This window comes from Magnolia sinica, chromosome 3, assembly GCF_029962835.1.
Source record: "Magnolia sinica isolate HGM2019 chromosome 3, MsV1, whole genome shotgun sequence".
In the NCBI taxonomy this organism is placed as follows: domain Eukaryota; kingdom Viridiplantae; phylum Streptophyta; class Magnoliopsida; order Magnoliales; family Magnoliaceae; genus Magnolia; species Magnolia sinica.
The window spans coordinates 12292417-12343964 of record NC_080575.1 but is presented as its reverse complement, the minus strand read 5'-3'; the positions used below and the strand labels follow the sequence as shown (position 1 = coordinate 12343964).

At 40.5% G+C, this 51548-nt stretch overlaps 1 protein-coding gene across 5 annotated transcripts; it reads left to right on the top strand.

Annotated features, from left to right (window-relative positions):
- Positions 1 to 23100: 23100 nt before the first annotated feature.
- On the top strand, positions 23101 to 50161 carry LOC131239536 (uncharacterized). Of its 5 annotated transcripts, none has more exons than XM_058237288.1 (16): positions 23105 to 23354; positions 27529 to 27651; positions 30407 to 30463; positions 30619 to 30720; positions 32421 to 32504; positions 32613 to 32731; positions 32819 to 32878; positions 33580 to 33681; positions 39168 to 39284; positions 39432 to 39497; positions 45185 to 45251; positions 45656 to 45709; positions 45790 to 45879; positions 48606 to 48683; positions 48769 to 48789; positions 49748 to 50161. In XM_058237288.1, exons 1-16 carry the CDS (start codon positions 23337 to 23339, stop codon positions 49862 to 49864), a joined length of 1275 nt encoding a protein of 424 aa, XP_058093271.1. In that variant the 5' UTR covers positions 23105 to 23336; the 3' UTR covers positions 49865 to 50161. The 5 variants fall into 5 exon arrangements, with proteins under 5 accessions (XP_058093275.1, XP_058093273.1, XP_058093271.1 ...); XM_058237289.1 differs by having other exon boundaries at positions 23110 to 23354; positions 48621 to 48683; XM_058237292.1 differs by lacking the exon at positions 39432 to 39497 and having other exon boundaries at positions 23101 to 23354.
- Positions 50162 to 51548: the final 1387 nt, after the last annotated feature.

Here is a 51548-nt window from a genome sequence, read left to right as displayed (position 1 = left end):
TTAGCCACCCCCACTAGGGATCTGATACCAAGACCTCAATGTTGAAACGAGGCTTGAGCTATGGATATGGGTGTCTATTGGAAACACTTGAAGTCTTTTGTAGGTCTACATTTGGTTTTTTGTAAGTCTACATTTGGTTTTTTGTAATTGTAGCCCACCTAACCAATTGATCACCCTGATCATTGGGCCAGGACATCAATGTAGTGATCCTTTCTTATAGATGGATTGGACATCATGCCATGCTGGCACATGCGTGGCATGTGCATGAGCTCCAAAGGATACACGTGTGCACTTACCAAAGCTCTTGCTAGTGTGAGCTTAGAAATGTTCATATGCAACTCATTTGTGAGCATTCATATTGTTATTTTTAATTCTGGCTTTAGTTTTTGGATCTGTGGACCATTTATACAATAAGTTTCAAATGTTGATGGGAGATACTTATTATATAAAATAAATATAAAAAATACACTTTGATTAGAATATTTCAATTCTTTGATTATTTAATTCTTTTCCTTTAAATATAAAGCTCCTGGTAGCCATTAGCAGGATCTTCTAATCTTGAAGATTTTTTTAGATATTGTCCACCTATCAGTGGAGCCCATAATGTGAACTGTTTGGATCATCAAAGCACAACCCTAGTTGTTTTGGGACACTCAGATGGTCCAATTCATTCATTCAGATTGTTCATTAGGTCCAAAGTGTGATTCATGGACCACCATGCAAACATCAAACAAAATAAATCCAACAAATATTAACCATTGATCATAGGCTTTTGGCATGGACAGTCAAGATTGATTATACAAAAAATGGACCAATCAACAATTCCATCCGTCTGGTTTTTTTTCTTTTTTTCTTTTTTTTTGGCCCATATATGATGGGCTGCATATGATCTTAAAAAGTCACTTTTTCAGGTAATCATAACTATCCCATCCATAACATGGAAAAATCCTGGCTATAGAAAATAAGGCCAAATCAAGGATAGATTAGATCATCTGATCTGTGTGCTTTTTGCATGGTGGTCTATGAAATGTGTTATGGACTTAATAAACGGCTCAGATCAATCAATTAGATTGTCCAAGTGGACCAATGCAAGTAGGAGAGTTATAATTCATGGTGCTCCGAGAGTACTGGATCATTCTTATAAAGCTCATTTGACCAGTGGGCCAGCAAAAACAACTGTATCTGAAGATTTCCAACTCATAAATAGGTTTTCAAAATGGGGCCCATGTGATGATTGGACAAGATTTTATTCTTGAAAAAAACGTGTTTGAGGTCGGAGTAACCTGACAGATGGACTAGATCTCATACCTGTATGACATGGTGGCACACGTGTGGCGAGTACACAAAGTTCCAAATGTACTGTCGCGGACGTGTATTAGCTGCGACTCCATCCGAGAGGTGGGTACGAACATGACGGTGGGGCCCACCTCGCTGTATGCGTTGTATATCCACACCGTCCATCTGTTTTTCCAGCTTATTTTACGGAATGGACGCACAGATAAAAATCTCAAGTCAACCACAGCACACGAAACAGTGACCATTGAACATCCACCGTTAAAATTGTCTTAGGGTACACCGTAATCTTTATTTGCCATCCAATCCGTTGACAAGGTCACAGAGACCAGGACGAAGGGTAGACACAAATATCAGCTTGATCCAAAACTTTTGTGTCCCCCAAAAAGCTTTTAACGGTGGGAGTTCAATTCCTATTATGTGGTCCACCTGATATCTGTATCTTCTTCATTTTTGGGTCCATGCCATACAATAAGCTGGTAAAATGGATAAACTGTGTGGATATATAAAGCATACATATAGGTGGGCCCCACAGTCTGGGTCGCAGCTAATCTGTGGACGGACTCGGCTTCGTTGGATCCTAACTCTTGAGGCCCACTCCGTCCATCCGTTTTTACCGTTCATTTTAAGGCATGGGACCAAAAATGAAGCAGAAACAAACCTCAGGTGGACCCCACCACAGGAAACACTGGTGATTGACCATTAAAAACCTTTTTGTGGGCTGCAAAAGCTTTGGATCAAGTTGATATTTGTGTGGTCCCTTCATCAAGGCCTTTGCGACCTTATCAACGGGTTGGATGGTAAATAAAAATTCCATCGGACCCCCAAATTTTTTTTAATGGTGCGTATTCAATCACCACTGTTTCCTGTGGTATGGTTTATCTAAGATTTTGATCTGCTTCAATTTTGGGATCTTGCCCTAAAATGAGTTGTCAAAATAGATGGACGGCCTGGATTTAAGGCACATACATCATGGTCAGCCCCATCATGTGGGATCCACTGAAACCGTGTCCACCTGGACTGGTTGCGTTGCTTTAAAGACTCAGACCGAGTTTGATGATGACCCGACCGAGTCAACTCAATCTAGATTGCTGAACCTTGATCTCCATCTCGCTCCTGTCAGTGTCATCTGACATGACAACTACCATTTCTTTATTACCATATTTTCTCACTAGAATGCACGGAAAGCTCTTATTATTCGCCGTTGATCGGAAGATTCAATAGAAGAATCATTCTCTTAGTTTTGCATGTGGGCGCACCTTAAAATATATTAAGAAATGAGAGGATGAGTGCAGTGCGCACAGATGTTGATGTGCTCTTTTCCTCACACCCTTGAACGGCGGATGGTGGGAATTTAACAAAGAATTTCAAATTTTCAAATTTGCATAAGCTCGTTTGGATGGTGGGAGGTGTGTACACTCAAATTTCAATGCGCATTGCTTGCAGGTAATATCTTTTCAAGAACTCAAGAGAAATATTTTATAACGTATAGTAATTGAAATCATTAATAAGATAAATTTAGTTGTAATTTATTTATTAACATGAGCTGACATAACAAATATGTAAAACATATATAATACATAAGGGTGAGAGAATCCTTTTCCAACCATAACTCAACTCATTTGGATTAACTTGAGACACAATAGGTCAATTGGAATCCTCTAGCCTTTTATGCATAGAAATGAGTCCACTAATTTTGAGCATTCATAAGGTGGCCTATTAATTGGACTGTCCACATTGATTGTCACACTTAACCTAACAATTGAAATATAAGTGCCTTTTTTTTTTCTTTTTTTAACATTTTGCAGTTAAGGTCTTTTATGGTTTTTTTTTTTTTTTTTTTTTGAAATATTTAAAAGTGATGGTGACTCTACATGTGGCACTAATGTGCAGCTATTTAGACTATAAAAATTATGGGGCCCATTATAGATAGAGAATATTTTAAAAATCAAATTAATCAAGTTATTATAACCATTCGATTAACATTTATTAATTAATGATCCATTTTGATGGGAAAATTCAGGTGGTTAAGAATATATTCTCGGTGCAATTATTTAGTTGCCCTCCATTAAAAGTTGGGGGAGCAATTCGGCTGCCAAGATTGCTCTACTACCATGCCATTTGTAGATATTAAGAGTCACCACCATTTTATATGGTGTACAACAATAGTACTCTTAGCTAAATCTAATATCTAATACCTATCTAATGCTAGAAGGGATATGGGGTTTTGGGACCATGATAAGTGTGTGACATCTTTCTCCTCCTTTCCATTTTTCTTCCCTATGGGCAGTTTGGAATCATGGTAAGGAAAAGGAAATGGAACATTATTTCATGAACTTTTATTTCTTTATCAAGCCTTTATTTATAGAATTTATAGAAAATACTATTTCTCACCTTTTATTTTTATTAAGAAATAGGTAGTGTTATTTTGCCAACTCTACTCTTACGAAATTCATTTTCTCACAATGGAAAGAAAATAAGTTTCTTCAAGGTTAAGCCGAACATATTACTATCAATCTTTAATCATCTCATATGTGTCAATATATCAAATGATTCATCATTCGTCTTCAATTACACCCCACATGTCTCACTATTCCATATGTGCTAATATACTACATATGTCACCATCCTTCTTCTTTTACACCCTATATGTATAAAGTATTCTGCATGTTGCCACATGTACCTTCATTCATCTTCTCTTGTGCTTCACATTTGCCAACATGTCAAATGTAACCCGGTTAATTTATTCACATTTGCCAACATGTGACATTTGCCAATTTGTCACATGTGTCATTGTTTACATTTAATTATTCTAAATATGTAAAGTGTTAATGTGTACAAGTGCTATCATATTACTTCAAATTCCAACTTATCAAATATAGCAATACATGTCTTGTACTACATGTGCCACTATACACCTTCAAACACCTCACATGCACAATGCACCACGTGTGTCACAATTGAACTTTAAGTCACAGTTGTTATATATTATACATATGCCATTATCAATCTTCAAGCATTTTAATTTATTTTACCAAACAACAAATTTGAAAATAAATGCAAAGGAAATCTTGTTTTAAAAAATAATATATTTTTTAAAACAAATAAGAAATTAATAGTTACTTTCTCAAAATAAGGCTTTCTTTCCCCTAGGAAATATTTTCTTTTTTTCTTCTAGTTTTTTTTTTTTCTAATTTTGCTTTCCATGAATCCAAATATGCTATAATTTCATCTTGCTTTACAACATTAGAGATTTTGGTTATTCATTCGGTGAATGCGATGTTTGTGGCATATTTGAGTGGGTTATTATTAGGGAAGGTCAATATACATTAGCTACATGGGGCCCACCATGTTATATGTGCAACATCTGTTCTCTTAACTAGATGGTCCTTCTCACATTCATTGTATAGCCCAAATATCACCTTCATCCAAAACGATATGGATGTAAAGCTAAACCTAAACCCCATATGTTCACATGATGTGGCCTCCTTGTGAGACACAGGAGATGTATGGTTTGAATGAATAATTCACACCATGGTGGGCCCCACGGACATGGTAGACAAGCATTCTACAAAATACCTTTAGGGCCAGTTTGGGTAGCTGGCTTAATCGGTATTACGTTGGATGGGATTCTCTAATCCCTGATGTGACGGATGGAGTAGTGTTTGGATGGTGTCCGTCTCTCGGCGTATTAAGAGGGACCGACACGTGCAATGGAGTCGGTGGGATTTTGAAATCCCACCGAAATACACGGCTTATCGATTTAAGATGTTTTTCCTGTAATGGCCCCCACAGCGAATGTATGCGGCTTATCCACGCCGTCCATCTATTTTTCCAGCTAATTTGAGGCATTGAGTCGAAACTTGAAGCATATCAATAGCTCTACTGGACCATACCATAGGAAAGAGTGGGAATAATGATTCCCACCGTTGAATTCTTCCTAGGACCCACAGTGAGATTTATTTGTCATCCAAAGTGTTCATAAGATCTCAAAGATATAAAAGAGGAAAAAAAATAAATGAATAAATATCAGATAGATCAAGAACTTCTATACCCTTAAAAAATTTCAACGGGAGAAGTTCAATTCATACTGTTTCCTGTGGTGTGGTCCACTTGAACTTTGGGTGTGCTTCAATTTTGGGCCGAATGCATAAAATTATCTAATAAAATGGATGGATGGAGCGGATAAAAAAACATAAATCATGGTGGGTCCCACATAATTATCTATACAGTGGGTGAAGTTGCAAGAAGTGACGCCATTTCCAATATCCCACAAAACCCAAACAGTTCCACCTCATGTAGCCGACAATCCATTGCAAGTCATAAATGATGGGATGGCTGTAATTCCATCCCATGTAACCCATCATAACTCATGCGGCCAAACAGGCCCTTATTATTTTCTTTAAAAATGATAAAGCCATAAATTCTTGGGCCCGATATGTGCATGACATCTAATCCGCCAAATACATGAACTGCAAAAATTTCATATATATCAACGAAAAGGTCAATGGTTTTATTTGTTCATGATTATTTTTTAATTAGGTATTGGACCACATGCTATTTAATTATTTATTGATAGATTTTCACTAGCTATTTATTTGATTAGTATTAGTTTTTGTTCTTTTGCATTTACATATGCTGGTTATTTATATAAAAAAAAAAAGGTAACTAAATGGGCCATCAAACGATGATGATGAGCGAAACCCACCTACAGCCGATGTATATGTATCTTGATCGGGCAGTGGGCCCCACCAGCTGGTTGGCAGTTCTGGTCCCCCATCTTATTAAAGATTGGACGGAAATGATAAATTGGCACGCCCAGCTCATTTATGGGAATGAGCCCAAAATTGAGGTAAGGTGGACCACACCAGGAAACAGGGGTGATTGAATGCATGCCATTAAAAACTTCCTAGGGCCCACTATAATATTTATTTACCATTACCTACATGAATGGAAAAATAGCAGCTTGATACAAAACTTCTTGCCCCCTCTAAGTTTTGACGGTAGGCATTCAATCACTACTTTTTCCTGTGCTATGGTCCACCTGAGATTTGGATCAAACTCATTTTTGGGCTCATACCATAAAATGATCTGGAAGAATGGGTGGACGGCATGGATGAAACACATACATCATGGTGGGGCCCACAGAGCACCGTTCACTAGCCAATCCGTTTCCTAGATAAACCACATATATGCCGACATAGGTACTGGAGAGGTGACTACCGAATCTGGATCCCAAATCCCGTATGGGACCCACTTTGGTGAGATTGAGAGTTTTCTTTGGATCACATGTGATAATGTAGCACTCTTCTACGAGATCTCAGCCATTCATCAGATGTGTCTATGAGGAAACATCCGCCAGTCCACTGATCGGGTGCACTGCACTCACATGAGAAAAATGGACGATCAGGATATATTATCAGAGACACGTGATGAACATGCTGGTGGCCCACTTATAAAGTGAAACAATGGATGGTCCGGAAAAAGTTGCAGTTTTACATTGGATGCGTACGAACAGCTGTACTCTACCAGAGTATCAAATAACTCCTGCCTGCATTTAAAACATCCGGTTCCTTAGGAATGTATATGATTATAAAATAAAAGAAACCATTCGAGGAGTTTTGAAATCTTGGGTTGGACCACCCATGGTGGGGCCCACCGGATAAATATTTCAAGGAATTGATACCATACACCCTCTTGCATGGGACCTCTCGTACAACCCACTACTGTATACGTGGTGGTGGGAAAGTGAATCTAACCGTTCATCTGTTGGCCCCTACCATCAATGGACTACAGTTTAAAATCTACAACGGTAAGATCAGCAGGGAAAAAGTGGCGACAAGTGAGGGCTGTGAATTGTGGGCCACTCGTAGTAAAGCCCACTAGATGAACGGTCCAAATCACTTCCTCTGTTGGTTGAGTTAGATTGTACGGGAGAGGGGGTCTTCTTATCATGGTTAGAAGAGTGCCATATGCCCAAGGTGGGCCATGAGCAGCGATGGAACAAACTGCAGGGTACTCCTGAGAGGTACCGTTTTTTAAAAGTAAAAGACAGGAAACCCTGGAAATGGCAAAAGTGGGATAACTTGCGTGTGTTTTAAGTACAGGATAAAGATTGCATTCGCGTCACGCGTGGAGAATAGATACACGTGTGCAAGATCCTGTCGGTCCGGCATCTGATCTTAACTTACTAGATGTCATTAATCAAAGATCCTGCTGATATGATCATCAGATGACCTGATAGAGATTGACTGACAGTCCAGTAACGATGATAACATGATAATCAGATCTCAATCTATGTTCCAAGTAGAGTCTAAACATCGTGGATGTCTCGATGAATGGTTCTGATCTTGTACACGTGCACATAACTTACACGTGTCATGCGACTGCACTTTCAAAGTGCACTCGCTCGCATCCACTTTTGCTGTTCGTGTTGTCAGCACTTAGTTTTATTTAATCCCACTACTGCGTTTTAGTGGGCACGCTCGTCATTAACCTGGTCACGAATATTTGTATAATTTCCAAACTGCCACAATTGGCTTCTCATGAACTGAGCTATTCACACGCGTGTGTGTATAAAACTGGCTTATCCCAAAATTTTGACCTGAGTTTCGATTCCTAACTGGTATGCAAAATATACTTTGTTAGTTGATCGGCTTATTCGGAAGCTGGGGTTCATGCTCATTCCAAGTTTCATCCAAATTACACATGCAAAGACCTGGCACTGATTATATAAATATTCACAATTATTTGAATAATATCAATTATAAACATCATTCATTAGTTATAACATTGGTGGCGATGTCCAAAGTATGACAGACTAGGTCAAATGGAGGAGCTTGCTGTGGAGACAGGTCTCCAGTACATGAACTGAATCTCTCGCCTGGCAACTCCAAACAGATTCGAGTCCTGGAACCGCAACCATTCAACGGTATCTCAAATATGTTAACCAAGTTGCTTTATCATTCTCTTTAACATGGAACAATACTTAGAAGGTTGTTTGTGCCCCTAAGGATGACCAAGTGACAATGGCAACAATATCTCTCTAAGGGGATGTGAAGGTGTGCTGGCATATGCAATATGAGGACGTGTTGGAGGGCCGTTGTAATACCCCGAACTTTTCAATACAGGAGTATTGAAAGTTCTCGAGTGTTACCATAAAATTTAACTTATTATGTACATGTGTACGATGTCAATCTAACTATCTTAACCTTACATATATTCTCCAGCACAAATCTAGTCGTTGGAAATAATCTTCATCCATAGATCAAGTAATCTAACCGTTGATTTTAAGATATGATCATCATATACCAAAATATTCTCACTTGTCCATTATAACCAACCGTTTTTTATTCAGGATCTAAGGTTTAGTAGGGGTCACCGTAGTACTCATGAGGCATTTTGGGAGCACAAGACTGAGATTAGAGAGTGCTATCTTCATTTGTTTATAGAATGATTATGCCTTGTATGGTATTGATTATTGTATGAATATGATGATGCTTCCTCTTCCCTTACCTTGACTTGTGCGATAGTAAATTTCGAGGACGAAATTTTTATTAGGTGGAGAGAGCTGTAAGGCCCGTATCCTAGCTCGTACTGTTCCGTCAACTTCCGCGATTCTTCCCGTCGAATTCTGGCAACCCGCCACCTGTAATCAGCATTTACGCGCGACCCCGAGTCGTATCTTGCATTTCAGAGTCGGCTCGACCTGAGACTTGTACCAGTGCGACTGTGTCGTCGCCGCGTCTCGTGCGCCGAGGCGATACCTAGGTCAAGAGATGTGAGCACGCGTTCAATTCGAAGAAAACACCGCGCGTTGCAAAAATCGAGGGAATCTCTACAACACATCCCATCACTCACATTAATCAAGTACACATCACTCTCATCACACACACACATCCCTAAGTACAACTACCCATCCCCAAAGTTAACTTTCCCCATCACCCATCACTCACTCACCATCTCTCTCCCATCACTTCTCTCCCATCACCTCTCTCTCTCTCATTCTCTCTTTCATTCTCCCAAGCAACCCCAAGGGAGAGTGGACGTCCATGACTTCCAAGGAGAGGAGAGCTTTGTGTGGCCCACCTTCCTACCTCCCATCTCCACCTTCTAAAGTCCATCTCGACCGTTGAATCGCACCCCTTGGAGCTCTAAATTGCATTAGTGGAAGGAGGAAGAGGAGATCAAAGGTGGGTGTTCATTTCATTTGATTTTGATGTAGGGTCCACATGATTTGGGACCCACTTGATGTATGCATCGTATAGGGAGGGCCTATAATGGCGGGGTCTCTCTCTCTCTCTCTCTCTCTCTCTCCCTCCGTTTCCCATATTCCATGGCCCACCTAGTGTATGTGTCTATGGCCCACCATGATGTATCATATCCATGCCATCTACCCATGAGACCCACCTTGCTGGACTGTCCAGTGTGCGGGACTGCTGCCCGTCCGTCTGGACAGGTCTGGATGAAGGGATAACACACATAGCAGCTTGTACCCAAGTTGGTGGGCCCCACGTGGACCCACCTTGATGAGTAGTATATACACTGGACGTGCTCACTGGAGTGTGAACCGATAGTGAGGTGTACTCAATATAAAAAAAAGGGGGGTTTGGTTTTTTATGCTTTTGGGTGGGCCACATATACAGTCCACACCCTATTGCATGAACCTCATCCACACCGTCCATTCCTTTCCCCATTTTATTTTAGGCATTGAGCCGAAATATGAGGCCAATCTGATTTTCAGGTGGGCCATACCATAGGAAATAGTAGTGTTACCATTAAAATTCACCTTGATGCTTCTTCACACTAAAACATGTCACATATTGGGCTCATTTGGACTGTCTTGAGCCGTAGAATCCAATAGGTGGAGTGGATTCACCTAATGCAGCCCCACATACGAAAAATCGTGAAAAATCTTATTTTTTCAAAAAAATAAACAAGCAGCAGGCTGCTGCTGCTGGCGTGCAGCAGCGTCCTGCTGCGTTTGACGGAAGGGCCAGGGACCACGGGTCCCAACCGTGGGCCCCAATGTGATGTGTGTGAACATCCATGCAGTGCATTGGATAGGCCCCCTTCTGGCTGTGGGCCACCCTAAAAATCAACCGTACTAGGAGCTCAAGTGGCCCACACGGCAGGAAACAGTGAGGATTGAGCGCCTGCCATTGAAGCCCTTTTTGTGGTCCAGAAGTTTTGGATCATTATGAAATTTGTTTTTCCTCTTCAATCTGGGTCTACGTGACCTTACCAACAGATTGGATGGTAAATAAACCTCATGGTGGGCCCTACGTGGGACCACCTCTGACATTTTAAGCAGCAGCCGCTGCCATCTGCCGCTGCACTTGCAACGCAGCATGTGGTGCACGTGCCACCCATGGTGCAAATGCACACCGTCCATTAGTTGGTGGGTCACGTGGGTGGACCCTACCATGATGCATATGTTATATCCATACCTTCCAATCATTTTGGAGAGATCATTTTGGCATGAGAAAAGAATGAGTCAGATTTAAAGTTCAAGTGGACCCCTACCATGAGGTACGTGCTTTATCTATGTCGTCCATCCCCATGGGACCCACCATGATGCATGTGTTGCATCTAAACTGTCCAACCTTTTGGCAAGCTCATTTTTTTTGCTGGAGATAAAAAAAATACGACAGATCTAGGATTAGGTGGACCACATTATAAAAAACAGTGAGTTTGAACGTCCACCATTAAACCCTTGGGAATTTTAATGGTGGAAATCCTTATCACCACTTATATTTGGGTGTGGCCCATTTGATATGTATATGGCTCATGTGATGTGGCCCACTTACCATATTTATGGCCCATTGTTGAGGCCCACCTTAATATATATGAGGCCTATATTACGAGGCCCACTGTGATGTATGCAAAGCCCATGGGTTATGGCCCATTGCAATGTATGTAAGGCCCAATTGGTGCGGCTTATTCGATATATATATGAGGCCCATGTGATTAGGCCCATCTTGATGTATGTGTTCTATATCCGCCCTCGTCCATCTGTTTAGGGCGTGGCCCACCCCACATGTGCGGCACATGTGGGAGTGGGACCCAACTTGATGTATTTATTTTATATCCACACCGTCCGTGCGTGGAAGTGTCGTGGGACCCCACCATTATATATGTGTTTATTCAAGTAGCTCGCCCGTCCTGGACGAGTGGGGCCCATATTGATGTGTCTTGTACCGCTCATTTGGAGGGTGCTGAGTAAGGCCCACCTCGATGGCATATGTATATTCACACCATCCATGCCTTTGACAGTGGTGGGGACCACCATGATGTATGACTTATCCCTGTTATCCGTTTATGGAATGCACCATGGCGTATTTGTTTTATCATCGCCGTGTTGTATGTATTGTATATCTATGCCATCTATTTGTGCGGTCTGTCATGATGCATGTATTGTATATCTATGTCGGACCAGGTGATGCAGCCCACTTGATGTATTTGGTGGCACATTCGAGAGGCCTACTTTGATATACATGTGGCTCATCAGGATGTATCTTTGACCTATGAGCAGGGCCCACCTGTTGCGTGTTTTGAGGCCCAAGTGTTGGGCCCACCTGTTGTGTATTTAAGGCCCATGTGATGAGGCCCATGTGATGTATTCGAGGCCCATGGGCAAGGCCCGATGTAATGTATTTATGACCCATGTGATGGGGCCCACCTGTTGCGTATTTGAAGCCCGTGGGTCGTGGCCCATTGTGATGTGTTTTCGGCTCATATGTTGTGGCCCATTATGATATGATTCTGACTCATATGTTGTGGACCATTGTGATGTATTTCCGGCCCATATGTTGTGGCCCATTGTGATATACTTTCAGCCCATATAATTCGGCCCATTATGATGTATTTATGGCCCATGTGCTGAGGCCTATTGTGACATATTCGAGGCCCATAAGTAAGGCCCATTGTGATATATCCGTGGCCTATGGGCAGGGCCCATTGTGATAGGTATTAGGTCCATGTCGTATGGTCCATTTGTTGTATACTAGGCCCTTGTGTGAGGCCATGGGTCCTCCTTATGTTTGGCTCTATGTGGCCACTCCTTGGGAGCAATGATGGTTAAATGGCCACATTGTTGGGCAATGATGGTTTAGTGTCTACATTGTGACCTTCCCTTAGGCCTTGTTTGGCCGATTCTGATTGTCGAGGCCGATTGTCGAAGCCGATTATCAGTGTCGGTTATCAATACCAATTATGAGTATGTGACAGCATAACATCATGATATATGCCCATATGCATCATCTGCATGTTTGTTAGGAGACGTGGTTGACCATTGCATATGTCATTAGGCAGGTTGTTATGAGACTCCCTGATAGGCGGAGATTGTCTCACATGAGCGCACGGTATACACAAGATTGATGCATGACTGGATTGTATGACTCATGCATTTGACATTGTGCGTTATGATTACTGTACGTCCTAGCGACATCAGGGCCGTAGCCTCCACAAGCATATTGTGGATGACTAGATGGGACACCGAAAATATGTTATTAGCATCGGGCTGCCATAGATGGCCCTGGGTGAAAATTTCTAAACCCTCTTGGTACCAGAGGACGCCCCAACATCGAGACCGAGTGGATATATATGAGCGCATAAGGGCCGTATACCAGTAGGCCTCGTCTCCCACTGTGTCGTGATCGGTTGGGAGGAGGTGTAGCCTTACCTGCCTGAGGGAGTAGGCATAGCTAGGCTGAGTTTGACCAGCTCGTAAATGGATCCGCTATCGACGTGCCAGGTAAATATTGACCGACTATAGCGGATAGTGAGGTCTTTTCTACTTACCCAGTTGTGCGCTTGATGGAGGGACAAGCTAGTGTAGAGTGTACTAGACATCGATGATGATCCCAGAGATGAACAGTACTGATATGTGGACTTATTGCGCAAGAGTTGCATATTCATTCATTCACTATCCACTCGGGCTGGTGGTGCACAACTATTTGTTGCGTGTACATTCGCAATAGCCAGGATTTCGATTAGGGCGCGCAACTAACCTGAGATTAGGAGTTTACTACATTAAGTCTGACTATCCAAATTAGGTATGAGACTAGTTTGGATAAAAATCTCTTGTGATAGACCCCAAGCCTGCGATACTACGTACTATCATCCTGACTTCACACTCCAGCATAGTCATTCCATTTGCACCGCATATCGCATTATATCCATGGCATATGACATTTTAGGTTACTTTATATATGCATTTATATGACCTAAATAAGGTTGATGGTATTCGTAGCCCTCCCGAATTGTATATTTCATTGCATCCTCGATATCTGATATCTGATTCATTGTGTTTCTACATTATATAACCGATTTACATTATTTTCTCAGTATATGATATTGACTTACTATGTCTTTTCATTGCATATCCTGGATGAGGTTGATGATATTCTTATGGACTTGCAGTATTTTCGCTTACTCTGATATCGTATGATTCATGCTAGTAATTCCGATATTGTATGATTAAGGCATTGTATTAAATGCTTGACATTTATCTTGTGCACACATTTATATCACCCTCTAAGCTTTCTATAAGCTTATGCACGATTGATGCGTGCAGGTAATGATAGGACGCAGTCGAGTTGGAGCAGGAACGTGCGACAGAGCTTCTGGAGAGTTTATTATATGCATGTATTTTCTTTTCAATATTGTACTCAAATGATTATATTAGTGGATATGTGATGTGATGTTGCCTTTGTGATTTGGGTAAACTTGTGGCTATGCCTCTTACAAGATAAATGCATGTTGGGAAAAAAATCCTCCTTGTAGGATCCTAGGATCGGAACCTAGCATTTGAGCGTTGGGAGCCTGAATGGGGTATTAAGAAGGCTATCAGTACCAGATTTGGTGATTGAAAATTTTGTGAGCCCGATTTCCAGGTTTAGGGCGTGACATGGGGCCCATCATAATATAATATAATATAATATTATATTAATCACTCAAAAAACCTACCTTATGTTCTTCCATTTACAAAACTGATCATACATGTACTTATATAATTTGTTAGAGTACCAACCATCAAGTCTTTTATTTTTAACATGTCATCTGATAATCCATTATGTTGGTTGATATATGTATATTTCCTTAATTAGTTTGGTGAATAATTTTTTATTCATAATGATTTAGATATAAGTTCTTTTATAATAATTATTTAGAAACATGTCTACAACCATGTAGAACCATTAGATTTTTCAAAACTCTTATATCAACAATAATTATGAAAATATCATTAACCTACACCCATGAATTATGGATCACATGGTTCCCACGATCCGTTTGATGTGAAATTTTATATCATGCCTATGTATCGTAAATTAACCATACATATCAAATTTTGGCTTTTAAATCATTCTAAAAGTAACTCAATTGACAAATCAACTCCTTAATAGTTGATTTTGGTGTCCATCGAGTGAAGAAACCTCGTGAGTAGTTATAGTAGAATATTTCCCTTCATATAACTGACTTGGACTGCCCATCATATGGACCAAGTGTGAAATATGAAGATTCCACTTTAGTAGGCTTTTCCTTAGACACGAAGTTATCATGTCAAGGCCTACTAACTCCTTATAAATATAGATCTTCTGATTTAACCACTTCATTCCGTCCATCGCAACTCAAATTTGGACCACATTCTGGTTTCATGTGACTATGAGGTTATATAAAATTTAAGCTCCGATCTATGATCCTACACTAATGAAGGTTGAAGCCAATTCCTTCCTTTTTGTACAAAAAATGTGAAGTTTTATATTTAAGTTTTTTCTACTATCGATCAACCACCAAATTTTGTCCAACCATTTGCCTATCTTGACTATACATTCCCCCAAAATTGGTCCATGATCATTAAGTGTGGACCGTTAATTGAGATCAAGTTCATTTTGACACCCGTTAGGAGAATTTTCAAGATAGGCTAATATAAATTTCGAATTACCAAGAAAATCTTATACCCCGACTCTATTCGACGACTCCAATACAATGAATGAATTAGATTTAAAGAAATATCGTCAGAAAAGAAAAAATTGGAGAAACTCAATCCAAGTGGATGTGAAACACACCCCTCTCACATGCCCACTCCTTTTAAAAAGGAGTGTGCTTTCCCCTATCCGCTCACACGGTCAATGCCCAAGGAGAGAGAGAGAGAGAGAGAGAGAGAGAGAGAGAGAGAGAGAGAGAATGATAATGTGAAAGAGAAGGATGAGCCTAGACGCCCTCATCCTTCTCCATATATATGGTATTTATCTCTTACTCAAGCGATGTCGTGATTTATGTGGAAGCTTTTCATGTAGAAACATTCCTATATGGATATCTACTTAGTGTTTAGATCTAAAGCTAAGGTGAGAGATTCCTTTAAACTTACATTAATTTAAGTTAATATGATTTATCTTGCTGTTTACATGCTTTCATGTTATTATAATTCTCTCCCTGCAATTGTTTAATTTACCACCAATAATTATTTATCACTTGAAAATTATGGTATAATGTTAATTATGTGTGATCTTCATTAATTTATGTGTGGTGATGGATACAAGCCTTACCATTACCTTTACCAATTTTGTTGAGTTAGCCCTAGTTACTCTCTTCTTTTGTTGAGTTAACCCTTGCTACTCTCCTCTTTTGTGGACTTAGCTATTACTACTCACCTATTTTGTTGAGTTAGCCATTGCTACTCTTCTCTTTTGTTGAGCTAGCTTATTGTTACTCTTCTCCTTTATTATGTTAGCCTTGTACTACTTTCCCTATATGGTTTGAGCATGTGTCTTGAAATTTCAAAACTCCCACGGTTTAAATTATTTCTCTATCAATGCAAGTGATGTGTTAAAGGTATCACAACTAGTGATTCAAATATTTATCGTTGGCGTAATGCGTTACGGGTAGCGGCTCTATTAGTCGGCATGTAATTTTACGGGTTAGTTGGCGTGATACACAATCGATGTAAGTAAATCATCATGCGTGTTATATCACTTTTCGCAATTGGATGTCGCAAATAGTTACTCCATGAACATGTTGTGTTACGTAAACCCCCCCAAGTAGAGTTGGGCAGCGGACCGAGTTAGGTCAAACTCGACTTGGTCCGAGTTCTACACGGCCTGACCCGAACTTAATCCTATCCAAGACTGAGTCTAGGTCATCTGACTCGAACCAACCCTAGCCTATGCTGGCCTGAACCGATCCGAGTCTGACTCGGTCAGGAAAACCTAGTCGGATTGGATTGGGTAAGGTTCGAATCGATCCCTTTTTTTGACACCTTGATTCTAGCCTCCTGATTCATAGATGTTTCCCACTTGAATGTAAACTACTAACCATTTTCTTCTATTTTCACTCTCCATTTGATGGGCAAAGTTAAAACATATAGGGATTAAGGGCACTGCATTTCTTTACTGTAGACAATACATAGTAAGGCCCACTTGATAGACAACAGGGATTGACCAGGTATACCGCCAGCTGTGTAGAGTGACAATGCAATAAGACTGGTTCATCACACAGTGAACTGGAATTAACCTCTCTCTCACAAAGTTATACTTGAGATCTTCAGAGGTGCAAATTAGCAAAATCACATAATGGGACACTAACATGTGCGGGTGGGACAAAATTACAGAAACCAAAACCAACTGAGAACTGAACTAAGAAGAAGAGGATCGCATTTACCAGCTCTATGAGGAGAAACCTTCGGGTTCAGATTCTGTATCTTCCTTGCAGGATCGAAACACCCTGAAAATTTAGAACTCTCTCAGTTGAATCCATCAGAGGATAGAACACAGATAATGAACATTGAAGGGCTATTTAATTCCACACACACAGCTACTGAGGGACGGGTAGGGTTTTAGGTGCGGCAGAGAGGGACAACCGGACGGGTAGGTATATATATATACAAACTGAGGGTAAAATAGTAAATTACTATTCAATAACACATCCGGTCTGGTCCGGTCTGAATCGTTTCAGCTCGGTTCCAATCGGATCAGATTTCGGATCGGGGCGGTCCAATTTGACAATGACCCGAACCCAATCCGATTAACGGTCGGATCTGCCTGATCGTGCTCAAACCTGACCGATCCAGGCCGTTGGTTCGGTGTGAATCAGGTCAGAACTGGTCGGATCGGGTCGGATCCACCGAATCGATCCCGAGATGCCCAGCTCTACCCCCAACCGCGTTGTTGTGACCCCTTAAGATGTTTGCATAAATCCGCGTTAACATTGGACACGCCGGCGAATCTCCGTAGTTATGGGATGCGGGGCGAGTCGGGTTTCTTAGCAAATCCAAACCCTAATCATCACACACAAGAAATCTCGCTACCCAAATTATTTCAAAAATGCCCTGATTATCAGAACAAGCTCAAGATCACTCGTTAGTGAGTCATTAAACCCGAGACTATAGAAAGACATTCGTCTTAGCGAGCTTGACGTCCATCATGGGACATCGAGTCGAGATCACGTCTCGAATCACTCAACTTAGACTTACAATGTCAGTGTAACGCCCTGAAAATCGGGGGTCGAGTAGAAGTCCAACTCCCGAGTTCCAACGCATCACTTATGCAACATATTTAATGATGATTAAATGTTGTCTGTATTAGTGCATAAAAAATGAATAAGATTAAGCCAAATCAGTAATACATAATTCAAGGACAGTTGTAATACGCAAGCAGAAGACTTACTCAAATACGTATAGCGTTATAACTCAGTATAGGTCCCCAAAGTATGTATGCATTACCAGGTTAATAATTACATGTATTATTTTAAATTACAAAATGTTAAAATGTAATAGTCCACTACAGGCATAACCCTGAAGCCCCGCTGATCAGAACGGTCTAGGTAAACCCACCAGAATACTACATATACGAGAAGGCATCCTCATCGTCTACGAAGTCCGCCTCTGCCTCATCAGTCGGGTCTCCATTTGCAACTAAGACAGAGTTTTGTTGGTGTGTACAACACCGTCCTGAAACGTGGGGTGAGAGATCAACTCAGTGGAACAATAAAGCAAAGGTTAACATGTTCTCAATTCAGTCAAGCAGTAATGATAAAACAATATAATTAAACATCCATAAGTATTCTAATTAATGCAAAAATGGTATGAATAAATGATGCATGCCCTCGCCTGTACTCCCTCTGTGATCTTCATCTAACGGTCGCGCATGTCAGTCACTTCCTCAGTGCTCTGCCCAACGCCAAACGGGACATGCAGTGCAGTGCATGAACGTGATTACCAAGTTATTATTAGTCCTTTTCATACAGCAGGATTGGGAAGCTAAGGTACCTCCCTTGTATCAATTCCCAAACGGTGATCCATTCTAGGGCCGTCAATCCTAGTAAATCTCATACGATGTTACGGTTCTAGGTCACTGCAAAGGGCTCGTCACCTTATCAGTGCAGGCCTAGTTTGTACTCTTATTGCTATGTAAGGGCTCGTCGCCTCTACGCAGTCTTAGCGTACGCTCGAGGTCACTACAAAGGGCTCGTCACCTTATTAGTGTAGGCCGACAGCTCGAATACAGTGTCTCATACCACCGTATTAGGCTCACGAGGCTGTGTTGCTTATTGGACACTACGGGGAGGCTCGTCACCCCAATGTAGGCCGACAGCTCGACCACGGTATCTCATACCACCATGCCCGGCTCATGAGTCTTAGCGGATCGAGGTACCAAGGTTTAAAGGGGTTTTCACTGGTGAGTTTGGTACCTTAGATTCAAGCAGTAGCGTCCATACATGGTGAACATACATCGGGTCAATCGGGTTACTTGACGAGCTCGACTAGTACGAGCGCACGTTGAGTTGATCGACATGAAGTGCGTAAGCACTCCGTGTGGCCTAACCACTGCCAACATCCCAAGTATGGCTCGGATTTATCGATCACGTCCTATGTGGCGAAATCAACCTCAGCCACCTATTCAATGCCTGTTACCGATTGCCTGAAATATTCCGTAGTCCCAAAGACATTCAATTATAACAGATAATCATACAAGCTAATCATAATAGTAATGGATCAACAATTCCAATCATACAAGCATGTGAGCATTTGATGGATTTTAACTTAAACATGAATTCACACATATGCAGTCCCTAAGTAAAACCGACAAAGAATATAAGTTGCATGGAGGAAATCATACACATTGTTAAGGTAGTTGAGAATCTCTTCTCAACACCCATATAAAGTACAATTTATTACACACTTGTTCATTCAAACATTTTTACAAACACTTAGACTACATAGTCTAACATACATGACGTATGTTGATGATAATACGTATTAGGGCAAATCTTTTCACTAAGGAATTGTCACATTTACCTCAACCATATATCTACAACAGTTAATCATGGCAAATCCAAATCCAGAATCCATACTCATACAAACATTTTAACAAATACAAGAATACACTATATTCAACATAGTTATATATATGTGTAAAGTGCGGGAACAATGTGTCTAAGCATCTGATAACAATTCAAGTCAGTCATAAATCATTAACCAACATTAAAAGCCTTGAAAACCATAACCTAAACATTTATAGTCCGCACCTTTCGCTGGTAGACTCGTAGCGAACTCAGTTTTAAAAGCTAAGTCTTCTCTACGGCACCACAATAACCTATAACAGGGAATAAGTTAGCTAATTCATCTATTACGCTAGTTGAAAATTCTAAGACAAGTTAGGGTTAGGTTCTCTTACCCAAGTACGGAGTTGGAATCGCCTGTGCAGCGATACAGGAATGGTGGTTGAGTGCGTGAAATAGCGGGATCAAATCCCAAGAAGAATCTCCAACTCTTATCTCACTTTCTCTCTTTTCCCTTCTCTTTTCTCTTCTCTCTCTCCTAGGGTTTCTCAAATTCGTATGAGGTGAGAGAGAGAGGGTTTAAGGTTCTTATATAGGCCCAGGTTTGTTGGGAATGGCCCGAGGGTCAAGTTATACTTAGGTTATATCCAAAAGGCGTTTGTCTCAGCCCAACGGAGCACTTCTGGTGGCCCCTTTTCTACGTGCGGTCGGACTTAAGCTCCTTGACCATGGATCTAGGTCAGGCTGAGTTTTCGTTCCGATCGGGTTTGCAGATCGACCGTGGCGGACCTGTTTCAGTTCAACGATCACAGTCACTCGATCAGGGTCACAAGTACACCGACATATTTGGGACATTTCTCCTGATCCGGGGGTGTATTTGGGTCAGATTCTGATGGTCTGAATCCTTATATTTGGCCCGCAAGCGACACGACTCAGATTACTTAAATTCGAAATTTACTTCTAAATATATTCACGTTTCTCATACACTTTATTTTGGGCTCAAGTTGCGCATTTTTAGACACAATTAAGACTTGATTTTCGAGGAGATTGTCAAGTCCAGTAATGCGGTCATAACTGTATAGTTTTGCGGTTATCGGACTTTCCACGTGCGGTACAAGTCCGATACAAAGTTTTAGGATGCTCCCGAGAGCAACTGGGTTTTGAGATGGATTATAGATTTCAGGGTAATGTAGCGTTAATGATTCTATACGTTTTGGATCTTGCAGATCATATTTAAAGTGATTAGTGCTAATTTCACAAGTACTCTAGTTTAGCACTTGCTAATATTAACCTAATTTTTAAAAGGTTTTGGTCTTGGGTGATTTCTGCTTGAGGTAGTACTTGAGTCTTTGTACGGATTTTTCAGAGACATTACAAACCTAGGGGGACATTTCCTTATGGAAGATTATACTGAATAAATAAGAAGATAGTTTTATGATTTAGTTTTATATTTTCGCTACGAACATAATAACGTAATAAGCTCCCATTGATAAGGCATTTGATAATTTGTTGAATTATTTTACTCAAATGAAATAATAAATACAGTTGATTTTATTATCGTGAGTGGTTGGCTACCTTCATAAATGTAACTGGATGTAATCTAAATGGAAAAAAATTGTGTGATTTTTAAAGTATCCAATTTATATATTATTAACACTCGGAATTCTTGGACACGAGTATATACTTGGGTTGTAGAAATTATAGGGCGTTACAATTGTGGTCTTTCAAAATAAATGAATAGAGCGGATTGGTCATAGGCATATCTATGAGCCCCACACAAGCCTAGCCACGGAGATATATTTATACCCGAGGTCACTGACAATCCTCACCAATAAAATGAGCCAAATCCTGGGCTGAAGTGATGGACAATGACTATTAATCTCCAATGTGATATCTACTTGAGCTTTGGATTTGCCTCGTTTAGTGCTTGTGACCTTATCAATGAGTTGGAAGGCAAATAAATATTCTAGTGGAACGCATGAAGTTTTGAACGGTGGAGATTGTTTTGAACGGTGGAGATTCAATCGTGACTGTTTCCTGTGGTGTGATCCACCTAAGATTTGAGTCAGCTTCATTTTTGGGATCATGCCGTAAAATGATCTGTCAAAATGGTTGGATGGTGTGGATTTAATACACGCACATCACTGTGAGCTCCACATTCAGGCTCCCAACCACCTCAATGTATCCGGAGTCTCACCTAATCCATTCCCAGCACATACAGGCCAACAGTCCAACAATTACTCAAGAAGTAATTACACCAGCACAACAGAGGTCATTTTTGTAATTAGACACTTCACTTTTGAAACCCAAGTGGTTATGTCGTGGGAGAATCCTTGTTGCCCGTAGAATATATAAATATGTTTGGTCCTGCCCATCAGCGAACGTACGGTACATATTGCCAACACGCTAGATTCGTTAAATGTGAGGCGTGATCCAAACCGTTGATATTACAATATTTCTTGTAGATAGTTATTCTTTATAATTTAAAATTTTTAACCTTTAATGACTGGACCACAAATGTACGGTTAAGGCCATGGCTAATATTCGAAGAAAAACAGTTCAACGAGAAAAAAAATCTTAAAAAAAATTTACGATGTGGGATGATATTTTGCATTTCCACCATCTACGGTTAGGCCCACAAAATCAACGGTTTGGATCGTACAAAATCATGTGCGTCATGGAACATTACGTTTGCTGATGTCACAGGATCGTGTCATCCTCCAGGGTTGGTGAGCACCAGATTTTCACCACCCACGAATTTTACTCTCCCCGTCTATCTAGGATTCTCTCTCTAGAAGTGCGTACTTGAGCGCCTTACACGTGAAAACCAGAAACACGTGTGAAGAATCTAATGAGGCTAGCAAAGCGATCTCCACCGACTGTTTTTTGACACGTGGCATTATTACGTGGATATCGGCCAAGCGGCTTCTCGGACACGTTTTCTCTTTCGCACGTCTGCGGCGAGTGCCAGTTCGAAGCGCGCTCGTGTTAGTGCCTAATTCTCACTCGTACGCCGACACGAAGTGACGTGAATTTCTTGTACGCTCTGTGGGGTCCACAGATAGGTCCATGTAATATCCACTCCGTCCATCATTTCCGAAGGATCATTTTAAGATACCATACCAAAATTGAGATAGATCTAAAACTAACTTGGGCCACGCCACAGGAAACAGAAGGAAGGAAACGTCCACCGTTGAAACCTTCCCGTGGCCCAGCGTGATATTTGCATGCCATCCAATCCGTTGATAATGTTATTACAACTGTAATGAACGTAAAAAACAAATATCAGCCTGATCTCCGGCCCCTAAGATGGTATCAACGGTAAGCGTTTTATCTCCACTGTGTCCTATGGCGTGGTCCACTGAACTATCGGATCTTTATCATTTCCGGGTTTACAAACTAACATGATTTGGAGGAACTGATGTACGGTGTCGATGTCACACGGACATCGTGGTGGAGCCCACAGTGCTTATGTCTAAGGGGCTCCCGGGAGTTGCAGGAAATCCGGTCGGACCCGAAGCCCTCTCTCTCTCTCTCTCTCTCTCTCTCTCTCTCTCTCTACCCTTTTTGACCGGACAGAAAACCAGAACCGAAGCAACTCTCTCACTACTACTCTCTTTTTACTTTTTTCACGCCTTCTTCTACTTTCTTCTTTTATAGAGAAGGAGAGCCCTGAAAATCTCTCTCTCTCTCTCTCTTTCTCTCTCTCTCTCTCTCTCTCTGTTTCGGTTATTTTGGCAGGTATTTGGAAATTTTCATGGAAAATGAAGATAATGAATTGCGTAAGTCTAATACGTTTTTGAGATTACTTCTTCCTTCCATTTTTTTCCTTTTCTTGAATTACAAAACTATTCAAATTCGATTGTTTCTTCTCCTTCTCTCTTTCTCTCTATATATCTCTATATATATGATGTAAAAAATGTTAAAACCAAAAAAAAATAAAAATTGTATGAATTTTGCATGCATGATTTAACACTTGGAAGAAATGGACGGTCGGGATCGATTTGCTGAATCTTGGGCGGTCAGTTTTTGATTTTTGTTTATGTAAGGAAATGGTTATAAGTCGTAGAAGTTTCTTCTGAATATGGAGATTTTTTTTTTTATTTTCTGAAATTGTGGTTTGTGATAGAGATGATTGGGTTGGAAAGCTGCTTCTGTTATGATTTTGGATGATTTTTTTAATATATATTTTTTGTTGAAGTAAATGGAAAGATATGGATGTGTGGGACTCATGTTTTGGTGATCTAGACCATTGATCTGATTGGTCCACCATGGATGAGGGATGCCCCCAAATATCCCCCTGGGCTGGGAGATCTTGAATGTTGAATTTTGGCCTGTTTTCAGTTGAATGTGGATGGTCGACTGTTGCTGTATCTTTTTTGTTAACGGTCTATTCCATGGTGAGGATGTTTCTTTTTGGGGTTTTTGGGTGAACTCACCTCCCATGGTGGGGCCCGTCAAATCAATGGTCCGGATCATCAAATGCTGGGTGCTTACTGTTTTGTGTCATTGCGAGAGGAACACCTCTGAAGATCCATCATTCTGAAGTTCGGGGATGTGATTAGAAGAGTATCAACTATTTTGTGAGTGATGTGGGTCCCGCAAGTTTCACAGCGGAGGGTGAGGATGTGGGATTTGGGAAGCGGCCCACGATGAGGGGAAAAACCCTTATGATGATGATAGAAAGGCTGGTGCACAATGAATTCTGTTTAAGTGATAGAATGATGGATTAGTAGCATATCCATTCGGATTTCACCTCAAATGCAAACATATTTCATTGCGGTATGTGGCTCCACAAGGTTAAACTAGATGCTAACCATTTAAGGGAAGTAGCAAGGGTCAAAGATGACAATCGAATTCCTACTAGCACTCAATAGCATCTTGTCAATGGGAGATATTGAGGGGCTTAACATGCTTGTAGAAATTGAGGAACTAAATGTAGCAGGTGTAGGGAAAGAGTCTCACTCTTTCCAAATACTTGGTGTGGCAGATGTCACCCAATACCTTTCTCATGTCACATATTGCAATTTAGGGCTGCAACTTGGGGCTAGGTCAATCCGAACCCAACTGACTCTACCCAAGTTCGGGTTGGTTTATCAAGGTCGTTGGGTTGGTTTGAGTTGAAAAATGCCGACCTGATTTGAATTCAGGTTGAGCAAATATGGGCTGGGTTGAGCATAGAGGACCTTGAGTTGGACACGTCAAGTTGGAAATCAGTTCGGGTTAGAATGTGGGTTGAGTCATCATGAGGTTGGATTGACCCTCAAACTGACTCAACCTCGTGAGGTTGAGCATAAAGGACCTTGAGTTGGACACCTCAGGTTGGAAATCAGGTCGGGTTAGAATGTGGGTTGAGTCCTCATGAGGTTGGATTGACCCTCAACCTGACCTAACGTGCCCAAGTTGCACCTTATGTAGCATTTCTCATATACATGACAATATATGCAAAGAGAAAGAGTCCCACTCTTTCCAAATACCTTTCCAGTCATCTTGTCCTCACAACATCATGTCATGCATGCATGCGTGCACATGCGGTTTGTGGGACAAGCATGCACTCATAGGGGTCGTTTGGCACCATAGATTTGGGGGGGATTTCAAATCCCCTGATATGTTTGGCACCATAAGGGTCTGTTTGGGCGGTGGGATTAGAAGGGATTAGGTGGGATGGGATTCATCTGGTCCTGTGCCAATTCCACTCCATGTTTGGGAAGAAGGGAAAAGCTTGGAATTACATTAAATGGAATTGCATTGGGTCCCGTGCCAATTTCAATCAATGTTAGCAAGTTGTTGTAGGTCCCACCATAATGTGTGGGCTATATCCACACCGTCCACCCATTTATCGAGATTATTTTAGAGCATGGGCCAAAAAATCAGGTAAATCCAATGCTCAAGTGGACCCCACCATAGAAAGCAACGGGGATTGAATACTTACCGTTGAAAACTTCTTTGGGGCCACATAAGTTTTGGATCTACCTCATTTTTAGGCCCATGCCATAAAATGAGGTTACAAAACAAATGAACAGTTTAGATATAACACGTGTGTTATTCTCAATAATTTCAAATGATGGTGGGTATATCCATTCAATGTACCACCATATTATCAACAAAGCATGGCATTAATCTCATCCCATGGCAACAGGGGACAATCCTTACCATGGGTAATAATTATGTTTTTTTAATCCCATCCCACTGCTCAAGCGGACTATAACGGCATGTTTGGGCGGTGGGATTAGAAGGGATTAGGAGGGATGGGATTCATCTGGTCTTGTGCCATTTTCACTCGATGTTAGAAGAATGGAAAAGCTTGGAATTAGATTAATGGAGTTGCATTGGTCCGGTGCCAATTTCACTCAATGTTAGCAAGTTGTGTGGGTCTCACCACGATGTGTGGGCTATATCCACACCGTCCACCCATTTATCGAGATTATTTTAGAGCATGGGCCAAAAAATCAGGTAAATCCAATGCTCAAGTGGACTCCACCATAGAAAGCAACGGGGATTGAATACTTACCGTTGAAAACTTCTTTGGGGCCACATAAGTTTTGGATCTACCTCATTTTTAGGCCCATGCCATAAAATGAGGTTACAAAACAAATGAACAGTTTAGATATAACACGTGTGTTATTCTCAGTAATTTCAAATAATGGTGGGTATATCCATTCAATGTACCACTGTTTTATCAACAAAGGAGAGCATTAATCTCATCCCATGGCAACAGGGGACAATCCCTGCCATGGGTAATAATTATGTTTTTTTAATCCCATCCCACCTAATCCCTTCTAATCCCACTGCCCAAATAGACCCTAAAGTAATTGGGGGTTTCAAATCCCCTCAAAGAGGGGGTTTGAAATCCAAGGTGGAAGCTCGGATTGCATCTAAAATCCTTCCAAGAGTTGCATGTGTAACTTGTGTGTCACTAGGCTACTAACCTATTGAACACATGGCTCACTGATGATATCCTAAAACAATCAGATTGTCAACTACACCACTATAATTACTTTAATAGGATAATCTGTGCCATCCAAACATTGCCCATGTAAATCAGTGGTTAAAAATCGTTGGTTAGTCACTCGGATGTGATCCTCTACTTGTGGCCCATCCGAGACTTGGAATTTCATCATTTTCGGGCAAAGTATATATTTCAACAGGCTTATTACAACCATCGTGTCAAACATTACATACGTATACTAATTAGAGATATTAAAGTTGATTTAGTAATTAAATTCAAACCCTTGTAAATATACTATGCATAGCTACTTTTAGATTACAGGGGATTTTGAATCCAGGGTGCCAAACACAACGGGTGGATTCCAAATCCAGGGGGTTCCGAATCTAGGGGGTTCCAAATCCACGCTCCCAAACAGGCCCATAGTTCAAACATGCAATCAACTAGGTGTTTTTTGTGGGCATTAGTTGGATGTTGATGTTGGTGGGAGCTATGATCTTTATGTGTATTGCCTTGGATGCAGATTTTATGCTTTCTGTTTTACCTGTTCCATGGTTCAAACTACCCCAGACCCTAATTGGCAGTGTCTGAATTTTTAGGGCTATTTTCGGGATAGAAAATATCACAACTCTTTGGAGTGAGATTAATTTAAGCAAATATGGAACCTCGCTATTGGGTGGTTTATATCTAGTATCTACCATGTTTATTTGTTCATAGTGCTAACATCTGAACAAATCACACAACTGTATTGTTGTGTGCATGCTTCTACTGTTGGTGCTTAATTAGCTATCAAGATGTATCAATTCTGTGATGGGTGCATCTCGAGCCTGTTTGTACTTGTCGATCCTTCTCTTTGAAATTCTTTGCCTCTATCATTTTATGTACATACAGAAAATGTACTTACCATCCAGATGCACTTTATGAATGAACTGAATTGATTTTGATCATGCATAGACGTGATGGCATTCTAGTTTTCATCTCCTTAGACTTGATTTTTGCTCCTGCTTCAGGTCCCTGTACTGGCAGATTCAACGAATAGGAAATCGTGTTACTGCAATATTCTTCCTGCTGCTGCTTTACTCTGTATAGTTTTCTTCATTGGGAGCTCTTTCATCACCACTGATTATAAGGAAGTATGGATTTTGTTTATTTTATTATTATTATTTTTATTATTTTAATTTTATAGTTTTAGTAACTACTGCTTACACTTGTTATTGTTAGTAATTAAACTCTTTCTAATTTACTTCCCATCATAAGAGGTTAATGTAGTGTTTGAAATTCTATACCTTCATGTTTGAGTGAAATTGCTCTGCTTTCTTGCTAGAAGATTGTAACTTAAGAATATTGTGAGCTTAACAGGTTGGAGGCACAGGGTTAGTTCTGAAATACTTGCCCAGTTTGGTGGGTCCAAAAATCAAAACAAGAGGAGCTAACCCGATTTTTTCATCCAAAGTGTTTTTTCTTACTCTTAAATGGTTGTTAGAACCATGGTTAATAAAAGACTCTGTGACTCAGATCAACTCGTGAAGCCTTGAGTCGAGTTGCGACTCGCTTGAGTCAGGGGCGAGACATGGTGCTGTGCCAAACAGGATCGATTCCTGCCAAGTCTGAGTTGTACCCAGTGCGAACGCTAGGATCAGTTCCTACCGAGACTGTGTTGCACCCAATGTGGACGAGTCTTAAAACCATGGTTACAATAATATATCGATTGTTATAATAATCTATAGGAAGGCACGATATTCTGGATGTTCTGGATTGACGCACATTTTTGCCACATGTACTATTGCAATTGTGCATGTTAAGATACATGGTATTTGGCCGGAGTATCATATAATTCCTCTTGAGAAAAGAGTTTCAGAAGGATCGTAAAAGATATACTGGCCGGCATGATCCAAATCTTGGCTCAAATATGAGCCAACCTCAGCCTGTAGTGACTGTTCTGTTGTTACAGCCCGAAATCCACCTCCTTCTCATGTTTCCCTAAATCTGATACAAAACTGAAATTTCACCGAGATTTTGGGCACTGTAAATGCCATGGTTTGGGGTATTGCCATTTCAGAGCATGCAATAGCTTTTGGAGGAATGCTAATACGCAAGCCCCTGCATAGAAATTTCATGTACTTTCGTCCTCGTGGTACACATGGCAAACATTCCTAGTGATGGGATTCTTGTCCTAGTGGGCCACCACATGTATGGTTCCTATGTTTGAAAGTGGGGAATTGGACTATGGTGGTCAGCCAGTTCGGGGGCTCGCAGCTGGATGGGTTAGAATAGTGGTCCACATTCAACCAACAGCTCAACCAGCAGAATCCACAACACCCAGATGATCAAAGTTGTCTAATCATGTGATTTTTGGCCTAAAACCCTTCCACATGGTGGCCCACCAGCTCACTAGTCTCAAAGCATATTAGCTATGTTACTGCAGGGAGGGAGCTTTGTCAAAAAAAGAAAAAAAGAAAAAGGAAAAATTCGTAGGGCTTTTTGGCATCAACCTGCATGTTAGCATTCACAATTGTCATATTTGTTAAAGGATTATGTTTTAGCACATGCTACCCCTCTTCCACTTCTTACTATATGAAAGAGGTTGTTTCATGGACTGTCAAAATGTTTATGAGGTTCCTTGCAGATGTTGGACGTTCAATCTTATTGTGGCCTTATAGGAACCATACGTATGCATGCTGATTTTATAAATGTGTTTATACACTAATAATCCCATCGCTGTGTTTGCATATGTGATTATTGATAATCATCTAGGTTCTCGTGACAGGACCTTAGGGTGGAAAAACGTGTCACTTCAGCGGAGGCACAATTTCTGAGTCTCATTGTTTAGATTGTCTATAGACTTCAGGATAATTGATTGCAAAGGTGGATGGTTTACTGCTTAAATTTAAATTAAGATATCATTGCGCCACATGGTGAATCAACGGTAAGATCTTGAAGATAAGGAGGACCGTTAGGGAAAACACTTCTTTTTACCCTTCTACTATCAGATTATTCAATGGATTCAATTTTCCAAGTGTAACAATTGTATAGATGTCATGGGTGGTGTTTAGCAATACTAGCCAGACTATCCAATTTCTTCTTCTTATTATTATTATTTTTTATATGAAACACGGAATTTACAGGAGAGAAAGTGGATGTTCTGTTATTTTCAATACATACATAAAACTACCTATTATAATAGTGAAATATGGGAATCCAATGAATTTTGGTAAACTGAGGACATGTGGGAAATATGGCATCTTTGTCAAATTTTAGTAGATGAGAAATTGAACAAGGGAGGACATCTAGTTCTGTTGGGAAGTGACGGGATTGATCCAAGGCTTCCTTCCCCGAGTAGGAAACTATGAAGGAGTTTCCTCCCAGGAGAATTAGGGAATAACCAGGTTTTCCTGGTTAAGTGAGAAAGGGGTTAGATGGGTTTATCTCCTCTATATATATACCTTCCCAAGGTCACACTTCTAATACAAGTTGTTCATTGGAATTTCTCTCACTTGGAGAACATAAGAGAGGGGCATAGGTGCATCGTGCATGGAGGTGGAACTATAGATATGTAGCTCAGTAATTGTAATCGTGTTCCTGTCCATTGGATTCCTTGATATTTGTTCTAATCTAGGATGAATCCAAGGTAAATCTTGAATTTATCTTGTTGTTTTGCCTCATATTTAAAATAATTGGAAAGCTGGTGTATTCGACTTCGTGTTGGGGGTTAAGCACTACATAATTAATGTTAGATGTTTTAGATTATTAGCAAGTCCTATATTTCAATGCCTTAACTACTTCTGCTTTCCATGTGGTAGTATTTAAATTTTTGCTTCTATGACTTATTATATAGCTATTGTTTAAAAAAATAACAGCATTTATGGAGTAATTTGGGGTTCTATGCAGAGAATATCAAGATGGGGAATGACCGATCTCATGCAGACACACTCTAGTAGATGCAAGGTTCCTCGCTTTTATTTGGCCTCTTATTGAACTATTTCTTTGATGTCTTTATATGCGCAATGCCAGTTTTCCTTGCTATTTCTATACTCTTGACTTCACTAGGAAAATGTCCTAAATATGCCTGCTATGGTTTATGTTTCTTCTATTCATTTTAGGATCAGTGCAGGCCTCATGGGAGTGAAACATTACCTAAAGGTATAATTAGTGCGGCTTCTAACTTGGAAATGCGGCCGTTATGGGGCTTCCCAAAGAAAAAGGTGTGTGAAACATGTATAAACATTAATATGTGATGGAATCAGTCTTAAAGTTCGTTCCATTAGTGTGCCAGATTCCTGCTACTGATGCTTGCTTTCCTTCATGGAGTGTGTGTCAAATGATAGAAATATTGTAAATTTTTCTTGCTAAAAGGAACATGCAGTTATTTTTAATAGTTGTATGTCTTACCTGGATGTTAAGATGTGAAATTAAACTTAAATTTGGGTTGACATTTATAGATATCTTGAGGATGGTCAGACAGTGGCACCTTAAGCTTATGCTTCTTTGTTGCTATGTAGATAGTGGAAGTATTAGAAGCTGTTGGTTTTTTGATCCCACACATACCTGTCTTCATGCACATAAGTGCCTGTGCTAATGTTTGTCATATTCTGGACATCCAAGCCTCCAATTAGGTTGTATATGACAGAGCCCAAAAATCACGCATCACATGCTTATAAGCTCATCACGTGGCCTACATTTGTATGTTGAATATATACTGTTGGACCATTTTCTTTTCATGTCCATTTTTCCTACATGAGGACCCCACCTGGTGAATGCTGCATGATTTTTGTGCAGGGGATCAATGGGTTGTGGGGAGGTGAGTTTCAGATCTTACACATTTAATAATCTGGCATGGATTTCAGCCTTAGACCCATTCAAGGGATGGCCCTAGACCAAGAGGATCTGGACCTGATCTATTTTTCTGTGGGTTGGGTCTAATTTGGTTGGTCTAATTTCCAACTCCCTATTAACTATAGACTTCCTATTTAGCGCCCACTAGATGTTTTCTTTAGGTAGGTTTTTACATTTTAGTTAGTTTCCTGTATTATCGTAATTGAAGGGACTTTAAGGGCCAATTCTAGGGCGGGTTCATGTCGGGTCTACTTTTTGGTGGCCCAAATCTGACCCATTTAAATGTTGGGTCCGAGCTCCTGGGTGGGTTGGTTGAACTTCTAGTGGTTCCAGATCCGACATAGTAGGTCCAGTTTCAGATCCAGACCCATTTAGTATCAAGTCAGGTCCAACAACCTGTTGGCCTGACCTGACTGATTTGCATCCGAAGTTTCAGATCAAGCCATCTTATCCATGGTTGGGCCTTGGGCTGCCTGATGAGCAGCTTAGATGTGGCCCGCGTGGTACATGTGCCTCTTTACATTGTTAAGACTTGCACTTGCATGTAGGTATGCATGGAGAGGCGCACGTGGGATTAGCAAAAGTCGGTTACTTTACTTTTTCTACATTTCAAGAGTGGGTGTTGAATCCATTGGCCCTGAGTTGTTATTTAAGGATTCATACTTCTAGTTCTAGGAGAATTCATGGAAAATCAGTTTGCTGGGGTGTTCTTTCCTCTGGTGAGTCAAAAGTTCCAGTGGTGGGTTCATTTAGGTGTGTATGTGGTATGTGAATGCATCTGAATGTCTGCATTTTTTGAGTTTCAGTTGCATGAACGCACTGACCCCAAATAGCTGGGACAAGCCTATGATGATGATGCTGAGTTGCATGAAATGCACTCAAGTTTTTCCCCTATAGCAAGCACAGTACTGATGTATGGAGCGTGTTTATGGGAATTTCACATTTGATTTGATAATGGATAATTAGACGATTACGTTGTCTAAGGGCATTTCAAGCTTGATGAGATGTTTTTGGAATGTGTAGTTTTCTGCATTTTATATTTGATGTTTTCCGCCATCTTTTGTAACAGAGGAAAGGAAGAGTGTCAAAGAGCTTATTGGCCATTGCAGTCGGAGTAAAGCAAAAAGAAACTGTGAATAAAATTGTTAAAAAGGTATAGGCTACATCACAATGCTCATGTTACCACCTTCATCTTGTGTTCATTGCCTGTTCTCTGCCTATAAGATAACTGTGTCTAACTGTTCTCTGTAACAAATTGCAGTTTCCTTCCAGTGATTTCACTGTTATGCTTTTCCATTATGATGGTGCTGTGGATGAATGGAGAGATCTACCATGGAGTGATAACGCTTTACATGTCTCTGCGGTCAATCAAACTAAATGGTAGAAGTTTGTCCCCAAGCAGCTTTTGAGTTTCTTATTCTTCTCTGAGGCAATGTTTGCAACCATGGATTCCATGCCAAACAGCAGCAAAGGAAAAGGGCTTTACTTTAATATGACGATTTTTATTATTTGGATAGCAAAGAAAAGGTTGGATTCAACCAAGTAATCATTACTCTTTTCCATTATTTGGATTCTTGGTACTAGAAACTAGGTGACACTGTTAGAGGAATATGAGATTTTCACTTGCTACCCAAACAAGAACTCAAAAATTGGAATCCATGTTTTTATTTTATTTTATTCGAAAGATAAATTGGAATCCATGGTTCAATTGTTCTCATGGAAATCATTATTGGATGATTATTGTTTTTCTTTGCCTTAGAATCCATGTATCCAAATATGCCCTGAATGCATACATGAGAGGAAATATAGGGTTCTGTACGGACCAGTCCCAACATGTGGCCCCATTTTCGGTGATCCAGACCATTGATCTGATAGGGACCACCATGGATGAGGGATGCTCACAAGTTCTGTCAGACGGGATGATCAAAACCCATCAATTAGTGTCCTATAGATAGATATTTATGGGGAAAAAAAAATACAGCAACATGCCAGATAGAAGGCCAAATATTGGGTGGATGGGACTTCGAATCTGGAAGTTTTTTCAAGAATCCCCTATCAACATGGGGCACATCAGATCAATTGTCTGGATTGGCAAACAATGGGTGCCACTTGTATGGTTTGGGGCATCAGATGCTTTATATGGCATGATGCATTTGGAGGCTATAATTCCTCTATTATTTGGAAGTTTTGGTGATCTCTAGGTATAATGTGTTGTTATGATGATATAGGTGGTTTGCCAAGCGTTTCTTACATCCAGATATAGTTGCTGAATACGAGTATATTTTCCTTTGGGATGAGGATCTTGGAGTTGAAAATTTCCATCCAGGACGGTATGTTCAATCTGCAATGTTTCTTTTGTTTACAACAGGAACTTTTAAATGTTGCACGCATCTCCTACTGACATGCTTTAAATCTTTTGGGCATGATTTTGCATGATAAGTTGAAAGTTCAATGACAAATATGTTTTGTAATGCCCATATGATTATTATCAGAAAAGCTCCTTATGCTTTCTTGTAATAAAATTGTGATGGAATTAACAACGGCCTGCTTGGGTGTACTTCTGAAAAGGAATGCAACCAGATGCGCCCATCCCATTGGCATTCTAGAGAACTAGAGCTATCATGCAGACGATGATAGGTATTAAATGCTACTAGCATTCGAAAAGATGAGAATAGGATGGTAAGGTCAGGCCGTTATCATCCTGTTCTAGTTCTCGGTGGTGGATGCTTGCTCCGGTTCCATTTTGGCTGACACTCCAAGCAGGCCCTAATATTCCAAACATGCAATTGGGAAGCATATTGCTGGTTTCTACTGGTTAATCTCTGTTTCCGGTATGGGACTATTCAAGGGGTGATTGTTGAGACTGACATAGCGAATAAAAGATGTGTAAATTGTTGACAAAACTAAAATATAGTAAAACAGAATCCGATAAAAAAACTTGTTTCTGTGTAAGCGAGCTTCTTCTTCTGGTTACTTGTACCTGCCCATCTACCCTTCTTGTCACAACCCTTTGTGTTGGCCAAGTTCTATTTTCCTGTGAAACTAGGAATTATGTTCACGCCAACGTTGGGCGTCTTTCTTCATTTTCTTTATCAATGTACCCACACCATACTATTAAAAAAAAACTTCTCTGTTTTCCATATTTGTAAATAACACCCTCACTTTTGAGGATCCCAAAATTTTATTTATTTATTTATTTATTTTTTGGACATGTATTTGATATTGTATTGGGCCATTCTTCGGTGAGAATGTTGCCTGCGGGGTTGCCTATTTAAAGTTGAGTACTGAGTAGCCTCACACTAACACATATATTTAATTTATATAAACAATATCCCTTAAGAAATTTTGAGAAAAAAAATCTAATGAGTTGTGCTGACCTGATTTTAGCATGCTTGAATGAGCCAAAAATGGCCCATAATTTTTCGAATCCATTGGATTCATCCCACTTATGCTTTCACTCCAGAAATTTGTAAGAAAAATTAAAAACAATTCAGATGAATAGTGCCAGCCTAATTCGGGTGCACTTGAACTGTCCAAAATTTGTGAAATCTGTAGGACTCATCCCACGAATGCACATCTCTAATGTGTATACACCATTTCCCTCAAGAAATCAGAGGGAAAAGTGAAATTGATGAATAATACATAGTTATTATTCATCTTCCTAAGAGCTTTGATTCACAAGTCAAGGAAATAGGCCCCAATTGAACACAAATCTATCATGATATGGTAGATCGGTGCCTATTATGTTTGAAGCTAACAAAAAAAAAGGGGTGGTGGTTTATTGAATTTTTGGATTTTCCCCTAAATGTATCAAAACTGCTTTGGGCCAAATCCCCTCTTTCTATCAAATTTGATCTCCAACAACTTGTGTTTTTTGGGAGAAAGTAGGTGAAAAGTGGAAAATATTTAAACTAAAAAGTTATTATGGGCGTAATGTTTGACACACTGTTATGAACTAGGCCTACGGTGCCATTAAAGGGGCGTTATGGTCCATTTTTTTATATCAATTGGTTCACCCCCATCAAGTGTAACGTGGGTGACTAATATGGTTAAATAATGGCCAACATGGCCACAATGCAACCAATTTTCAAAACCCCGCTCTCTCTCTCTCTCTCTCTCTCTCTCGTCTCTACCTAGCCATTTCACCTCCTTGTGTCTTGTTGACCTGACCCACGCTAAACCTATTGCCACTTAGCTACATGTGGGGCCCACTATTTGATGATTGAAATTATTGATCCAATGACCGTCGCTACTGAAGGATTCCTTATAAAAAGGCAAAATCATCTTTTCACTTGCATTTATATGGAAGTGATGGCCCATGCATGGAATTAAAAGCCCACGGCTTTTCACTTGGCCCTTTATACAAATGCGGCAAAATCATCTTTTTCAAATTTTGAGTTAACAACTTGCTTTTTATATCGCAAAAAGTAATCTAAGGGTGTAGTTTGCACATACACAGTAAAATGGAGAGGGTTTTACTGATACATAAAATTGATGTTTTTTAAAATAGTATAGGAAAATGGGAAGGACTATATGAAAAAAAAAATCTCTTTTATCTTGAAAGATGACCTTAGGCTTGTTCTTACCATCCATTGTTCTTACCATGCTTAGGTTTCATTTGAGTGCAACTTCTGAAAAAGGAGTTTTCCTGCAAAAGCAAGTTAATATTGACTTTATTGATTGATTTTACGAAAATCAGTTCAATTGGTCTTTGGTGAGTGGACTTTTTAGTGCCTGTTTTGACAAGTGGGGGATCAAAAGGGGTTTGTGAACTGCATTTAAATGCACAACACAACAAGGGGTTTGGCTCAAAAAGGATTTGTGTCAAACACCCCTTTTGAGGGTGCATCCAAAAGGGCCCTTATTATTTAAAGTCAACCATGTTTTCTTGTAACTTCCCCCGTTGAATGGACCTTTTCCAAATAGACTGATTCAATGGAGGTTCTTGAAAGTGATAAATTAGTTTGTTCATTTTTCCTAAAATTATTAGTGAAAATGATTGTCCAATTGGTTCTAGAAGATTGATGTCACCTTTAACCATGGAGGGATGCTGTAGAATCTAAAGCTTTTAAAAACAATTGGATTGAAACATAGTACATAGAATTCAATTTTAGTAACAAGTACCACAAAATGACTATTTTCGATATCTTGGGTTGATAATTCATGAGAATGGATTGATTGAGAAGGATGTTGCTTGTAGAACTAGAGTTGGGTGGATGAGGTGGAGACATACCTCTGGAGTTTTATGTGATCATTGCATATCAATCAAAGTGAAGTGAAAATTTTATAGGATAGCTATAAGACCAGCCTTGCTCTATGGGAAGAATGTTAGAAATCAAGGAACAAGGTGTTCAAAGGATGAATGAAGCTGAAATGAGGATATTGAGAACGAGAGAATTAGAAATGGATACATGCCAGGGAAATTAGGAATAACACCAATAGGCAATAGGTTATTAGATTAGAGAGCATAGACTTACTTGGTTTGGCCATGTGAAATAGAGACCAAGAACTACACCAATTAGAAGGAACGAGTTGTTTCAAGTTTAAAGAGGGGGGGAAGGCCCAAAAGGACATCCGTGGAGGTAGTAAGAAAAAGATCTGATGACATATGGTTTAACCGATGATATAGTCCTCAATTCAGTGGGATGATAGAATAAGATTTGTGTAATTGTCCCTGATTAGTTGGGAAAAGGCTTAGATGCTAATGATGATGCCCAGGAAAACATAATGTGGTGATTATCACTCCAATAAGACAGTCATTGATCTAGAAAGAATATGTACACATAATAACTAAGGTTTTTACATATAGCTCCTCCATTTTTTCTATATTGTAAAATAACCTTAGTTTTATGTATTTTTTAAAATATTCCTCCCTTTTATTGTATATGTGCAAATTACACCCTCAAGTTACTTTTTGCGATGAAGAAGCAATGCTACCAACTTTCTAAAAACTTGATTTTGCCCCCATCACATAAAGGGGTAAGTGTAAAAGGTCTAGCTTTGGAATCTTCCATTAGTGAGGGCCATTACTTACATAAATGAGTAAGTGAAAAGGCAATTTTGTCCTTTTGTGAGGATTCTTCATTAGTGAGGGTTATTAGATTGATGGTTTCAATCACTAAACTGTAGATTTCACATGTACGATGTACCTGAGTTAAAAATGGGATGACTTCGGGTTAGAGAGGGGTCATCAATAAAGAAGGGGGAGAGGGCTCTAGGGTTTGATGTGAGGGCAATTGTGTCATTTCACATTTCTAACTATCCTTTCGTTAAAGAATGTCCGCTTATATAATGTCATTCACATTTCTAACCTTCGGCTAAAGAAAAGTCTATTTTAAACCAATGTAAAAATAAGGGTGTTATTTACAAATATGGGAAGCTGAGAGTATTTTTCTAATATAGCAAAAAGGGTGGGGCGTACATTTTCTTGTACATTACAGAGAAATGTTCACCTACAGTGTGAACTTCACAGCAATGGGTGCATTGGCGACAACATGTCATGTGTCTGCAACATTCGAGCCGGAAACATGATCCCACTAGGAAGGTTGCTTGGTGCAAATATTAGGCCGACCTGTCATCAGGTGTACCACCATGTATGAAAACAAAAGAAATGGTTTAAATTAGCTGCCGACAGTCTTATTAAATGTACTAGTGTTGCCACTTGATGAGTGGTCTAGCCTGATTTTTGCACCAGGTGATTTTCATGTTGGGGCCCACCTTTGCAATGCTTTGATCTAGTGTTGTCATATACAATCACATGAGTGCTTATGCCATTGCATATGCCATGGTGGCATACACGGTTATTGTGGCATCAGGGCTTGTGCGGTCGCATAGAGAAGTATGCAATTGCATAAGCCATAGTCATACAGTTATGCCATCGCGTACGCTATGTGATGGCATAACCTCTCAATAGTTAGATTTTTTATTTTTTATTTACCGTTAGGACTTTTTTTTTTTTTTTACTTGCTTCATTTTCTTTCACTTTTATTCTTGTCTCTCTTACTCTAATACTCTCATCTCTCAATCTCTCTAGTTTCGTAACTCTCTTACTCCATCTCATACTCTATTATTACCCTCATTCTCTCTTAAAATGACATCAACAAAATTTTTATGTTGTTTTTTTCACATTTTTTAGTATATGCATTCATTTGAGTAGCTGTTAGTTGACTTGATATTATTATTGTTATTTTCCAATTTTCCTTGAAATTTCCCTTTTTTCTATTTTTTTTTCTTAAATTGTTTGGGGGCTGTGCCATTGCATTGCAATTTTGCCATTGCATCAGTGAACAGCCCCCTCGGGTTGCACGGGATTGCTTATGCTATTTGATAACATTGCTATGATCTCTTACACATGACAAATCATGTCTATATCCATTATGTGTGTGAAGTTCATATTCATTCCATTTTAGGTGAATGTTCCTCTAAATATATTATAGGAAAAGATTGTGGGCACAATGTGCACCGACTTTCGATGCACACAGATGGACTGCCGACTCCTCCCAAGTTCTAACTTGACTCAGGACTGGACGAGCAGTCTGAGTCTCCAAGTCAGAAAACTGTGTGCATGGATACCTCCACCGTCCAAAAGACGATTGGCAAAGATTCCCACACATTCTAAAGTAATATTTTTGAAATCCTGTTTTGAAATATGTTTTGGATACCCATAAATATCGTTGCACAGTGGAGGATGTGGACATCAACTCTCATTCCACATGGTATAGACTGAAGTTGGGTTCACATTATCCAGTCATTGTGATTTCTTTGATGAATCTCACTATTCAAATTTGATCTTCCACAATATTTTGTACACTTTCAGTTATTTATCAATTGTCGAAGAGGAAGGGCTGCAGATATCACAGCCAGCACTGGACCCTGCTAAGTCGCAGGTGCATCATCGGATTACCGTGCGTGGGAGGAGAACAAGAGTGCACAGGTTATCTTTTCCTAATATCTTCCATCTGATTGCTGACCATGTTTTTGCATCAATTGAACATTACTTGCACCTGCAGCTGTATTTCTGTTGCCTACATCTAGACATTTGTTCCTGACATTGCAAAGCTTTGCTGTATTGCATTGACAGGAGAATTTACAAATACAGTGGTGGTGGGAGGTGTTATGAGAACAGTACGGCTCCTCCATGCACAGGGTAAAAACTGCCAATCATATTTCTTCTGCATACAATTGAAGCTAAGAACTTAGGGTGAAAGTGGGCCAGGCTGGCCTGGGCCCAGCCTCCTTTAGGCTTGAGGCTAAATGCATGAAGGCGCAATAAGACAGCCGGGGCTGGGCTGGATTGACTTCATATCGGCCTTAGTGCTCACCTACTTGATTAGTGGGGCTAGGCCTTCTTGTGGATATGCTTAACTAATGGGCCAGTCTGGGACTGGGCCCAGTATTTTGATCATGGGCCAGGCTTGGACTAACCTTAGCCTGGCTGGTCTACGCCCCTAGTTGGGCTGCTTGCATGTAGGCATCTTGCTGTAGCATTTTGTTCTCATTGTTACCTTGCTTTTCCTTGATCTAAAGTTTAATTCTGGTGGTGCCTTGCTTTTCAAACTAAGGTTTGCTTGATTTTCTATTTCTTAAGTGGTGAGTCTCGTTTGATTGCTCAAGTGGAAGTTCCTACCACTGAAGAATAGAGGGGTGAAGATTTACCTGCAACGTGGAAGGAGAGAAGCGAAAGGGGTGGAGGATTTAAGGGCAAGAAGGAAAGTTGGGATATGATTAAGAGTGGAAGCACAACCTTCTGCCGGGGGGGTGTTCCTAGGGGAGAGGTGCACTGAGCAGTGAATCTTTAGAGATGGATGGAAGGGTAAGCTATGCAACATCGAGGAGTAGCTCTGGGGACAGGAGCTCAAGGGAAATCCAAGAGATAAGGGAAAACTCAAAGATAAGATGCCAAGTGAGAGTGGGGAAAGCTCTAAGTCGGGCAACTCGGGTAGCAAATTTCTAGAGCTTGGAGAGGAGGGCAATTTGGTAGGGGGTGAGAGGGAGGAACCTCTAGTTAAAATCAAAAGCAGAGCAGAAGATTTTTATTTTTATTTTATTTTATTTTATTTTGGGTATGGCTTTGCCTTTATGTAGATGGAGGAGGCGATTAGGGCCATTGCTCAACAGAATGGAGTTCTATTCAAGGGCACAAAGCTGAAGGTGGGTAAGGTAAAATAAGAGTATGAGGCGGTCAATCAAAAGCCTCGGTAAAGTAGTTGGGGGAGGATCTAAGGGGGGGAGAGGGGAAATAGGTAAGTGGGAGAGATTTCCGTCTAGGAGCAAGACCAAGCCCATAAGGGGAGAGGCGAGGTCCTCGAAATCATTAAAGGAGAGGGTGTTGAGCATGAATGTTGACCAAGAGAGGGGGTGTCCACCAAGAGGGTGCATCCTATGGTGGTCTGTTACACATTCATGCTAGGACCATGCTGCAATGGAGCTTGGCGGCGACGATTAGGGAGGAAGCGTTGGAGGTGGGTCTTTGGCCAAATGAGAATTGCGACCTATATGCGAGCGGCATAATGTTGAAGTTGCTTAGTAATGTTGAAGTCTAGATACACTGCATCCAAAGGCAAACCTAGAGAAGATTATCATGGCGAGCTCCCTGTTTAGAGATGGGATAGTGCGAGCTCTTCGTTGGTGGGTTGATTGGTCTGTGCTAGGGTGGGAGGTGACCTTGTTATAGATCTGGGAGCTACCTGTGGAATTGTGGGTTAGGAAAATCAGTAGCGATAGGGTCTTATTACGACGAGGTGATTAACATTGATCCTGACTTAGAGGGGCATGTGGATGTCAGTAGCAAGGGTTAACATCAAGAGAAAGAAGACAACCAAGGCCCCATATGTCATCACCATAGCTGCGGGGGAAGCAGAGGTGATAGGGTGACGAGGAAGTGTAGGTGAAAAGCATTGGGAGATGGTGGTGGGGGAAAGGCTTGTTCGGCAGCGAAACTTAGTCCCTTGTGGAAGAAGTGACATGATTTTCTCTGCTCCGCAGGAGCATCGTATGTGTGTTGCATGGAAGAGCAAGAGTAGGGTGCCATATTCAATGGAAGGTGGATCTTCACACCACTTGGTTCTCGAACCTTCTTTTTAGTGATGGCTGGTTCATTTTATGCGACGAGTGTCTGATGGTCTATCTCAGGACAAGATATTTTGGTGGTGGGGCTAGTGAATTTCTTGAGATAGTGCGGGACTGGTGGTGGGGGCAGTGAATTTCTTGGGATCATGTGAGACTAGCGGCGGATTTGTGGAGGTTGGCTTGCCAGTTGGTGTTAGCAATGAGATTTGGGAAGGTGATGATGTCGAAGCTATAGAGGCTTGAAGGAGAGATGAAGCAGGGTTGGAGAGGCACGACGGTCCATCCATTTTGCCACGTCATTTTAAGTACAGTGTTATAGAATGCTCACCATTAAAATTTTCGAAGGACTCATATGAAGGGACGTTTTTAATGGTTAACATTTAATTATTATTGTTTTTTATGAATCCAAGAGAGGTGGAAAAATTATTTAGGAATGGCTTAGGTGGGGCCCACTCACGTTGGACTTTACATCCGGTCAACAAGCCTGTACACGTAATGGGTCCCCACAAATTATTTGAATAGTTTTAATTGTTAATTTGTGAGCCCTTTGATTTTTTTTTTTTTTTATGATTCACTTAATAAATGTCCACCAATTTATAAGTGGGATAATGACAATTGTGCCTCCAAGTCAGCCCCAAATTGGTAATGCCATCTACCTGAATTTAATTTCATTTTTTAAAAAGAACTATTGGGAGAAATGATATCAAGTTGTTAAGTATATAAATTACATATTAAAAAAAATTAAATATATGAATTTTGTAGTCAAATTCAAGTTACCTGGTTAAAAAATTAATCAGATAGTCTGATACAACTTCTCACCAAAGAGTAGACCGTTACACCACGGAAGGTGATGATGTCGAAGCTATAGAGGCTTGAAGGAGAGATGAAGCAGGGTTGGAGAGGCACGACAGGCTTGGGGAGGGTGTGTATCAGGGAAAGGAGGCATGACCAATTGTAGTTGAAAAGAGAGGTGGAATGGAGGCTTAGACTCGTTGGAGGCGATCTCCTTTTGACCTTGTTTGTGCGGTTTCTTTTCCATGCACGATAATGGTCTTCTTGCAACTCGAGTCCAGTGTTGGTAGCCTTGCAGGGTACGCTTTGTTACCGTTGTCTGAGGAAGCTCACAACTCGAATGCAAGTGGGGCGTTTGCGACGGTGGAGGACATGCCTTCCTATAGTGATCCCAAGATTGCAAGTACTGGTTCAGTGTTACCAGTTCTATGCTTAGAGAATGTCTCTCGCTCCAGTTGGGTTGGAGGAAGAGCCCCTTTCTTTTTGTGAAGCCTATCACTGGGTGCAGTTAGATGTTGAACTCGTAAAAGACATTCTCATACCCATGGATATCCTTCCGATTCAAGCAATAAGGAGGCAGGCATATCATGTGGCGTGTTCGGGGAGACCACTTCTCTAATTTGGGTCAAGAGGTGGATTAGAGATGTAGTGGTGCATATGTTGGGAGACTAATTGACGTCATTTTCAAGGACTACGACGAAGATTATGTTGCTCTTTTTCGATTCGTGGAAGAGGGGTCTAAAATGCCAAAGAGGCAGCTCAGAGAGTTCCCATGAAACCTCTGTAGGGTTGGAAGCAGCTAGCAAGGCTTGTATCTTCCATCGATTACGAACAGGGATCGGGTAGTAGAAGTGAATGAAGGGGCAAAGGGGGAAGTCTAGTTCTGAAATGAAGCTATTAAGTTGGAATATGTGTAGGTTGGGATGTAGGTAGAAGGGTTCTGTAGGAGGTACAAAGGTCAACTAGTGACTCTCCAAGAAACGGTTCCAAGCTATTGAGAGAGCTATGGTCAACTCCTCGTGGGTCTCCTTGTGGGGAAGGTACCCACAAGGACTGGGTGGCTATTGATGCTTCGGGGGGTATACTAATCGTTTGGAATTTGTCGATATATGGGCCAAAGAGGATTGGTGGATAGGGAATTTTTCTGTCTTCATGCTTCTGAGGGATGTAACCTCCAATTTTAAGTGGGTGTTTACGGTAGTTTCTGAGCTGAGTTGTAGTCAATGTGCGCTTGTGTCGCCTGAGCTGGATTTGTTTGTAGTAGATGAAGCAAGCCTTAGTGTGTTAGGGGAGATTTCAATGTTGTGAGATTTTCCTTCGAGAAGCCGAACCGGAATCGGGTAACACGAAGCAAGAGAAGCTTCTTAGATCGGGTGAATATAAATGAATTGGTGGATTTGCCGATGAGGGATATTAAATTCACATGGCCAAATGATCAGGAAACATTGGCTGTGTTGAAGTTGGTTAGATTTTTGGTGTCGAGGGAGTGGGTGGAGACATATGCTATTATGCCAAAGGGGACTGTTGAGACCTTAATTCGATCATTGTCTGATTATGCTGGAAGTGGGAGGATGATTGGAGCCCAAAACCTTTAGATTCAAGCTATTTTGGTTGGAAGTAGAGGGCTTTCCAGCTCTAATTAGAGAGTGGTCGAATTCCTTTGAAATTGATGGTGGTGCGGGATTTAGATTGTTTCAAAAGCTCAAGATGTTAAAATGGAAGATCAAAAACTGGAAAAAAGAAGTGTTGGGTAAAAGGTGGGAGGAATTAGATTCTATTCTTTTGGAGATCTAAGAGTTAGATGAAATAGGAGGAGGTGGGGGAGCTAGCCAAGGTAGATGAGGATCTAAGTGCTTCATTAGTGCTCAAGTACAAGAGACCGAATGAAGAAGAAATCAAGTGGAGGCAACAATCCTGCATGACATGGTTGAAAGAAGGAAATAGGAAAACGAAGTTCGTTCCTCACATGGCTAGTGCATGGGCCAATGCAAATTGGATCTCAAGCCTTTCAGCGAAGGGGAAGAAAATCGATGAGAAAGATCAGATTTGCGTAGAGATTGTCAACTTCTATAGGGAGTTGTTGTGCACAGTGGAGTGGTCTCGATGAGACAAATTGGATTTTAACCAGCTAAGTGCGAAGGAAGCTGAATCTTTGGAGAAGCTGATATTCGTGGAGGCTGGAAGGGCGGCAATGGATGAGCTAGGGAGAGATAAGGCAGGCGTGAGCAATTTAAGGAGGTTTGCCGCCCATTTCAGGAGGCAGGCGTGAGCAAAAGAAAAATGGAGATGTGAATTCAACTCTTATCGGGAAGTGGCGATGACAATTTAAGTGGAGGAATCCAACCTTTGGAGGGAAGTGTAAGTCAAAAAGTACAGGGTGAGTAGTGGGGGATGGTGGATGAAGGAATCTTTCCTACATAGAGCTTCGGTTATCTGGAAGGCAATTGCTAACATGGGCCTGGCATTCATAGAGCTTCGGTTATCTGGAAGGCAATTGCTAACATGGGCCTAGCATTCATAGAGCTTCGGTTTGCCTGGCATTTGAGCGCCCCCCCCCCCCCCAATTTTTTTTTTTTTTTTCATTGCCATTAAAATAATAATAATAATAACTTTTCACCTCATGTGAAGTTTGTATTTTAGTAGAGCCACTTTTCTTTTATCATTAATGGTGTTGGTGATCATGGTATTGAAAGAATGGGATCTGGTGCCGTGGGTAAATAAAATCTTTGACTGACCATGCGCTACCTTCCTTATTTGAAGATCTTGTGGATACAATAACCCTCAACAATCATGATACCTTTAGCTGTTTGTAGCTACGAATTCCGTGACGTTGTTTTATCCATTTGTTTTCTCTTTGTTTGTTAAGCTGTTTTACTGCTGTGAGTGGACTAATAGGAAAATGTTCTTGTTGTTCCCTTATCCTTGAAGGAAAGATTTAATATATGCATGTGCTAAAGAAAAACTATGGTGCAGGTGGGTCGAAATGATGGCTCCCGTGTTCTCAAGAGCAGCCTGGCGCTGTGCATGGTATATGATCCAGGTGTGGCACCTCTACCATATGATATTGATAATTGACTGAACAAAAAATACAACCAAGCTCCCTCCCTCATTTATATCTGGGTTTCCGTTTGGATGCCTAATCGGATTGAATTGCAGTAACTCAATTGGGTAGAATGGAAATTACCAAAAGTGGGGTTGCCATTGCCACATTAAAAACAAGGGACTAGCACATAAAATGCAATTAGGATTGCCACCGCAACTATGATCAATTCTTCTATGCTTGAATTGGATTCTTGCTACTCCATTCAATTGAGCATCCAAACACACTATTAAGAAATCTATTTCTTCTTGATTGTAGCTGTTATACCTTTGGAACCAATGCTGATTTACGACAGTGGGCCTTGTTATTAAAGCAATTGCTTTTTTCTTTTCCACCTTTTGCAGAACGATTTGATCCATGCATGGGGCCTGGACATGAAGCTTGGTTACTGTGCACAGGCAATGTTTCAACCACAATAATTTCTTATTTGTGCTATATCTCTTACACCGAAGCTGACATCCGAGCACTTCTTTTACAGGGAGATCGAAGCAAAAATGTTGGGGTGGTGGACATTGAATACATAGTTCATCAGGGTATCCCTACTCTCGGAGGCTCGGATGAAAGCAAGGTAAGAAGGCTGATTATGGTATTCTTGCGCACATGAGAGTTGATGCAGACTGGTGCTTTTAGACATGTGGACATTCAAATCACCAATCTGGACTGTTCATTAGGTTTGACCCACTTTCATAGGACATCACCAATCAAAGGAACTTTCCCATTTCGACCCATGCTATAAAAGTGGATAGTCTGGATCAAAGGTCTGGTGACCAATACGTTCATTTGTTAGAGCCCACTTTGGCTAACATGCTCCAGGAACCATTTGGATCAAATGACCATAGTCATCCCATCCATTGTTTGGAATACAAAACAGTTACAAAATGAGTTGCCAATGTTTGGAAGGAAAGCATCCTTTGATTCCGATATGTTTCTCATGGTGGCTGTTGGCAAACCTAATGGGCGGTCCGGTTAAGTGATAGGACTTTCCACCTGTGATGTTTTCCTGGCATAGACCAATAGCATTGTTTCACCTCTGAGATCATATGGGTGCAGCATATGGGATGTGGTTGCATGGTGTCAGTACTACCACTATTAGTGGCGGTACCTGGCTATTGCGGGTTCCAAGTGGTGTCTATATGACTTTTAACAGATTAAACAGGTGTGCCCCACCATGATGGTGAGAGGCACCAAAAATGAGGCTGATCCACCATCAGTTGGCCACACTTGTGTGACAAATATTATCGAGATTTTGAAAATATCGTGATAAGATTGCAAAATTACACTAAACAATATTATTGCAACATTAACATGATATTATCATGAGATTTTCAAAATTTTGGCAGATTTTAAATTTTTTGTGTTTTTGTCACGATATTGACTTGAAAGGTAATAAAAACGTTAAGGAAATTGTAGTATAAACATATATTTAAAATTTAAATTTATTTAAAATAAATATTTTGGTGAGATTTTCCTGATGATATCCCTAGAAAACCTCAAAATTTGAAAATCTCTGGAGAAATTGCCAAGAGCAGGGTGTCTCACTATACAAGGTACACACAGTTCAGCAGAGTATAAACAAAGGAGATGAGCATGCATCGCTATTTCACAGAAAACCTTCCCTAGCAAATTGGATTCGTCGATAATGGACCTGAACACTGTTGAAGTCTTGGGGCTATGGAACCTACCCCACATTGGAGGAGAGAACCTCTATTTGTCCTATCCACCAGTTTCTGCACGAAAGGGAGGCCCTTTTCTTATGAATACAATGATTCAGGGGACCCTGGAGTTATAGTGCATACTTTGCTTTTGTGTTTTCTTGCCCACGTCTACTTTACGACAGCGAGTGCCCCCTATTTCTTATGGTCTGACTTCCATCTATTCCGCCCAAGGGCATCCAAGACAGTTGGCAAACCGCGTTTTGGCTTAAGTCTTATATCGCAAGCAGGCAGATTCTTCTTTTTGACCCTGATCGGTTCGTATCAAGAGAGCCGCTCTCTTCAACTGGTAATCATCGGGGGTCTAATTCTTCAACAACAAAAGTGACTGGTCAACCTTTGGTTCGATAGGCTGGTGATCTCTGAATCCGATTCAGTACTCGATGATGGTATTCTTCTTTTTTCAGTTCAGTATTTGACTAGGTAGGAGGCTTCTAAACCTTCGGAATTATCCGCTACCCAATAATTGGACCCTCCCCGCTTCTTGCGATGAGATCATTGATACAGAAAGCTTACCTATTCTCTCTAATGCAATTAGAGATGTTTATGTGAATGGGATCACAAGTGAGTTTCACCTACAAGCCGTAGCCGTCTTAACTAATATTACGGGAGGAGGAGGATTATAAGAACTTTCTAAATTTCCTCCACGACCAAAATCGTACTAAGTCATGGGAAGGCCTTGAGCACATGCGCGAGCACTTTTTATATGACGAGGTATGATTTTCTAATAATAATAATCAAGACTAATTTGGTTGTGTTGTGTCGACTCGATTTAATATCCGTTACATAGAATTTCATCCATTTTTTTTATATAAAGAATGATGACTTGTGCTTTTGTGGTACGACGCGTTGTTCTGTCAGAATTAGATTTTTCATTGTGGGCCACACCATAAGAAAAATAAGAAAAATTCCCACAAAAACTTCCAAATTTAGGTGGTGGTTTCCACTAGATGATTCGATTGGCCTGATTTTTGGGGTGTCCCATCATCATGGTTAGGTGCACCTCATGAACGGGTTGGATGCATAGACACAACAGATGGAATTTGGAGGCTTTTGGGCAGGTTTTGCATTGCTTTATGTGGTGTGGCCCACCTAACAAATGGATTTGCGTGATTTTTGCTCTAGTGCATGGTCATGGTGCGGTCAACCTATTGGAGAAATTGAATGCCATATACTACGTGAGCCACATAATAACGTTTGTATTGCACCCTTCGATATGGGAACATATAGGATATTGCATGTATTGCTGTTTTTGAAAAACAATGGGTAATTAGTTAAAATTTTCAATGAAACTTATGGGAATTTATGACTTCATTCCATAGTAACAATATATTCATAACATGTGTGTGGACACATAGTATTTTTAATGACACAGTCAAAATGTTAAGTTCTACATAAAGTCATGACCAGTTTATGAATAATACAATCTAGGATCCTCAAAACGTCAACCCAAATAGCTGGGCCAGCACTACAATGATGATGGTGGTGGTGGTGATGGTGACGGGATAGGGTCCTTAACTGAGTATAAATCAGACTACTGTTTGTGGATCTGCGTTCTTTATTTAGGTGATTTTAGCCACAGGCTTTCTCATTGCAGTCCAATGCTGAAGCACCCAGCGATGCCGCTCAATTAAAGGGTATGCTGGATTTGGCAACACTGGTATGATTTACAAAATAGCATGCTTTTCTTTTGTGTTTTCTATTGATTGACCAAACTGATTGGATTTTTGTTTTCAAACCTGCAGGTGGCGGATGATAGATCATCAGTAAGTATTTGAATGATTTAGTCCGAGTTTGTTTGCACCATCATGAAATATCAGATATTTGGTGCAAACAAATGCGCCCTTAATATTTGGAAATGTGGAATGCTAAGCAAGGTCACCAGCTTGTGAGGAAGCATCCCAAATGTGCACACATTGACTCAATTAAACTGACTGAATTGTGGAACTCACCTCTGGTTGGTCACAATCCCAAACCAGATTGGTTGAACAATCCCAACCTCTGATTCGTGACCATTGGACATTTTTCATTTTTAACTGTCCAATAAGTCTCCAACCATTGGACATTCAGATAAGTAAATTTGCTTAATCTTCAGTTCATGATACATTTAAAACTGGGACCAGCAATTTGGGCAGTTTGGTTTGAATTACTTGTATTCCACAGGCAATTTCTGAGTCTTTTCTAGGTGTCTGTAGATTATAAATTTCACCGTTCCAGATTATCGAAATTCTCAATTTTTTAACGCACTTTTCAAAAGAAGGAAATTAGGATGTCTGGCCAAAATACTGGTCCTTTTCTTTTGCCAAGCAGATAAAAGGTTCCACTTTTTAGTGATCTATACCATTTCCCATCAGACAATCTGAGCGATCCCATCATTGGTCTGCAAATGGATGGTTAAAAAAAATTAAAATATAGCTCGCGGTCCATATGCAACTGTAAGAATTGCACCCTTGAGATGTCTGGGATTGTTAGATGGGAGAGTATTTTGGCGCATTGCTTATCCATGGTTTAGCTTGCCAGAGGCACTACATGCAATGGAATGATGGAGTAAACAAAACGGGTCCTACGGAGTCCAAGTCGACTCAACGAGTCACATCAGACTCATCCAAGTCTTAAAACTATGATGTCGGTAGCTTGATTTAATGGCGGATTGACCCGGGTAAATGACTCGACGGTCCTCCATTTGCTATGTAGGAGTGTTATAACAGGAATGGTTTTGTGCAGGTAAGGAGGCAGTCCTTCACAGACTTAGAGATTTTCAAAGAGAGATGGGAAGCGGCAGTGAAGGATGATGAGTGTTGGATCGATCCGTACCCACAACCTGAAAATGGAAGCCGTTAGTATTTAATTTCATCTGGGTGTTCCTGTCTTCCACATAATGAGTGTGAGACTGAGCGTGACAACGGAACCTTTAATTCATGGAAAGCCGATAACATGGGATGTTACAGGCGGAATTCAAGGACGCATTGCAGAGTTATACCTCAAGCTGATGTGTGTGAGTTACACAGCTCCTGTGAGCTGCAATGTAGCATTTGTAATTTGCATTTATTCTTTTTTTTTTTTTAAAAAAAAACAAATAACAAAGATGTATTTAAATATTTATCTTTGCAAATGAGTGAAAATGGCATACTTACTCAAGCATGAATGCATCATGGTTTTTGCTCACTCTGCATAACCCTCATGACATCCAACCAGTGCGTGTGGTGCGTTCCACTTTCAACTGAAACAAACATCAGTTTGGTCCATTCATCAAGTGGGTGGGCCACTGGCCTGATTTTGACACCATGTCAGCTTCATGTGAAGGCGAGCTCCATCAGATGTCCTGAACTCGGAAGATTTTCATAGTGTGAAAGTGCATGGGGTGAGCAAACTCTAGTTGTGAATCTTGCGATGAATGGGAGAAAATGACCATTGTAGATGCCACCTTTTACCTAGCGTCTTTTATGGACGATCCCAAACTTAACTTACCATCTTGGGCCTGTACATACGGACATAACCGTAGCGATAGGTAGTGTAAGCTGGTCTGGCGGCCTCTCCCCAAAAATTGAACCCGAATCATGGTGGGCTCGCCAAACACCACTTGCTGACCTGTCTGGCGGGGCTACGCTGATTTGGCGTCTCCCCTATAGCTACGGATGTCAAGCAGGGTGCTTATCTTTGTCAAAGCTACTTGTTTTCAATGGACAAGTTAGGTCCTATCTCTTACATGTTTGTAGTATCTTTGTCAAAGCTACTTGTTTTCAATGGACAAGTTAGGTCCTATCTCTTACATGTTTGTAGTGTACTCATCATGGTGACATTTCAACCACAGTTAGTTGGTCTGTTCATATTTCTATGGTATTGGTTCATGTTTCGTGATTCACTAGCAGTGGCCTGAACCTATCAAATTAGATTATGATCGGTTAGTTTGCTTTTGGATTGTTTGGTTCATTAATTTGGCACTCCTGGTTCCATTTGCATTTAATCACTTTCGTTTTGATTTTTATTAGCTATACTTTGTTACAATGGTGAGCTTCTGTGAGCACAACCAACCACTGAAATAGGGTCTAAGTGGATCCCATAGCTTGCATGATTGACATACCAGGCCATCTGATCTATCCAGGGGAGGATCAACAGTTTTGATTGCTTTCTTGAGCTTGATCTCTATCTCTCATCGCTTTCTTGGGTCCATATTTGCAAACACGAGACCTTAATAAGAGTGACGAAGTTTTCTTACGTTAAGAAGTTGAAAGCTTTATATCCTAGAACTAAGCATTGTTACTTACCATTTATTTAAAATTTAATTCATAGGATGAGAGGATCAATTATGAAGAATTTTATTCAAAGATGAGGATTGGATTACAACAACCAACATAAATTCCCTAGTTTCTACGGCATAAATTCCCTAGTTTCTACGGCAGTGATTTTGCAATGCAGTGACCGGATGCTATTGGGAAGGTCTTATTATTCAACACAATCCTCACGATTGCTGGATTGGGTCTTGTGCTGATTTAAAGAGTGAAGTGACCCTATTGAAATTCAGACA

Bases quoted from the DNA above. Each gene is read 5' to 3' on its own strand.
- LOC131239536 (XM_058237288.1), top strand. The intron at 32,505-32,612 runs GTATAGGCTACA...AACAAATTGCAG, and splicing joins TGAATAAAATTGTTAAAAAG to TTTCCTTCCAGTGATTTCAC. The intron at 39,285-39,431 runs GTTATCTTTTCC...TTGCATTGACAG, and splicing joins AGGAGAACAAGAGTGCACAG to GAGAATTTACAAATACAGTG.